Source organism: Rana temporaria, chromosome 9 (assembly GCF_905171775.1).
Source record: "Rana temporaria chromosome 9, aRanTem1.1, whole genome shotgun sequence".
Lineage (NCBI taxonomy): Eukaryota > Metazoa > Chordata > Amphibia > Anura > Ranidae > Rana > Rana temporaria.
In genome coordinates, this window is record NC_053497.1 from 11,337,057 (window position 1) to 11,408,999 (window position 71,943).

Consider the following 71,943-nt stretch of genomic DNA (forward strand, 5'->3'; position numbering starts at 1 on the left):
TTAACGTGCGAATGGGAAAAAATAAAAATGTTTTTAGGAGCAGAATATCAAGGTGGTGTATTAAATAATGATAGACTGTGGAGCAGAACTGTTGACTCACTAAGTTCCTCTGGTGAATACGTTTCTATGATAGTCATCAATGCCTTCACATGTATAAAATCAAATAATACTATTAATTGCCTCTGTACATAGCTACCAGTCCCACTGTGACATGCTTTCGTCTTGCCTTTCACCTTCAGAAAGCTATAGATTTATATAACTGAAACAATGCTACAAAAAAAAAAAATAGGAGGAGAAGGTGATTGGAGGAACAACATTCTGTATTGTACTGGATGTCTGCATAGACCAAAGAATCTGCGAGAAAGGCAAAAATATACTACTTGTGTATTTATTCAATATAATTGTAGCTTAGCAAATCGGAATTTAAATTCTATTATATCCTATTACCAGAAATTATTTATAATAAATGGTGTGCAGAGTACATTTCAATTGGATCAATTTGTACCCACAACATTCTTTTCACTATCTCGTACGGTAAGCTGAAGGTATCTCAGAATTGAGAAAAAATAATTCATAGACTAGACCAGGGCAATAAACCTGTTGGTATAGTATTTTCTACTTTGAGTGGCTTTCTGTGAAGTTTTCTGTGGAGTTAAATCTGTCAAATACTGGTAATGAAATGCCTTCAGATCAGGACAAACTAGTTGACTACTACACTTGCCTGTGAAGGTTCTCGTTTCTCCAGGTCATGGTATGTCTAGTAGTAGTTGGTCACAGTCAACTGGACTTGATCTGTAATGTTGAAGATGTAACTTCTTATTTAAGGCCTAACCCAAAGTTACTCCTAAACCTCCCTCTCCCTTGAAGATCATGCCTCAGGGTTAGGTTACGAGTGGTGGTGGTCCTTAGAGGACCAGAAGATCAAGCTGAGAAGGCAGAGTGAAGACCCATAGACCCAACGTTTCAACTACACCTCTGTCTCCTCTTGAAGATCATGCCCCAGAATTGGGCTACGAGTGGTGGTGGTCCTCAGAGGACCAGAAGGTCAAGCTGAGAAGGCAGAATGAAGACCCATAGACCCAACGTTTCAACTAAACCTCTCTTTCCCCTTTAGGATCATACACTAGGATTGTAATATGGATGGTGGCGGTCCTCAGAGGTCCAGAAAGTCAAGCTGAGGAAGCAAAGTGAAGGCCCATAAACCCAAAGTTTCAACTAAACCTCTCTCCTCCTTGAGGATAATGCACTAGGATTGGAATATGGATGGTGGCGCTCCTCAGAGGTCCAGAAAGTCAAGCTGAGGAAGCAAAATGAATACCCATAGAATGGTTCAGATCTCCCACTGGAAAAATAAGAGGAGAGGCAAGAGAGCCCTTATAGTGTAGTGCATATACTTATTATAGTAGTCAAAAAAAGATAAACAGGTAATAGGTAGAAGAAGAAAAGCAGAGTAACTTCTGGAGTGGTTGTGGTCACCCCACAGTGTAAGGCACGCAAACCTCTATAATTGAAGGCAGGGATAACCCCTCTCAAATTTGTAACTCTCAAAGCCTCAGGGGTCTGAATCCTCTGGGGGGCTCTCAGGTGGGAGATATGCTTCTTGGGTAGGAGAAGGTAAAAAAAAACCTTTGGTGTTCCAAACTGAAGAGGCGCCCATTAAGGTGTGTAATCGGATTGTGGTGGGTCTAAGGATAGACCAGAGTCAATAAATAGAGTTTTATGTTATACATCATAGAACATGACTCTGATCCATCCTTAGACCCAGCACAATCCTATTACACATCTCAACGGGCACCTCTGCCGTTTTAAAAACTATTTCGTAAGGCACATAAACATCCGTAATTGAAGGCGGGGATAATCCCTTTCAAATTGGTCACTCTCAAAGCCTCAGGGTTCCCGATCCTGAATCCTCTAAGAGACTCTCAGGCGGGATATATGCTTCTTGGGTAGGAGGAGGCCAAAAAAACTTTTGGTGTTCCAAATGGAAGAGATGCCAATTAAGGTGTGTAATAGGATTGTGGTGTGTCTATGGATAGACTGAAATCATAAAATAGAGTTTTATCATATTAGTCATACAACACGACTTTGATCCATCCTTAAGGCCCGTACACATGGTCGGACTTTTTGCCAACAAACTTCAAAATCTGCAAGTTTTCAAATTTGTCCGATCGTGTGTACGCTCCATCGGACAAACTTTTTCGTGTTTCGGACAAAAAGTTTGGTCTGCAAACGGACAAACTTTTCGGCAACAAAAGTCCGATGGTGCCTAGTCCGACCGTGTGTACAGCAAGCCATTGGACTTTTGTACAAAGTGCAAATACGCATGCTTAGAACCAAAGGGTGGCGGTAAAGAGCAGAAAAAACACGTGATGTTGGGAAAGTTTTAGAAAAGTTTGCAGAAAAGTCAGAGCATGTGTATGCTATGGGTGTGACCGGACAACTCCCTTCGGACAAAAATCCAATGGAAAGTTTGTTTGATGTCCGACCGTGTGTACGAGGCTTTAGACTGACCACAATCCTTTTACACAGCTCAACCTCTGGCATTTGGAACACCAATAGTTTTTTTTACCTCATCCTACCCAAGAATATCCCAGGATTATTTTTATTTTACCTTGTTCCCTCTGACATCATCACCAGGCTTGTACATTTTTTTTAAGGTGCAACCATTGAAGAGCTCTGCCGCTCGAAACATGTCGGGTACATAGCTCATATGCTACTTGCTCATTACGCCATATTTTACTTGTGATCACTTGTACTCGTCTTTCACTGGGCTTGTACTTTTTTATCTATTTTATATATTTTTATCCAGTTTTTTGTCTATTTTGGCTTTTATTTTCTATGCCTAATAAAGGCTTGTTTTGGGATTAACCGCACTATGTGAGTACGTTTTCCCTTACATGGTTTCTACGTTTGGCCTGCATATCATACTCTTTCATCTGAGAACCACACCTGCACGAGCTGTCTCCTCTCATTGGATTGGACCCGTCCTGGCGGATTAAAGGCCGGCACATCAGACAGCTTCCCCACTGACATCACGGCTGCCTAGGAGCTCGTACATGCGTGTTTGACATACCGTCGCTGACGTGTATGTCCACACTTTCCGGTAAGAGTACCCATCTTTATACTTGTTTATTTGGATACTATTATGGATTGCCGATGAGGTTCCAACTGCTTATTAAGAACATCTGAGTTCCATACCTGAGAAGATCACAACATCTTCCATTCCTCTACAGTCATTTGGTCTTTTCCATAAAGAACTTCTGACCAACTCCAAAAAAAGGAAATACATTGCATATATATATTTCTTTGGACTGTATAGGCCATTTTGACCTTGGACTATCACATTTACATTTTGGAGTTACACGTTTAAATTATATGGACTTCATCTGAGGTTCTTATTATCATTTATTTTTGTGTTCCCTCACTTATCACGGTGTGTTCACATTACACATTATCCAGCTAGATCTCACTTTCTAGCTGCCTTTCAGGTTATTTACCTGTCACATTACTTGGGGGTGTGTCCCCCTTTTTTTGTGTTTTTTTATTTTTTCTTTGATTTTTCACTGAATTTTGATTATTTACCATATTTTTTGATTCATTTCACTGAATATTCAGCGCTGCACTTTTTCTTTTTTATTCTTTGTACACAATATTGTCTTTTGTTGGTGCTAGCTGCTACTGGTTTACAATATTTACAGTTAGCGCAACTTTTTTCCTCATTTTATCTGCAACCATTGGAAAGGCCAGTTTCTATGGACGTAGGCACACTGCATCTCCCAAGAGCCCCATTCCAATAAACAGTGTGTGGACAGGCACTCAGGTGTCAAGGCAGCAGCATTGTTTAGCTGGGTAAAGCTGTCCATACACTGTAAGATTTCTCTTGTTCGCCCCCATGGGCTGATTTAAAGATTAAGAGAAATCTATCAATTCCCCTATCCATGCAAAAACAGCTTTAACAACAACAAGTATTTTCTGTATTTGCATAGGATTCCCTATGGGAATATGTGGATATTATGCAAAGATGTGCTGAATATGTTAATTTTATTCTTCCCTGACATATACCGTTAGCTCTAATGAGGGTCAGAAACATACCTCACCATTTAGAACATATGGTTAACTCAGTCAAGTCAATCCCCATGGAATATGTCAAGGTGGATGAAGATTAGGAACATACCCAAGAATGTTCCTGGAGAGCAGACTGGTAGCTCAACCAAGTCAAATAAATATAAAATATGTCAAGGCAGATGAGTGTCAGGAACGTGTACCACGGCATTTATAGCCACATGGATAACTCAGTCAAGTCCAATCATTATGGAATATTTCAAGGCAGATGAGGAAGAGGAACATACCCCAGCATTTATAATTACATGGGTAACTCAGGCAAGTCCAATCATTATGGAATATGTCAAGGCAGATAAGGGAGAGGAACATACTCCATAATTTATAGTTACATGGGTAACTCAGGCAAGTCCAATCATTATGGAATATGTCAAAGCAGATAAAGGGAGAGGAATATACCCCATCATTTATAGTTACATGGGTAACTCAGTCAAGTCCAATCATTATGGAATATGTCAAGGCAGATAAGGATGAGGAACATACGCCAGCATTCACACGGATAACTCAGTCAATTCAATCATAATGGAATATATCCAGGCTGATGAGTCTTTGGAACATACCCCAGCATTCATAGCCACATGAGTAACTTAATCAAGTCCAATCACCATGGAAAATGTCAAGGCTGATGAGTGTCAGGAACATGCTCCAGCAGTTTCATGGAGGATTAGCCTGGCAACTCAACCAAGTCCAATGATTATGGAATATGTCAAGACAGATGAGCGTCAGGATTATACCCCAGCATTTATAGCCACACCAGTAACTCAATCAAGTCCAATCCCCATAGAATATGTCAAGGCAGATGAAAGTCAAAAACATACCCCAGCATGCCCCTGGAGTAGCAGTGTAGTAACTCAGTCAAGTCCAATCACCATGGAAAATGTCAAGGCTGATGAGTGTCAGGAACATGCTCCAGCATGTTCATGGAGGATTAGCCTGGCAACTCAACCAAGTCCAATGATTATGGAATATATCAAGACAGATGAGCGCCAGGATTATACCCCAGCATGTATAGCCACACCAGTAACTCAATCAAGTCCAATCCCCATGGAATATGTCAAGGCAGATGAGCGCCAGGATTATACCCCAGCATTTATAGCCACACCAGTAACTCAGTCAAGTCCAATCCCCATGGAATATGTCAAGGCAGATGAAAGTCAAAAACGTACCCCAGCATGCCCCTGGAGTAGCAGTGTAGTAACTCAGTCAAGTCCAATCACTATGGAATATGTCAAGGCTGATGAGCATCAAGAACATACCCCACTGAGGCACGTTTAAAGTCCCACCCTACTTTGTACCTTTTTGAATTTTCATATTCCGCAGGGACGGTGTCTCCATGGTGTTATAATATCCTCATGCTTACCCCTACCCCTACATACAAGAACATACCCCAGCATTTATAGCCATATGGGTATTGACACTGCCATGCAGCTCTAGGGACTTCAGTTCAAATCCCAACCATTGCTTGTCCTTCCTGCGTTTGCATTGGTTTTCTCTGGTTATCTTCCACATTCCAAAGATGCTGGAAGATTAATTGGCTCCTGCCTAAATAGGCCCAAGTATGTGAGATGGGGAGCTTAGATTGTAAGCTCCTTGTAAAAAGCTGGGAAAATGTTGGTCCTTTATAAATGCCTGTAAAAAATACAAAAACCCAGTCACCTTTAATCCCATCACCATAGAATGTGTCAAGGCACACGCGTGCCCCCAGCAATTATAAACATGAGTTATGTTCATGACACCCATTGGAGGAAGCCACTTGGATAAACTTTGAAAAACCTTCAACATTACAGAACAAGTCCAGCTGGATGTGAGTAACTTCTACTAGGTACACATCTAGAAATCTTTGCTGATGGGCTTCCAGCATTGATATAAGTTAAATATTCCAAGGGGGGCCCTATGGTACGGTCTTGACCTTCGATCTGCCAGCGAAAAACTGTTACGTGATCAACATCTGCAAAACAAAATGGCGTGTCGTGTATTATGTTACACAGTGATGGCTTTGAAACGTTACATGTCAAAGTGCCTAGTTTCCTAGTGATATTTCAATTATATATTGTATTTAATCTTTGGCCTTTTCATTTTTTTTTTGTTCATCCCACAGACCATACCACGTGTTTTGTGGTATGCTATTTACACTGTGATAAATGTATTCTTTAGATTTGGTATAACACACAGGCACAAGTATGAGTGCACATCCATACATGTATTCACATACTGTACATGCGCACATCAACACACACCCCTATTTACTAAAGGTGAGCTCAGGCTGATTGCAAAGGATGTACATTGTTCACTGTCCCGTTATAGCAAACCAGGCTTGGTTTTGCTTTAAAGCCTGATAGTTGAAATCAGCTAAATACCAGTTCAATGAAAACAAAATGTATACAAATTCTTACTGTTGGTTTTCTTTAGAAAGAGCCACAGCCTGAGTACAAAAGCCTTTGCCCTGCCATAGCAGGACCCTTGTTCTAGAGTGCATCCGGAAAATATTCACAGCACTTCTCCTTTTCCACATTTTGTTATGTTACAGCCTTATTCCAAAACTGATTACATTCATTCATTAAATTTCATTTAATTTCATTACATTTTACAAACAATCCCCATAATGACAATGTGAAAGAAGTTTGTTTGAAATCATTGCAAATTTATTAAAAATCCCATGTACATAAGTATCACAGGCTCCTCCCATGTACATAAGTATCACAGGCTCCTCCCACGTACATAAGTATCACAGGCTCCTCCCACGTACATAAGTATCACAGGCTCCTCCCACGTACATAAGTATCACAGGCTCCTCCCACGTACATGAGTATCACAGGCTCCTCCCACGTACATAAGTATCACAGCCTTTGCTCAATATTTTGGTGAAGCTCCTTTGGCACCAATTACATCCTCCAGTCTTTGTGAGTATGATGCTACAAGCTTGGCACACCTATTTTTTGGGCAGTTTCTCCCATTCTTTTTTGCAGGTCCTCTCAAGCTCCATCAGCTTGGATGGGGAGCATCGGTGCACAGCCATTTTCAGATCTCTCCAGAGATGTTCAATCGGGTTGAAGTCTGGGCTCTGGCTGGGCCACTCAAGGACATTCACAGAGTTTTCCTGTAGCCACCCCTTTGTTATCTTGGCTGTGTGCTTAGGGTCGTTGTCCTGTTGGAAGATGAACCTTCGCCCCAGTCTGAGGTCCAGAGCGCTCTGGAGCAGGTTTTCTTCACGGATGACTCTTTATATTGCTGCATTCATCTTTCACTCGATCCGGAGTAGTCTCCCAGTTCCTGCTGCGGTAAACATCCCCACAGCATGATGCTGCCACCACCATGCTTCACTGTAGGGATGGTATTGGCCAGGATAAGCGGTGCCTGGTTTTCTTTAGACATGAGTTTAATCTTTGTTTCATCAGACCAGAGAATTTTGTTTCTCATGGTCTGAGAGTCCTTCAGGTGCTTTTTGGCAAACTCCAGGCTGGCTGTCATGTGCCTTTTACTGAGGAGTGGCTTCCGTCTGTCCACTCGACCATACAGGCCTGATTGGTGGAGTGCTGCAGAGATGGTTGTTCTTCGGGAAGGTTCTCCTCTCTCCACAGAGAAAGGCTGGAGCTCTGTCAGAGTCACCATCGGGTTCTTGGTCACCTTCCTGACTAAGGCCCTTCTCCGCCGATCACTCAGTATTGCCAGGGGGCCTGCGCTGGGAAGGGTCTTGATGGTTCCAAACTTCTTCCATTCATGAATTATGGAGACCACTGTGCTCATTGGGACCTTCAATGCTGCAGACATTTTTCTGTACCCTTCCCCAGATCTGTGCCTCCATACAATCCTGTCTCCGAGGTCTACAGACAATTCCTTGGACTTTATGGCTTGGTTTGTGCTCTGACATGCACTGATAACTGTGGAACCTTCTATAGACAGGTGTGTGCCTTTCCAAATCATGTCCAATCAGCTGAATTTACCACAGGTGGACTCCAATCAAGTTGTAGAAACATCTCAAGGATGATCAGTGGAAACAGGATGTATCTGAGCTAAATTTTGAGTGTCATGGCAAAGGCTGTGATACTTATGTACATGGGATTATTTTTAATAAATATGCAAAGATTTCAAACAAACTTCTTTCACGTTGTCATTATAGGATATTGTTTGTAGAATTTAATTCATTATGGAATAAGGCTGTAACATAATAAAATGTGGAAAAAGTGAAGTGCCGTGAATACTTTCCAAATGCACAGCTAGAGGAAGACCTAGTGCTCCCACTGCTTCCACACAGAGAACAAGGGTCCTTCTTCATTCACTTGTCCTATGTCTGGAAGCAGTGGTCTTTCTGCAGAGGTCCAACACGCCCTCCTGCAGAGTCAGACCTATAGCTCTTCAATCAACAAATCTCAAGCTCCCTTCTGATTGGAGAACTTTAGTTCTGGTTCAGCAGGGGGGGGGGGTGTTCAGCATATCTTGGGAACACAAGTTCCTCTAGCAGAACCACTTTAATGCTGTTTATTGGTAAGGTAAAGATTTGGATCTAGTGATGGGTTTTAAAGGTAGAATTTATGTTTAAATTTGTTGACTTAATTTAGAAATTTTGGTCACAATTGTTGTATGTGCTTTTTTAAAAAAAAGGCTTTTCTTGCAACATCTTCATCATGTCATGGGTGTTGGGATCGAAATGTGGAGTTTCTGTCTGTATTTGGATTAGAAGGTTTAGACTTTCTAGTGCATTGTCTATATCCAAAAGATCAAATTGTGTTTAGGGCCTTCACCCAAAACTCTTCACCCAAAACTCTCCAATGGTCCTTGTCTCCAACCCTCTCTTCATTCCAACACTGTAGTCTTTGTAGGACTTTTTGAAACTGCACCCTGTGACTCTTTCCTCCAGCCCCTACGTCACTACAATTACTTTATTTACCATTTTCTTCTAAGCTAAACAACCATACCTGTGCTTTTTTAAGTCCCCAAAAGCAACATACTTCATTCAGTTCTGATAAAGATTCATAGAAAATGGTCAATTAAGTCCGAAAATGGCAACAACTGCAGACTGGTGGTCTTGGTATGAATTTTTGCATCCAGATAGGATGCAATACTCTCAGGTGCTATGGGTGGGTAGGTATGGACATTGATAAGTTACACATCATGAAGAACTAGAGGCACCTGCCCTCCAAACAAGTGCTTACTGTATAAGGTATGTTGGGTTTGGGGCCCTCAGTGGAAATAAATACTTCTTCATTTAGTCATCGATGAGAGTGGGTGCTGCAGTCAGTGACACATGGGGGGCAATACATAGCTAAAATATAAGCGGGAAAATTGCTGCACTAATTCCCTATATTAATCATTCTCAACAAGGGTTCTGTGGAACCCTAGGGTTCCTCCAGAGGTTCCTTGGGTTTTCCTTGAGTTGTGGTTGATTCACCTCTCATTTGATTGTGCCTATATAATTTAGAGCTCAATGCACTTGAAGGAGTAAATGGCAAGATGCCAATGACCTTGTTAGCTGTCTGAAGGGTGGCATTCTGATTACCAATGTAAGAAGCATTCTTCCCACTTTCCAAGTAAGGGGGACAGTCTTCTCATTGGCCAACACTGTAAGGGGACATGCCTCCTACTGACTACCTAAGGGGCATTCTTACCGCTGGCCACCAAAGTAAGGGGGACAGTCTTCTCATTGGCCACCACTGTCAGGGGACATGCCTCCTAATGACTACCTAAGGGGCATTATTTCCACTGGGCACCAAAGTAAGGGGGACAGTCTTCTCATTGACAACCACTGTAAAGGGACATGCCTCCTACTGACTACCTAAGGGGCATTCTTCCCACTGGGCACCAAAGTAAGGGGGCAGTCTTCTCATTGACAACCACTGTAAAGGGACATTCCTCCTACTGACTACCTAAGGGGCATTCTTCCCACTGGGCACCAAAGTAAGGGGGCAGTCTTCTCATTGACAACCACTGTAAAGGGACATGCCTCCTACTGACTACCTAAGGGGCATTCTTCCCACTGGGCACCAAAGTAAGGGGGCAGTCTTCTCATTGACAACCACTGTAAAGGGATATTCCTCCTACTGGTTACCTAAGAGCCATGCTTCCCACTGCCCTGTTAAATTGGTAAAGCAGAAGTCCTCCTAGACCTAAAAAAAATAATTGAAAGGTTCCTGGTGTGAAGGTTGAGAGTGGCTTCCCTATAATAACACATTCCTAGTGATCAAAGATCAATGTGCCACAGTAAAATGCAAAATTCTTGAAATAGAACCCCCCACACACAAAAAAAAAACATGCATAAATATGTATATGTATAAATATGTATAATTCACTCCTAGGTATCAATAATGTGTAATATTAAAACGGTCCAAAAAGTCCCACAGAGTCCCAGTGAATGTCCCATACAAATTATCACTAGATGTGATCCTCTACCTGATTTCACACCACCACAGTTTCACTCGTGGGCACTTACCAACGGAGAATGACCCCCCAGTGCCTGAGTGGTCAAGAACAGCATAAACATTGTAATGTAAAGATGACGATATCCATCAAAGGTTCCACTGCCTTTCATACATATCTACTTCATAAGACATGTATATGCATATAAACAAAAAAAAGGAAATGATCCAAATGTGTAAACCAGATAACACTACTTTATTAAAAACAATTATAATAACTCACATTTGTTAGGTAGAAACAGCTCTATTTAGCCAATACAGTCTAAATTCCAATCAGCAGTGTGCATTGTGCCTGGTGACGGCAGTGTGTCTGGCTCCGTCCAACGTGTTTTGTCAGCAAATGGCGTCATCAGGGGTTCACTATATAGCTATCTGCTCTATTCACATCTGTGATTCCCGCTTTTGACAGAACAGATGTTTTCCAGTACCAACATCCTTTGCAGCTCTATATCAAAAGCCACAGAGGGAGATGAAGCTGGAAAAAGGGCCACTTGGATGTATTTGCATGCCAGGCAAACATGTTCCTGCCCCCCCCCCCCCCCCCGCCTGTGTAGCACCATTAAGCTAATTGTTTTAGAAAAAGCCTGAATGGTTTGCTTGTGTTATTAATTTTAGTATTTTGGGGGAGCTTATAGTGGAAATATTATATCATTTTGAAAGTGTGTCATGAACTGATCTTCTTTACTTTGTGTTCTCAAGACCGTGGGCCAGATTCAGATAGGTCAGCGGATCTTCAGAAAGCACTTGCCTCTAAAGTTGCGGCGGCGTATCGTAAATCCCCCAGCGGAATTCAAATTCCGCGGCTAGGGGGCCTGTAGAATTTAAATCAGGCGCGTCCCCGCGCTGAACGAACTGCGCATGCGCCGTCCGCTAAATTTCCCAGCGTGCATTGCTCCAAATCACGTCGCTAGGACGTCATTGGTTTCTACGTGAACGTAAATTACGGCCATCCGTATTCGCGAACGACTTACGCAAACGACGTAAAAAATTCAAAATTCGACCCGGGAACGACGGCCATACTTAACATAGGATACGTCGCATATAGCAGGGGTAACTATACGCCGGAAAAAGCCGAACGCAAACGACGTAAAAAAAAAAAGCGCCGGGCGGGCGTTCGGTTCTGAATCGGCGTAACTCCTCATTTGCATATTCCTCGCGTATACAAACGGAAGCGCCACCTAGCGGCCAGCGTGAGATTGCAGCCTAAGATCCGATGGTGTAAGTCACTTACACCTGTCGGATCTTAGGGAGATCTATGCGGACCCTGATTCTATGAATCAGCCGCATAGATCCGACCGACGGAACTCAGAGATACGACGGCGTTTCAGGAGATACGCTGTCGTATCTCTATCTGAATCTGGCCCCATAACTCCAGAAGGATGCAAGGTATACCTTCTTTGTCATGTCCAGATACTTTTGCCTCCCGACATCTCTCGTCCTCGATTGTGGTGTGTTTGGAAAGGAAGCATCCCAATCAGGGCAAAATGACTGCACATAGCCCGCTAACCCATGCTTGTATAGCTAGCGAGCCAAACTTCTTGCCACTTGCCCACCTTTCTAAGCCCCCCACTCCCATAACCGTGTAAGCACAGCAAATTGGCAGCTTAGGTCAATTGGGCTAGTGATTTGGCAGTGCGGAGAGGCAAAGTTGGGGCCCAAAACTACGTTGGAGCGCTCTAAACAGAGTTTTTGTAATTCCAACCTGAACAGGGGAGTCCTTCTCCGAACACATCCCTGGGGGTCCCAGAATGAGTGGCGCTGTCTCTTTAAGCAGGACTATAGAAAATAGCAAAGATGGTGGCCAAAGGCCTACCACCACTCTGAAGTCCCTCACAAAGTTCCCTTCCTGGAAATACAAGCAGGCTAGCTCTTGCAAACTCTGAGGGTGATGGCAATAGTCCCGAACACAGTAGCAGTGGCCTGGACAATTGTGCAGATCTTCTCTCTCGCAGCACACTGGGCTGTATCTGGACATCACAACTTTGATAGAGTCCCACCTTGGCAGGAAAACAGGAAATAGTCTCTCACCGACCATGGTGTATAGTCCTCCAACCGCAGCCTCATGAGTCCCTCTGCTCCAGGGCACAGTCCTCTGTGCAGTGCTGGAACAAGATCATCCAGTGCCCAGGGCAAAAATGGCAAATTGAGCCTCCCCATTCATTAGGTGCGAGCTTATGAGAAGGGGGCGAGAGAGCACAGCCCTCACCTCCTCCCCTTCTCCTTGCCTTTTCCAGCGCTGGGCTGACAGAAGTAGTGATGCTGCTGTCATGACTCCTGTCAGCCTTATAGTAGAAGGAACTTGCGCTGCCCCAATCCTTACAATACACGCTGCGCTCATGGCAGCTTCCCCTTTTACCCACTGCTTGTGCCGGTGATTTGTCCTTAAGATTCCCCTAATGGCAAAGTTCCTTCAAGGACTGCGCAGGCGCAAACTTGCCGACGGAAATCTCTGAACCTCGCCCGGCATCCAGGCTCATTCTTTAACATCCCCGTGGATTGGAGGATGTTAAAAAAAAGAGCCAGGAGGCCGAGCGAGCGGAGCGAGCCCTCCGAGCGAAGCGAGGACGTGAGGCCGACTGGCCACTTTCCTCTAAATCCACGTCGCCCTGGATGCCGGCCGAGGTTCGGAGATTTCCGTCGGCAAGTTTGCGCCTGCGCAGTCCTTAAAGGAACTATCTCGTTAGCCGGAACCATATCGGCAGATCAGATTGCGCCTGCGCAGGAACTTTCGCGATAGCCGGAACCATATCGGCAGATCACCGGCTCTGCCTTTGTGAACAATCACGTAGCGATTCCTCACACAGCAGAAGTTTATGTGTAGCGGATCAGGCTCTCTGCAGCAACACCAGCATCTCTCTCACCAGCATCAGATCTCTCTCCCTGCCTCTTCCCATAAGACTGCTTACAGTGTGGCTTTCTAGACTTCCGCCACTCTTCCCAGCGGCTTCTCCTACTGGGACTTGTATGGGACTCTTTATAGCATGAATCACTAGCGGAAAAGTCAGCACTCGGGATAACATCAAGTAGTTGAAATAACATGCATAACAGCTGTAAAACACATAACGAGTTTCTACCGTCAGGCCTTAATCATGCTTATGATTAAGGCCTGGCAGCCGAAACACGTTGGCTATTTTACAGATGTTATTTTAGTAAAGGAAGTCCACTAGTTGATGTTATCCCGAATTCCTTAAGTAAAAACTGACAAGATCAATAGGTAATAAAACCATATTACAGGGGGGGGGGCTTAGGAAAACAAAAACTGCTGTGTTGTTGGTTGTTACTATTGACAACCTGCATCATATGTCATTTTAGTCTAAAACTGCATATGCATCTACATATACATTGTACAGCAAGTACAGAAAATACCAGCTGATCCTGCCAGAAATGCAATGTCCTTGTCCCTTCCTAACTGGAGTTAAGCATCTAAAACTGCATATCCCTCTAAGACCACCCTGTCCACATGGTGACAACACTGCAGTCATTTCACTTTAAAACTAACAGTGTTGTCACGTTGTTACAGGAAGTGGAAAAAACAAAACAAAAAACAGATCAACTGCCATGATTGGAAACGGGTGTATTAATGTTTCCACCTTCTTAATTCTCAGCTCCACCCGGTGCTCAGACTATCGGGTTGCTGATGCCTCTGTATAGCATGAATCACTGGAGAAAAAGTCGGCATTCGGGATAACATCAACTAGTGGCCTTCCTTTATTGAAATAACATGAGTAACAGCCATAAAACAGCGAACGTGTTTCGGCCGTCAGGCCTTAATCATGGCCATGATTAAGGCCTGAAGGCCGAAACACGTTGGCTGTTTTACAGATGTTATTTTAATAAAAGGAAGACCACAAGTTATCCCGAATGCCGCTTTTTCCTCCAGTGATACTGTAATCCTGCCAGGGGCCCCATAGTCTTCTATTGCCCGGGGGCCCCATGAGTTGTCAGTCCGCCCCTGGTACTAACAGAAATAACATGAGTAACAGCCCTAAAACAGCGAACGTGTTTCGACCGTCGGGCCTTAATCATGGCTGTGATTAAGGCCTGAAGGCCGAAACACGTTGGCTGCTTTACAGATGTTATTTTAATAAAAGGAAGACCACTAGTTATCCCGAATGCCGCTTTTTCCTCCAGTGATACTGTAATATGATTGGTTGATCCACGAAAGGGGCGCACCCCATACACAGACAACAAAACCAGCCAGTGTCTAACAATAAAACTGTAGTCCTGCTACACTCAATACTAGTGTCTGACTTGATTACCCGACCGGTCGTAGGATCCACACACCCAGATCAGGTGAACAGGTGTACATGAGTAACAGCCCTAAAACAACGAACGTGTTTCGACCGTCGGGCCTTAATCATGGCCATGATTAAGGCCTGAAGGCCGAAACACGTTGGCTGTTTTACAGATGTTATTTTAATAAAAGGAAGACCACTAGTTATCCCGAATGCCAATTTTTTTCCTCCAGTGATAACTGCCAGGATCAACAGGTCATAAAACTCTATCAATTTAGGAAAATAAAAACTGCTGTGTTTTGGTTATTGAAAGACTGCATCATTTTTTAAATATCAAGATCTCGAAAAAAAAAAAAAAGGCAAGAGCCTCCATAAAAGTCATTTTTATTTTGTCATCTTTTTTACTTCAACGGCAATAATTCTTTTCTCGGCTCCTGTTAATATGTATCCACTGGACATGCTACCGTGATCTTCTGACAGTAACATATTACAGCCTAGCCAGCTGGTAAGGAGAAGGGCCGCGGGGCTCTGCCAGCCTTGACAAGCTGCTGCGGGTACAAAATACTAAAATATACATATATGTGGTGAATATAAAAATATGTATCAGAATATTTAAATGGAATGTCTGTGAAAGTGAATGAAATAGACGAAATGCGTCGGGTATGTATAAGAATTTATTTCGCAGGTGGTTCATCCCTTGTGTGTGCATTTGCTGTATTAGGACTGAAGGTGCGCTCCTGCCACCTACAGGCCTTTCTGGGGTAAACCACTCTTGTACAAACTGTATGTATAGAAATTATATAAAAGTAATATTATATATGTACAATGACAATACATAAATATATATTTCACTTACATAGATACTGTTTTTTTCTTGTCTTTTCCGAAGCAGTTATTAAAGAAGTGTCAGTCGGTTATCCGATTTACCTGTTATCTGGATATCATGGCTCAGACTTTAAAAAACAAAAACAAATGTATGTATTTTATGTATCATCTGTGTGTCCGGTCTCTTCCTTTGGATGTGCTATAGGGTTTTCCTGGTCGTTCTTTAAAAAAATCTTCGGGCTAGATTCAGCATAGAATTACGCCGTCGTATCTTAGGGTGCATTCTCACGCTGGCCGCTAGGTGGCGCTTCCGTTGTTTTCGGCGTAGAATATGCAAATTACCTAGTTACGTCGATTCACGAACGTACGTGCGCCCGGCGGTAGTTTTTTACGTCGTTTGCGTAAGGCTTTTTCGGCGTAACGTTGCTCCTGCTATTAGGTGGCGCAGCCAATGTTAAGTATGGACGTCGTTCCCGCTTCGAAATTTGAATTTATTACGTCGTTTGCGTAAGTCGTTCGCGAATAGGGCTGAACGTAATTTACCTTCACGTCGAAACCAATGACGTCCTTGCGACGTCATTTGGAGCAATGCACACTGGGATATGTACACGGACGGCGCATGCGCCATTCGTACAAAACGTCAATCACGTCAGGTCAACACACATTAACATAAAACACGCTCCCCTTACACATTTGAATTACGCGCGCTTACGCCGGCCCCATTTACGCTACGCCGCCGCAACTTACGGAGCAAGTGCTTTGTAAATACTGCACTTGCTCCTGTAAGTTGCGGCGGCGTGGCGTAAATAGGATACGCTGCGCCGCCGTAAGATCAGGCGCATCTCCCTGAATCTAGCCCTTCGTTTTTATTGACAAGCCACAGTGAACAAACGCAAATGAGAACAGTCGACGCGTTTCAGCCTATTAGGCTTTAGTCTTAACCAGGACTAAGGCCTAATAGGCTGAAACACGTCAACTGTTCTTATTTGCGTTTGTTCACAAACGAAGGACAGTGAACAGTCGCAAATAAGAGCAGTTGACGCGTTTCAGCCTATTAGGCCTTAGTCCTGGTTACGACTAAGGCCTAATAGGCTGAAACGCGTCGTCTGTTCTCATTTGTTCGCTGTGGCTTGTCAATAAAAACAAAGATTTTTTAAAGAGCAACGACCGGGGTGCGGATCATCTTTTCCTCATTACTCAGCCAGCGACTGTGGATCGAGCACCCGGGAGCTCTGCCCTCTATGTGGTGTATGGGTAGTAGCACTGACTTTTCTGTTTATATTTTGCTGGTAGTGACTGTACATTTCTGTTAAGTGTTTTGTCCCCCCCAGGGGACAAAGTATATGTAGTAATTCGTCCCACGTTCCTACGTGCTTTGTAGGCCTAGCTACGTTGTCGGGCAGGGCGCCCTCCCTTCCCCCCGCAGCTGCCCGACAACGTAGCTGGCAAGGAGATGGTTGGTTGATAACCGAAGCTTGTCTTCTGTCCCTCTGTATTCTTCCTCCCACCACTGGTCTTAGTCTGATTATCATGTAGCCGCCTCCTTGCTAGCAACATCGTTGGATGGCCACTGGGGGGGGTCACCATGTCTGACATGCTTTTTAAGGCTTTGTAGCTACAAGGTTGGAGGGGTACCCACCCTTTCCCCAGAGACACACGATAACGTAGCTGGCAAGGAGACGGCTGGTTGAAAACTGGAGCTTTTCTCAACTCCAAGCACTTGCCCGAGACAGGAAGCGGCAAGAGGAATGAAGGAGGGGGGGGGTCACCATGTCTGACATGCTTTTAAGGCTTTGTAGCTAAGAGGTTGGAGGGGGTACCCACCCTTTCACAGGGAGACGCACGATAACGTAGCTGGCAAGGAGGCGGCTGGTCGAAAACTGGAGCTTTTCTCAACTCCAAGCACTTGCCCGAGACAGGTAGCGGCAAGAGGAATGAAGGGGGGGGGTGTCACCATGTCTGACATGCTTTTTTAAGCTTTGTAGCTACCAGGTTGGAGGGCGTACCCACCCTTTCCCTGGAGACGCACGATAACGTAGCTGGCAAGGAGGCGGCTGGTCGAAAACTGGAGCTTTTCTCAACTCCAAGCACTTGCCTGAGACAGGAAGCGGCAAGAGGAATGAAGGGGAGGGGTCTGTCTTCTGCTCCTCTGTAGTCTTCTTGCTACCACTTGTCTCAGGCAAGTGCATGGGGCTTAAAAAGTGACGGTTGTCATGCAGCCGTCTCCTTGCTAGCTACGTTGTTGGACCGCCAAGGGGGAGTCACCCTGTCTGATGTGCTTTGTAAGTTTTGTAGCTACGGGGTTAGACATGGCACCCGCAGATGCCCGACAACACAGCTGGCAAGGAGAGGGCTGGTTGATAAGTGGAGATTGTCTTCTGTCCCTCTGTATTTTCCCTGCTACTGCTTGTCTCTGGCAAGTGCATGGGGCTTAAAAAGTGACGGTTATCATGCAGCCGTCTCCTTGCTAGCTATGTTGTCGGATGGCCACGGGAGGGGGGGGGGGGTCACCCTGTCCAACTTGCTTTGTAGCTACGGTTGGAGGGGGTTCCCACGACAATGTAGCTAGCAAGGGGATGGCTGTCTCTGGCAAGTTCTTGTAGAAACAAGCATCAGTTATCAATCATCCATCTCCTTGCTAGCTACGTTTTTTGGACAGCCACAGGGGGGGAAGAGGGCACCCTGTCTGACGTGCTTTGTAGCTACGCGTTTGGGGAGGGTAACCACCACCCTTCCCCCACAGCTGTCCGACAATGTATCTGGCAAGGAGATGGCTGGTCGGTAACTGGAGCTTGTCTCGACTCCAAGCACTTGCCTGAGACAGGAATCAAGGGGGTTGGTCTGTCTTCTGTGCCCCATGCATTCTTCCTGAAACCGCTTGTCTCAGGCAAGGCAGCCGAAGCCAAGTTCCTCCGCCCCAAACTCGCTCCTCCATGTCTTTATGGACCTTGCTTTGTGCTCTGGTGGGCAGTTATGTTGGAACAGGAAGGGGCCGTCCCCCAAATTCCTCCCACAAAGTTGGGAGGATGAAATTGTCCAAAATGTCTTGGTATGCTGACGCCTTAAGAGTTCCCTTCACTGGAACTAAGGGGCCAAACCAACCCCTGAGGAGCAAAGCCCAACCCCTGAGGAGCAAAGCCCAACCCCTGAAAAACAACCCCACACCATAATCCCCCCTCCACCAAATGATTTGGACCAGTGCACAAAGCAAGGTCCATAAAGACACGGATGAGCGAGTTTGGGGTGGAGGAACTTGACCGGCCTGCACAGAGTCCTGGTCTCTTCTGGGAAAGCTGTCTACAAGGTTCAGAAGCGTGTCTATGTGCAGGCCAGTCAAGTTTCTCCACCCAAAACTCGCTCATCCATGTCTTTATGGACCTTGCTTTGTGCACACAGTGAAGGGAACTCTGAAGGCGTCGGCATACCAAAACATTTTGGACAATTTCATGCTCCCAACTTTGTGGGAACAGTTTGGGGGACGGCCCCTTTCTGATCCAACATGACTGCCCACCAGTGCACAAAGCAAGGTCCATAAAGACATGGAGGAGCGAGTTTGGGGTGGAGGAACTTGACTGACCTCAACCCGATAGAACACCTTTGGAATGAATTAGAGCGGAGACTGTGAGCCAGACCTTCTTGTCCAACATCAGTGCCTGACCTCACAAATGCGCTTCTGGAAGAATGGTCAAGCATTCCCATAGACACCCTCCTAAACCTTGTGGACGGCCTTCCCAGAAGAGTTGAAGCTGTTATAGCTGCAAAGGGCGGGGCCAACTCAATATTGAACCCTACGGACTAAGACTGGGACGCCATTAAAGCTCATGTGCGTGTAAAGACGGGTGTCCCAATATTTTGGTAATATTGGGCTAGATTCAGGTAGCTGCGCACCTTCTTACGGCGGCGCAGCGTATTTACGCTGCGCCGCCGTAAGTTTGAGAGGCAAGTGCTGTATTCACAAAACACTTGCCTCCTAACTTGCGGCGGCGTAGCGTAAATGGGGCCGGCGTAAGCGCACGTCATTCAAATGATGTTGAGGGGGGCGTGTTTTATTAAAAATAGGTTAACCCCGCGTATTTTACCTTTTTTACGAACGGCGCATGCGCCGTTCGTGAAAAAATCCCTGTGCGCATGCTCGAAATTCCGACGCAAATCGCCATAGCTCCCAACTGTCCCTGATTTCGAGGGACTGTCCCTGATTTGGAGCAATGTCCCTCATTCCTCCTTACTCGTCCCTCATTTTGGTCTGATATATATATAGTTGTACAGTGGAACCTCGGGTTTAAGAGTAACTTGGTTTGAGAGCGTTTTGATTTGCGAGCAACTTTTTTTTTTAAATTCTAACTCGGTTTGCGAGTGTTGACTGATTTGGCCTGAGGTACAGGGGGGGGCTCAGAAGCCGAGCAGAGCCGAAAATAGGCCTGCAGTACCTCATTTGGCCTGAGGTACGGGGGGCCCAGGAGCTGAGAAAAGCCGAACATTGGCCTGCAGTACCTCATTTGGCCTGAGGTACGGGGGGCCCAGGAGCTGAGAAAAGCCGAACATTGGCCTGCAGTACCTCATTTGGCCTGAGGTACGGGGGCCCAGGAGCTGAGAAAAGCCGAACATTGGCCTGCAGTACCTCATTTGGCCTGAGGTAGGGGGGCGCAGGAAACAAGCCAAAGTGTCCTCGGGCCTTTTCGGACGTTTTCCGCGCTCTCTGGCGCTCCCCCACCTCTGGCCGCATTTGGTATTGCATCCCATTGAAGTCAATGCGGAACAAATTTTTTTTTCGTTTCCATTGACTTCAATGGGAAAACTTGCTTTGATATGCGAGTGCTTTGGATTACGAGCGTTTTGATTTGCGAGCAACTTTTTTTTTAAATTCTAACTCGGTTTGTGAGTGTTGACTCACAAGACGAGCAGAATTCAAGCTAAATAGGCCTGCAGTACCTCATTTGGCCTGAGGTACGGGGGCGCAGAAGCCGAGCAGAGCCGAAAATAGGCCTGCAGTACCTCATTTGGCCTGAGGTACGGGGGCGCAGGAAACGAGCCGAACTGTCCTCGGGCCTTTTCGGACGTTTTCTGCACTCTCTGGTGCTTCCCCACCTCTGGCCGCATTCGGTATTGCATCCCATTGAAGTCAATGCGGAACAAATTATTTTCGTTTCCATTGACTTCAATGGGAAAACTCGCTTTGATATGAGAGTACTTTGGATTACGAGCATTCTCCTGGGACGGATTATGCTCGTAATCCGAGGTCCCACTGTATATATGGACAATGCTCTTTTAAGGGGGCGTGGCAAGGGGTGTGTCCTATGCCTGGATGCTTTTGCTGATAAGTGTCCCTCATTCCCTCATTCCCATCTCAAAAAAGTTGGGAGGCATAGGACTACAGCCTCCTACACACAGGTCCACTCCACCCGGCCTCCTGCATTGTCCAGGGACAACATGTGTTGGCTACATACTCACAGGTATGGGGTAGTAAGCTCCTATGACCCAGGACTTTCCCACCTAGCCTATATGTGGGTGCCGACTCACCCCTGGTATCACTTGTGGAAGGGCTCTACTTAAAAGGAGCTTGACACCTAGTATAGGGTGACCAGACATCCCCGGGTACCGGGGGCAGTCCCCGGATTGAGGACACTGTTGAGCAAGTCTGTCCCTGGTTTTGTCCCCAGATTAGATTTGAACAGAGGCAATTTCAAAGACAGTCAGTGCAGAATAATAAAAAAAAAAAAATCTGAATTACACACCCCCACTCTGCCGCTCCTACTAGCTCAGGAGGGGTGTATTTCAGTGGTGGCTGGTGCTCAAAATTTTTGGGGGGGCACAAACAAAAAGAAAAAAAAACATCAATTGCAGCCTCACTGCGCCCATCAATTGCCACCACTGTGCCATGCCAAACTGCAGCCACTGTGCCATGCCAAACTGCAGCCACTGTGCCATGCCATTGTCGCCACTGTGCCATGCCATTGTCGCCACTGTGCCCAACAATTGTCGCCACTGTGCCATGCCAAACGCAGCCACTGTGCCATGCCATTGTCGCCACTGTGCCCATCAATTGTCGCCACTGTGCCATGCCATTGTCTCCACTGTGCCCAACAATTGTCGCCACTGTGCCATGCCAAACGCAGCCACTGTGCCATGCCATTGTCGCCACTGTGCCCAGCAATTGTCGCCACTGTGCCCAGCAATTGTCGCCACTGTGCCCAGCAATTGTCGCCACTGTGCCCAGCAATTGAGAGAGAGAAGGAAAGAGAGAAAGAAAGAAAGAAAGAGAGAGGAGAGAGAGAGAGAAAAAGAGAGAGAGAAAGAGAGAGAGAGAGAGGAGAGAAAGAAAGAAAGAAAGAAAGAAAGAAAGAAAGAAAGAAAGATGAGAGAGGTGAGAGAGGAAGGGGAGATGAGAGGGGAGATGAGAGAGAGGAGAGAGAGGAGAGATGAGAGAGAGAATATGAGAGAGGAGAGATGAGAGATAGGGGAGAGGAGAGAGAGAGAGAGGAGATGAGAGAGAGAAGGTGAGAGAGGAGATGAGAGATAGGGGAGAGGAGAGAGAGAGAGGAGATGAGAGAGAGAAGATGAGAGAGGAGATGAGAGATAGGGGAGAGGAGAGAGAGAGAGAGAGAGAGAGAGAGAGAGAGAGAGAGAGAGAGAGAGGAGATGAGAGAGAGGAGATGAGAGAGGAGATGAGAGATAGGGGAGAGGAGAGAGAGAGAGAGAGAGAGAGAGAGAGAGAGAGAGAGGAGATGAGAGAGAGGAGATGAGAGAGGAGATGAGAGATAGGGGAGAGGAGAGAGAGAGAGAGAGAGAGAGAGAGAGAGAGAGAGAGAGAGAGAGAGAGAGAGAGGAGATGAGAGAGAGAAGATGAGAGATAGGGGAGAGGAGAGGGAGAGGGGAGAGGAGAGGGAGATGAGAGAGGAGATGAGAGAGAGAAGATGAGAGAGGAGATGAGAGATAGAGGAGAGAGAGAGAGAGAGAGAGAGAGAGAGAGAGAGAGAGAGGAGATGAGAGAGAGAAGATGAGAGATAGGGGAGAGGAGAGGGAGAGGGGAGAGGAGAGGGAGATGAGAGAGGAGATGAGAGATAGGGGAGAGAGAGAGAGAGAGAGAGAGGAGATGAGAGAGAGGAGATGAGAGAGGAGATGAGAGATAGGGGAGAGGAGAGAGAGAGAGAGAGAGAGAGAGAGAGAGAGAGAGAGAGAGAGAGGAGATGAGAGAGAGAAGATGAGAGATAGGGGAGAGGAGAGGGAGAGGGGAGAGGAGAGGGAGAGAGAGAAGATGAGAGAGAGGAGAGAGAGAGAGGAGATGAGAGATATGGGAGAGGAGAGAGAGAGGAGATGAGAGATAGGGGAGAGGAGAGAGAGAGAGAGAGAGAGATGAGAGATAGGGGAGAGGAGAGAGAGAGGGGGGAGAGGAGAGGAGATGAGAGATAGGAGATGAGAGATAGGGGAGAGGAGAGAGAGAGAGAGAGAGAGAGAGAGAGAGGAGATGAGAGAGAGAAGATGAGAGAGGAGATGAGAGATAGGGGAGAGGAGAGAGAGAGAGAGGAGATGAGAGATAGGGGAGAGGAGAGAGAGAGGGGGGAGAGGAGAGGAGATGAGAGATAGGGGAGAAGAGAGAGAGAGAGGGGGGAGAGGAGAGGAGATGAGAGATAGGGGAGAAGAGAGAGAGAGAGAGCGAGGAGATGAGAGATAGGGGAGAAGAGAGAGAGAGGGGGGAGAGGAGAGGAGATGAGAGATAGGGGAGAAGAGAGAGAGAGAGAGAGAGGAGATGAGAGATAGGGGAGAAGAGAGAGAGAGGGGGGCGAGGAGAGGAGATGAGAGATAGGGGAGAAGAGAGAGAGAGAGAGAGGAGATGAGAGATAGGGAGAAGAGAGAGAGAGGGGGGAGAGGAGAGGAGATGAGAGATAGGGGAGAGGAGAGAGAGGGGGGGGGGGGAGAGGAGATGAGAGATAGGGGAGAGGAGAGAGAGAGGGGGGCGAGGAGAGGAGATGAGAGATAGGGGAGAAGAGAGAGAGAGGGGGGAGAGGAGATGAGAGATAGGGGAGAAGAGAGAGAGAGGGGGGAGAGGAGAGGAGAGGAGGGATGAGAGAGAGGAGAGGAGGGATGAGAGAGAGGAGATGAAAGGGGGAGATAACAGAGAAGAGATAAATATATAAAACGTTTATAATACAAGTTTATTTATATAGATTAATAATAAAATATAGATATATAATAATAATAATAATAATAATAATAATAATAATAATCATTATTTTATATATGAATATGAATTATCCAACTTTAGGACCTGGGCCACAGCGCCACCTGTCGCTCAGCTTACGCCCGCACACCCTGCCGGTCTCATCAACGCCACAAACCTCATTATTATCTAGCGCCACCTGCCGGTCAGTCCTCGCCAGCACACCCTTTGCCGGGGCTCCTCTACCACGCATGTCAGCGCAGAGAGGCGTGGTCCCGATCCCGCCTGCCATTGGAGGAGAGGACGGTGCAGACGGGGGGCGTGGCCGTGAGTTGAGTCCTCCGTTATCCAAGCCATTGCTGAGCCCGGGTCTCGGCTCTTCCATTGACACGCAGCGATGCCGAACATCAAGATCTTTAGCGGGAGCTCCCACCAGGATCTGTCCCAGAAGATCTCCGACCGCCTGGGACTGGAGCTGGGCCGGGTGGTCACTAAGAAGTTCAGCAACCAGGAAACTTGGTAAGAGGGGGTCGGATGGACGGGAGGGGGGAGGACGGTACACGGCGGTCACGTGAGAGGACCGGGAGATGGAAGCAGCTGGCGGCGCGGGGTGATGGCAGAGAAAGTTGAGCGCTGGGCCGCGGGGGATGCCGGGAGTTGTAGTGCAGGAGAGGCGCGAGCGGCCTTGAGCGATCGCACACGTGACTACAACTCCCAGAGTGCCCCGCGCGGGCAGCGCATAGAGCGAGCCGACCATGTGGGTGGTTCGTCAGGTTAGAGGACCTGCCAGAATGTGTACCGGAAGTGACGTTTGATCCCCGCCATCTTGCTACACCCCGAACTCTTCCGCTTTAAGGATACAGTGAGAAGGCGGCAAGCGGACATCTTGTTACACCCACCCCGGAGTTTTGCACAATACACTTATTTGTAACCGTTAAAGTGAGTTTATATAGTGAAATGCAGGATTTAGAAATCCCTATGACTGTTTTGATGTTGAATTGTAAAAGCAGTGACAAGCCTGCTGATCTCAGAACACGGTTGCTTTTAAAATTCAACATAACCAGTCATACGGATTTCTACATCATGTATTTCACTATATAAACTGACTTTACTGTTTCAAAATAGGTGTAAAATGCTAAACTCTGGTGGGTGTAACAAGATGTCCGCTTGCCGCCTTCCCACTCTATTCTTACTGTGGGAAGGCGGCAAGGGGTGTACCAAGATGGCGGTGCCGGAACGTCCCTTCTGATGGGTTGCCTTTTCTGATGAAACATGGGCACAAAGGGGGTGGGGGTGTCATCCCCTGACCACATGGCGCCATCTACCGGTGGGGGGGGCTCAGTCGTCCTATATTGGTGATTATAGTCCAGTGATAGTGAGCCTTAGCATCCCCAATGTTTTGGAACTACATTTCCCATGATACTCGTGCACTCTGGAGTGTAGTGGAGCATCATGGGAAATGTGCTTACAAAACATCGGGGATACCAAGGTTCATCATCACTGCACTATAGGGTGACCCTAGCCCTCGGCCCTTACTTTTCAATTTTGGCTCCTAACCTTTGCCCTTGGTGCATAATAACCCTTGTCTCCCAGACCCTAACTCCACACCCCTTAGCCTCCTAACCTTCGGGCTCCCGACCCTAAGCCCTGGCCTCCTAACCTTCGGGCTCCCGACCCTAAGGCCCTTTTCACATTGAGGCGTTTTTCGTGCGGTACAGCGCTAAAAATAGCGCTGCTATACCGCACGAAAAATCATTCCCTGTAGTATTCAATGTGAAAGCCCGATGGCTTTCACACTGAAGCGGTGCGCTAGCAGGAGCGCTCCAAAAGTCCTGCTAGCCGCATCTTTACTGCGGTATAGGAGCGGTGTTCCCATTGAAATCAACGCGGGCGGTATTAACCCTTTTTCAGCCGCTAGCAGGAGTTAAAACCTCACCGCTAGCGCCCGAATATCGCGGTAAATACGACGGTATAGCGGCGCTACAAATAGCGCGGCTATACCGTCAACGCGGCTCCACGCCTCAATGTGAAAGAGGTCTTAACCTTCGGGCTCCCGACCCTAAGCCTTGGCCTCCTAACCTTCGGGGCTCCCGACCCTAAGCCTTGGCCTCCTAACCTTCAGGGCTCCCGACCCTAAGCCTTGGCCTCCTAACCTTCAGGGCTCCCGACCCTAAGCCTTGGCCTCCTAACCTTCAGGGCTCCCGACCCTAAGCCTTGGCCTCCTAACCTTCGGGGCTCCCGACCCTAACCTTCGGGGCTCCCGACCCTAAGCCTTGGCCTCCTAACCTTCGGGACTCCCGACCCTAAGCCTTGGGCTCCTAACCTTCCGGCTCCTACGCTTTGGCCTCCTAACCTTTGGGGCTCCCGACCCTAAGCCTTGGCCTCCTAACCTTCAGGGCTCCCGACCCTAAGCCTTGGCCTCCTAACCTTCAGGGCTCCCGACCCTAAGCCTTGGCCTCCTAACCTTCGGGGCTCCCGACCCTAACCTTCGGGACTCCCGACCCTAAGCCTTGGGCTCCTAACCTTCCGGCTCCTACGCTTTGGCCTCCTAACCTTTGGGGCTCCCGACCCTAAGCCTTGGCCTCCTAACCTTTGGGGCTCCCGACCCTAAGCCTTGGCCTCCTAACCTTTGGGGCTCCCGACCCTAAGCCTTGGCCTCCTAACCTTTGGGGCTCCCGACCCTAAGCCTTGGCCTCCTAACCTTTGGGGCTCCCGACCCTAAGCCTTGGCCTCCTAACCTTCGGGCTCCCGACGCCTAACCCCTTACCCTAATGGAAAAAAAATTATAATAAAAAAAGAAATAAGTTAAGGGAAAAGCTGAAATACTTGGCAACAAGTGATGCAGCAGAAAAGTATTCTCTATCAGCTAATAAAATAATGTTGTATAAAGTTGCACCAAAAACGCTACCCTTGGGTGTGAGTGTGGCCTAAACCTGGACATGTACTGTGGCTGGTTGGCTAGTGGATATAAAAACATAATTTGCACGTGTTGCATATCGCCGCTCATCCGGCACGAGAGCTGGAATTCCAGGGACGTTATTCAGTCTGTTGGGGGTTTTAAAGCGTCGCCGATAGGAAATTTTAGGTGCCAAAGTTCATAGTCTGTCCAGGTGAGCTCAGTTTGACTTGTTTGGTGTCTATGTACTCGGTGTGATCTCATGTTTGAGGTTTCACCAAAAAAAAACTGATTAATCTATTCAATGTGTGCGCTGGGATTACCGCCGGCGTACTCCTCACTGAATCTCTGCGCTTGGTAAACAGATGTGATATCTTCTGATCAAAGAAAATTGGAAGTATCGTCACTTTATTTAGAAAAATAAGATAACGTTTGTGGGGGAGGGGTCAACTAATCCTTAGGCCTAACGTTGGCATTTTCATATCGCTGAATATTCTTATTGAAGTTCTAATACCGGTTCTCTTTGGTTTTTCAGCGTGGAGATCGGGGAGAGCGTGCGCGGAGAAGACGTGTACATCGTTCAGAGCGGCTGCGGAGAGATCAACGACAACCTGATGGAACTTCTGATTATGATCAACGCGTGCAAGATCGCCTCCGCGTGTCGCGTCACCGCGGTCATCCCCTGTTTCCCGTACGCCCGCCAGGACAAGAAGGATAAGGTAAGCCGACGTCTGACCAACATTGTTCTCCTTCATCTGCCGTCGTCCGTCATTTCTCCTAAGATTGTCTTCTTCTCTTTTTTTAGTCTCGGGCGCCAATCTCTGCCAAACTTGTTGCCAACATGTTGTCTGTGGCCGGCGCCGATCACATCATTACCATGGACCTTCACGCTTCTCAGATCCAGGTAGTTTTTATATATTTTTATTATTAATTTCTTAACATTATCTTTTTATTATATAGTATATTTGCTTTTAATTTTTAATGTTTTTATTACCGTATTTATCGGGGTATTGCACGCTCGGGCATATAGCGCGCACCCCTAAACACACCATTTACAAACAAAAATGGAATAACACAGACAAGCCAGTAGCCTCCTCACCTCTCTCCTCTGTCACGTGCCCCTATGAAATACCACCTCCTGTGTCCATTGACACAGACAGAGGGACTCCACTCCCGTCCCGTCACTGGCTTTGATTGACATCACTGGGAACCAATGGCTCCCTGTGCCCCAGGATCGAAAGGGGTCTCAAGTAAAGGGGGGTGCAAAGCGGACACCTAAACCATTTTTTACCCCAATGCAAGGAATGCATTAAGGTAAAAAAAATGTTTAGACTTTACAATCACTTTAAGAATATACCGTATTTATCGGCGTATACTGCTCATTTTTTTGCCCTGAAAATCAGGGCAAAATCGTGGGTGCGCGATATACGCTGATCCCCGCGCTGAGATTGAACCACTGCGCCGGCATATAGTCGGGCAGGCTCGGCTCCTCTCGCGGTCACGTCCTGTACGTCCAGGACGTGACCGCGAGAGGAGCCCGAGCCTGCCTGACTATACCCGAGTGTACTGCGCTCGGTATATGCCGGCGCAGTGGTTCAATCTCGGCGCGTATATCGCGCACCCACGATTTTGCCCTGATTTTCAGTGAAAAAAAGTGTGCGGTATACGCCGATAAATACGGTATATTCTTAAAGTGATTGTAAAGTCTAAAATTCTGCGGATGGCAGAGGGGTGAGGAGGTTCCTGGCTTCTCTGTGCGATTCCATTTTTGTTGTTTGTAAAAGGTAAATGTTTTTTTTTTTTTTTTAAACCCAGTTCACACCAGATGCCGTTCTGTGTATTTTTTTTATTTTTTTTGCACTGTAAACTGACTGCATGGTGTGAACTATAGAGCCATTGGAATACATGGAAAACACTGCATTTTTAGTGCAGAAAAATGTGCATGGAACTGCGTCTGGCTTGAACTGGCCCTAAATGATAATATAATTAGAATATAAAGTTCATTTTAGATATTTTATTATATTGCCAATAAAGGGTTTATAAAAGGTGTATATGTGTGTATATGTATATATATGTATGTATGTGTGTGTGTGTGTATATATATATATATATATATATATATATATATTACACACACGCGCTCTTGCAGAGAAACGCACATTGGGCCTAAGAAAAAGGAAAGGTCTGCTTGCGCTTTTGTTTTCTTCTGCCACCTCAGATGGATGATTGTTAAAAAATTCAGGACCCTAACGCATAGTATTATATAGCAGTACTTATCAACTCCAGTCCTCAAGGCACCCCCCCCAACAGGTCATGTTTTTCATTATTTTGCACAGGTGATTTGATCAGTTTCACCTGATAGAAATCCTGAAAACATGACCTGTTGGGGCGCCTTGAGTTGATAAACGCTGCTATATACTACTTTGTGTTGGGTCCTAAAAAAATTTAATCTCCATCCGAGGTGGCAGAGAAACACAAAACGCTGGTATATAGCAAGCAGAGAGCACTATGGTCTTCACTGTCTGATTTGTTGCTCCATGTATGGTCTTTCAGGGCTTCTTTGATATTCCTGTGGATAATTTATACGCTGAACCTGCCGTATTGAAGTGGATTCGGGAGAACATTGCCGAATGGAAAACTTGCACTATAGTGTCCCCCGATGCCGGAGGTGCCAAAAGGTGAGATCCTGTCTTTTAACCACTTAAGGACCGGACCAATATGCTGCTAAAATGACCCAAGGGGTTTTTACAATTCGGCACTGCATCGCTTTAACAGACAATTGCGCGGTCGTGCGACGTGGCTCCCAAACAAAATTGGCGTCCTTCTTTTCCAACAAATAGAGCTTTCTTTTGGTGGTATTTGATCACCTCTGCGGTTTTTTATTTTTTGCGCTATAAACAAAAATAGAGCGACAATTTAAAAAAAAAGGCAATATTTTTTACTTTTTGCTATAATAAATATCCCCTAAAAAGAGATTGAAAACTTTTTTTTCCTCAGTTTAGACCGATACGTATTCTTTTACCTATTTTTGGTTAAAAAAATCGCGATAAGCGTTTATCGATTGGTTTGCTCAAAATTTATAGCATTTACAAAATGGGGGATAGTTTTATTGCATTTTTTTTTTTTTTTTTTTTTTACTACTAATGGCGGCAATTATTTTTTTTTTTTTTTTTCTCGTGACTGCGACATTATGGCGGACACTTCGGACAATTTTGACCCATTTTTGGGACCATTGTCCTTTTTGCCCTGGTTCACACTGGGCTGCGGGAGTGAAGCCGTGCGAGTTCAGCTGAACTCGCACGATTTCACTCCCGCCGGCAGTCCCGATTTCGGCCGCGATTTAAGAGACATCTCTGCAGGTTTCTGCACAGATGTCTATGTAAATCGCGGCCCGAAATCGCAAAAAGTAGTACAAGAACTACTTTTTGAAATCGGTGCAGCGCCGCAAATGCGGCGTCGCACCGATTAGGACGGCGCCATTGCCGACAATTGGAGGCATTTGAGATGCGATTTCACATGTGAAATCGCATCTCAAATCGAATGAAATCGCACCCAGTGTGAACCTGGGCTCACACAGCAAAAAATGCATTGATTACTGTGAAAATGGCAGTTTAGGAGTTAACCACTAGGGGGCGCTGTAGGGGTTACGTGTGACCTTGTATGTTTTTCTAACTGTAGGGGGGCGGGGCTGGACGTGTGACGTCAATGGTCGTGTTTCCCTATATCAGAGAACACACGATCAATGAAGCTGCCACTGTGAAGAACGGGAAAGGTGCGTTTACACACAGCTCTCCCCGTTCTTCAGCTCCGCGGACTGATTGCGGGACTCCAGCGGCGATCGGATCACGGAGCTCCGGATCGGGTCGCGGGCCTGCGACCCACGGCTGGGCACTTAAAGAGGACGTACAGGTACGTGCTTGTGCCCAGCCGTGCCATTCTGCCGACGTATATCTGCAGGAGGCGGTCCTTAAGTGGTTAAACAGTTTGCACAACAGTTCACCATAAGATAGTTGAGGGCCTTGCTCATAAGAGCTTACAATCTAAAAGGGCGGGGCATTTAATTTGCAATTCCCACCCCAGAGACGAAGCAGCTTTCTGGTTCCCCTCCAAATTCTTTTTCTATTTTAGCCAATCCTAGTTTTCATTTTTTTTCTTACCGCGTCTTTCTTTTTTTTTTGTATTTCATTCCAGAGTCACCTCCATCGCTGATCGCCTGAACGTAGATTTTGCCTTAATCCACAAAGAGAGGAAAAAAGCCAATGAAGTGGACCGGATGGTCCTGGTGGGGGATGTGAAGGATAAGGTTGCCATTCTTGTGGATGACATGGCCGACACCTGCGGGACCATCTGTCACGCTGCAGAGAAGTACGACCCCCGGTGTTCATTAATATTTGGTTAGAAAAGCTGTAAAGGGTAAAACATTCCATACGGGAGATTTAAAGCCCTCAACGCTGTCCACAGAACGGGGCAAATGATCAGCAGCGATCTTTAATAGGCCTTTTGTCCTTATGCAAGGACTTCATATGACGTCCTCCTAGTCGCGCTGCTCGGCTTGCCCTCCGAGATCGGTGGTGAGCCATGTCCCCTCGGACACGGCGCATCAGGGTAAAGAGCCAATGACCTTGGCCCTTTACCATGTGATCAGCTGTGTCCAATCACCGCTGATCACAAATGTAAACGCAACGCTAACTTGCTGTTGCCAGCTTCTCCTCCTCGCACCCCAATCCTGTATGAAGAGAACCCAGGAACAGTGGGTTAGCAGTTAAATCCTTCAATACTGTGCGCCATACTGCCCTGAATAAAGTGTACCTGTCAGTGAGTGAGTGAGTAACTTGTATAGCGCAGCAAATGCGAACTTAATCGCCTCAAGGCGCTTGACATCCAGAGTAGTACAGATTTTTCAGAAGAGGTGGGTCTTTAGCTTTTTCCTGAATGCCCGATGGTTTTCTTCCAAGCGGATGGTCGTGGGTAGAGCATTCCAGAGCCGTGGTCCTTGGACCGAGAATCTTCGTTCTCCTTTCGATTTGTAGCGGGATTTAGGAATTTGGAGAAGGTTTTGGTTGGTTGACCGAAGCATGCGCTTGGTGACGTACGGTTTTATTTTCTCGCATAAGTATTGAGGAGCTTTTCCCTGTGAACATTTGTGGGTGAGGCAGAGCGTCTTGAATGTCACCCGGTCCTGTACGGACAGCCAGTGGAGGGACCTCAAGACTGGGGCGACTGATTCCCACGGCTTTTTACCTGTTACCAGTCTGGCTGCCGTGTTCTGGACAACTTGTAGACGCGCCATCTGGTATTTTGGTAGCCCTAAGTAAAGGGAGTTTGCGTAGTCGAGTCGTGAGTTGATGATTGTTCCGACAACTACTGCCGTGTCTTCTTTCGGGATAAAGGGGATGAGTCTACGTAGCATGCGGAGCAGATGATGAGAGCTGCTGACGACTGATCCTATTTGTGCATCCATTGTCATGTCTGAGTCGAAGATGACTCCGAGACTTTTGATTTTTTTTTTGAATCCCAACCCCACCCCCCATATAGGTGTGGCTGTCGGTGCTGCCCAGGGGCGGACTGACAACTCATGGGGCCCCCGGGCAGTAGATTATGGGGCCCCCGGGCAATTGGGCGATTATGGGCCCCCGGGCAATTGGGCGATTATGGGGCCCCCGGGCAATTGGGCGATTATGGGGCCCCCGGGCAATTGGGCGATTATGGGGCCCCCGGGCAATTGGGCAATTATGGGGCCCCCGGGCAATTGGGCGATTATGGGGCCCCCGGGCAAGTGGGCGGAGGAGAGATCAGCTGCAGGGAGATCACAGGCAATAGTAGTATTTGTGTTGCTATTGATAGTATGTGTTCTTCGTATTGATTTGTATTTATCACTGTTAATAACATTAAGTGATGGTAGTTTTATTAAGAATATTATTAGTATTTGTTACTATTAATAATGCTATTGATAATAAAGCAAATGCTATTAATAGTAACACAATTACTGTTTAATACTATTAATACTATTACTATAATAGTAACACAATTACTGTCAAATACTATTATTAATGGTAATAACACAAATACTATTAATACTAACACAAAGTAATAATTATTAGTATGTGTTAATAATTATAATAATTTATTAATATAATTGTTATTACTATAAAGTAATTTTTTTTTGTAAAAATATTAAAAAACATTACTTTTATTAATAAAACTATGATTAATATTCTTAATACTATTACTTAAGTTATAACAAATGGTAGTTTATATTGGTATATAATTTGTTTTTATTGCTATTAAGAGATTTTATTAAGAATATTAAACAATACTTTTGTTACTATTACTATTTTTGCTAGTATTAAGAATATTAATTGTATATGTTTTAATATTAGCAAAAATAGTAACAAATGGTAACAAAAGTATTGTTTTAATATTTTTAATAAAATAAAAAAAACTCTTAATAGTAATAAAAACAAATCCTATACTAATAAATTACTACCATTTGTGTTATAACTTTTAAGTAATAGTTTTAAGAATATTAATCGTAGTTTTATTAATAATAAAAGTACTGTTTATTAATATTCTTACTAAAAAAACTATTACTTAATAGTAATAACAATTATAATATTATTATTATTAACACATACTTATAATTACTACTTTGTGTTAGTAATTCTTAGTATTTGTGTTATTACTTTTAATAAGTGTTAAGAATATTAATCGTATATGTTTTGATATTATTATTATTATTATTATTATTATTGTTATTAAAAGTAATAACACAAATACTACTATTAATACTAACACAAAGTAGTAATTATCAGTATGTGTTAATTATAATAATTTATTGTTAATAGTAATAACAATTATATTATTATTATTATTAAGTAATAGTTTTTTTAGTAAGAATATTAATAAACAGTACTTTTATTATTAATAAAACTACGATTAATATTCTTAATACTATTAAAAGTTATAACACAAATGGTAGTAATTTATTAGTATATGATTTATTGTTTTTATTACTATTAAGAGATTTTTTATTTTATTAAAAATATTAAACAATACTTTTGTTACTATTAATATATTTTTGTTATTAAAACATATACGATTAATATTCTTAATGCTATTATTAATGTTGTTGTTAAATGTAATCACAAATACTATTAATTATCAATACTACTAACACACAAATACTATTTTTATAACAAATACTATTACTACTAACACAATTTATTAATACTTTTTGATATATTAAAACACTAATAATACTAACACAAATACTATAAGTTATTACTAATAGTTTTTGTGCTTATTAAAATACTGTTGTTAATATTAGAGCTACATTTATTTGTGTCTTTTTTAATTCGGGGGTTCAGCTTTTAGAAGAATTTTAATCCCCTTTTCTTTTTCCTTTCTCTGTAGACTGCTTTCCGCCGGCGCCACAAAAGTTTACGCCATCTTGACGCACGGTATATTTTCTGGCCCCGCCATTTCTCGGATTAACAACGCATGTTTTGAAGCGGTGGTGGTGACGAATACGATCCCTCAGGAGGAGAAGATCAAACATTGCTCCAAAATTCAGGTATGTACACAAATAGGTTATCTGAAATGTGCAGGACCCCGGGGCACAGGACGGTGGGGGAGTTGGCGTTGTATAGAGAGGAGCCCCCTAGTGGGGGAAGCTGCTGATAGATGCAAAGTGACCCTATATCATTTAACGCAGTGGTCATCAACCTTGTCCTGCAGGGCCCACTAACAGGCCAGGTTTGCAAGATAACTGAAATACATCACAGGTGATATCATTTGCTGCTCAGTGATTGCAGTATTCTACTCTGCATCTCCCCAAGGTAATACATAAAACCCTGGCCTGTTAGTGGGCCCTGCAGGACAAGGTTGATGACCACTGGTTTAACGCATACCTGTAAAGACCACTTTCCCCCGTCACATGCAGTGGTCCCTTCTACTGTCTCTTGTGCCACTGGAAAACAAACAGGGCCAGTAAGAGCAGCACAACATGACCTTTGGGGTTGAAGGGACCGCTTTATTCATTCTTGTGTATGGTAGTGACAAACTCTGCATTGAATGTCTACATATCCAGTGGGGGGGGTCATTTCAGGCAGCAGCTGTTACTGCCTCATTGATGGGGGAGGGGGGTTTAAATTTAGCAGTCAGGATTGCATTTGGCTTTTAAAAATAATCATGTTGGCTCCATCGATCGTAGCTTATTTTTGGCTTTGGAAAGCCTCGTACATCCTTATTGAGGCTTTTCTCGGGTTCTGCGCAGAGAGGTTGCCTTGGGACTGCTGAGAACATTATAATTTGGGACTGATCTGCCTTTGGTGACTACAGGGTAGGGATAAACCAAGCAATGGTATTGTCTAGTCCCTGTGTATATGACAGTTGGCTGGCTTACCCACCCTGAAGCTGGAGCGAGGCCTGCTCAATTGTCCATAGACCACCTTGACCACTGACCTGGAAGTTGTTTTAGAGATGAAAAATTCTGGCATTTATTGTCCCTTCTTCCAGGTATGAAATTAACCACTTAAGCCCCGGACCAATATGCAGCCTAAAGACCCAAGGTGTTTTTACAGTTTGGCACTGCGTCGCTTTAACAGACAATTGCGCGGTCGTGCGACGTGGCTCCCAAACAAAATTGGCGTCCCTTTTTCCCACAAATAGAGCTTTGTTTTGGTATTTGATCACATCTGCGGTTTTTAGTTTTTGCGCTATAAACAAAAATAGAGCGACAATTTTGAAAAAATTTTAATATTTTTTACTTTTTGCTATAATAAATATCCCCCAAAAACATATATAAAAACATTTTTTTCTCCCTCAGTTTAGGCCGATACATATTCTTCGACCTATTTTTAGTAAAAAAAAATCGCAATAAGCGTTTATCGATTGGTTTGCGCAAAATTTATAGCGTTTACAAAATAGGGGATAGTTTTATTGCATTTTTATTATTTTTTTTTTTTTTTTTTTACTACTAATGGTGGCGATCAGCAATTTTTTTCGTGACTGCGACATTATGGCGGACAATTTTGACACATTTTTGGGACCATTGTCATTTTCACAGCAAAAAATGCATTAAAATTTCATTCTTTATTGTGAAAATGACAGTTGCAGTTTGGGAGTTAACCACAGGTGGCGCTGTAGGAGTTGGGGTGCATCTAGTATGTGTTTACAACTGTAGGGGGGGTGTGGCTGTAGGAATGACGTCATCGATTGTGTCTCCCCTATAAAGGGGATGACACGATCGATGCGCCGCCATAGTGAAGCACGGGGAAGCCGTGTTTACCTACGGCTCTCCCCGTTCTTCAGCTTCGAGGAGCGATCGCGACGGAGCGGCTATAAACAAATAGCCGCGCCGTGGTTCCCGGATCGCTCCCCGAGCGAACCCGACCGCCGCATGTAGCGGGGGGGTCCCGATCGGACCCCCCACCCGCTAATAGGCAAGGACGTACATTAACGCCCATGTGCCTGTACGTGCCATATTGTGGACATACATTTACATGCGGAGGTCGGGAAGTGGTTAAAACCATAAAGATATAATGGCCCGGATTCACAGACATCGGCGCATATTTATGCCGCCGTAACGTATCGCCTTTACGCTACGCCGACGCAGCGCAGAGAGGCAAGCACTGAATTCACAAAGCACTTCCTCCCAAATCTGCGCTGGGTTTCTCAGGCGTAGATCGCTAATGAGGCGTGACCCCATGCAAATGATGGGCCGAGCGCCAGACAGATACGTATCGCCAACTGCGAATGCGCCGTCCCGTGGGCGCATCTCAGTGTGCATGCTCACAATCGCGTCGGAACAACTGCCTAAGATACGTCGGATCACTGCCTACGGCGTGAACGTAACCTACGCCTAGTCATATTCACGTCCTACGTAATATACGTTGGCTTGTGTTCCCTGGTGCAGCCCTTTGCATGAATGCTGCAGAGTTGCACTTCCTTTATGGGGCATAACTTTACGCCGTACGTATGACTTTACGCGCACTGCGTCGGACGGACGTTCGTGAATCGGCGTATCTCCCTCATTTGCATATGGGAATAGAAAATCAATGGGAGCGCCAAATACGTCCAGCGTAAATATGCGGCCACTCTACGCCGGCGTAGGCAAGTTACGTCGGTCGGATGAAGCCTATTTTCAGACGTATCGTAGTTTCTGAGTCCGGCGCATGGATACGATGGCGCATATTTGCACTTACGCGGCGTATCTCAAGATACGTCGGCGCAAGTGCTTTGTGAATCCGGGCCAAAGTCTTCATAGGGTGCAGGGCTTTGCTTCTTTATGTCAGAGCTAGTGGTCTGATTACTGGTTGGATAATAATTTAGGCAGCAGGGGTGGAGGTAGCACAAATCTACAGAATTCATGAAGCAGGGCAATCCTTGCACTGCAGGCCCTCAGGTACGGCTTCACCTCCAGCAAGGAGAACCATGAGCGGCACAGTAGGGGCACCAAATCTGACTAGCAGTCAGAGGCAGCAATGCCTTCGATCAGGGGGTCTCCAAACTTTTAAAACAAAGGGCCAGTTTATTGTCCTTCACACTTTAGTAAGGCCAGATAGTGGCCAGTGAGGGCAGAAAATTACCCAGGCCCAACATCGAGAATAAATATGGCTTCAGGCTTGGTGATCAATAGGAGTAGTGTCCCATCATTGGTATCGGTGGAAGAAATGGTGCCCTATTGGTTTCAGTGGGAGGATTAGTGGCTAAAGGGCCACATCTGGCCTTCTGGCTGCAGTTTGGAGACTCCCTGCCTTAGATGACCTCACGCTGCAGAGATACAGCTACAGGATTGCCTAGGCACTGATCCACAAAGGTAATGAATGAGAAGCAGGGAGATCCTTGCACTGCAGGCTCTTGGGTGCAGCTTCCTCTCCAGTAAGGAGAACCATGCGCAGCACAGTGGTGACATTAAATGTCCAGAGACTAGCCAGGCAATGATGCGTCTACAGAACAGGATTGCCTAGAAAACGGTCCATAGAGAATGAAGAAGCAGGGAGATCTTTCATTGCAGGCCCTCTGGTATAGCTTCCTCTCCAGCAAGGAGCACTATCACAACAGTGAGCTCAAATATCGGGAGACAAGCCATTAGACAGTAGTAGTGTCTTGGATTTCCTGCTGCAGATATACACCTATAAAGCTACAGGAAAAAAAGTGCTTAAACCAGCATCTCTCAACCTTTGTACCCTAGAGGATCCCCTAAAATATTTGAGTTATCCAGGAATCCTTACTAAAACCAATTCCTTGGTGGTTGGTAGGAAAATCGCCCTTTTACATTGGTGGTCAGAAGAATGGTTGAAGTGGTTGTCAGAATGCCACCCTTACAGATGGCTAAAAAGATCACTGGGTTTATGGGGTTGGGTACATGCATCTGGCTTTGCCAAGTAGCTTTAGCACTGGAGCTATACAGGCACCATCCAATGGGAGGTCAATAAACCCCAGCTGAAGGAACCCCTAGATGCCTTTTGGAGGAACCCCAATTGAAAATGGTTGACCAATACGCTTGGATGTATACTTTTATTTCTCAGGTGGAATTGAGACAAATTGGTTTGGTCCAATAGTACTGGCCACAGTGGTCCCTTGCTGTCCACCAAAAAAGACTTCTTGGGCCAGATTCTCAGTCGAGATACGACGGCGTATCTCCAGATACGACGGCGTATCTCCAGATACGACGGCGTATCTCCAGATACGACGGCGTATCTCCAGATACGACGGCGTATCTCCAGATACGACGGCGTATCTCCAGATACGACGGCGTATCTCCAGATACGACGGCGTATCTATGCGCCCGATTCTTAGAATCAGTTACGCATAGATATCAGTTAGATCCGACAGGTGCAAGTCTCTTACGCCGTCTGATCGTAACTGCATATTTACGCTGGCCGCTAGGTGGCGCTTCCGTCGAATTCCGCGTCGCCTATGCAAATTAGCTAGATACGCAAATTCCCGAACGTACGCCCGGCCGACGCAGTAAAGTTACGCCGTTTTACGTTGGGCTTTTCCCGGCGTATAGTTACCCCTGCTATATTGTGGCGTAAGTGCAGCGTAACAATGTTAAGTATGGCCGTCGTTCCCACGTCGAAATTTGAAAAAGTTACGTCGTTTGCGCAAGTCGTCCGTGAATGGGGCTGGACGTCATTTACGTTCACGTCGAAACCAATGACATCCTTGCGGCGTACTTTGGAGCAATGCACACTGGGAAATTCCACGCACGGCACATGCGCCGTTTGGGAGAAAAACGTCAATCACGTCGGGTCACACAACATTTACATAAAACACGCCCCCCTGTTCCAAATTTGAATTATGCGGGCTTACGCCGGACGATTTACGCTACGCCGCCGCAACTTACGGAGCAAGTGCTTTGAGAATACAGCACTTGCCCGTCTAAGTTGCGGAGGCGTAACGTAAATCGGATACGTTCTGCCCGCACAAAGATACGCGATCGGACGTGAATCTGGCCCCTTGACTTTTGAACCTAATCCCTTGTAGATATTTTCCCGGAGATAGTAAATCTTTCCTTTTTGAGTTCAGATTAATTTTAAGAGACCTAAGATGACATTTTTGTGTAATAATTTTTTTTTTTTCTCCCCCCTCTCAGGTAATCGATATCTCTATGATCCTGGCCGAAGCCATCAGACGGACACACAATGGAGAATCAGTATCTTATCTGTTCAGCCACGTTCCTTTATAGCACTTCGCCTTCACGGAAAGAATGTTTCTCGAATACCATGTTCCACTGTTTACTTCTAAGAGAGGTGCGAATGACCCTCGCTCTTTTATCGGTTCCCCCATTCCTTTCAGTCGGGGCAATGGGGACGGTATTTATTTTCGCTGATGGGCTCCAGGCCCGCAGGCTATTCAGGGAACACGTTGAGGCCATCCATAATTTTTATTTTTGTAAAAGTGTTTTAATTCTCTGCTATGGAAAGTTCAAGATAAATGACCAGCTGTCAGGATGACTTTTTGAAGTGTTTTGTTGTTGTGAGTTTTTTTGTTTGTTTTAGATTTTCATCTATATTCTATAGTTGATATACAGAAGTATCCCATTTTGTGCTTGGAGACACTGGCACATTGCCCATCCTAGGTAGAGTCACAGTGCTTAAAGATGGCTCCATCAGAACCCTTCCCCCTCGCTCTTAGCGTGGCTTCCCTGTACATGTGATGTTATGTCCCCTTTTCGACCTGAGCAGCCAATCACTAGGCACTTTAAAAAGCTTACTTGGGGTGCTCGTCTGCAGCAGGGAGCTCGCAGCTTACTTGGGGTGCACTCTGCAGTGGGGAGGAGGTGAGGGGAATACAGAGCTTACTTGGGGTGCTCTCCTACAGCAGGGAGGCAGTGAGGGAACACAGAACTTGCTTTTTATCTGCACTTCTGCAGTGTGGAGGGAACACCGCTTTCCTAGAGCGCACTCCTGCAGTAGGGAGGTGGCAAGGGAACACAGAACTAACTTGGGGTGCTCTCCTTTAGCAGGGAGACAGTGAGGCAACACCGTTTTACCTGGGGTGTTCTCTTGCAGCAGGGAGGGAACATAGAACTTGCTTTGGCTGCAGCTTGCCTAGGGTGTACTCCTCCAGCAGCGGGGAGGAAACACACAGCTTGCCTGTGGTGTACTCCTGCAGCTGGAATACATCAGTACACAGAGCTTCCCCGGGATGTACTCCTCCGGTAGCGGGTAGGAAATGCACGGCTTGCTCGGGATGTTCTCCTGCAGCAGGAGGGAACACAGTGCTTGCACAAGGTGTACTTCTGCAGCTGGGATGATCCCTCCCAGCTGCAGGAGTACACAGTGCTTGCCCGGGATGTTCTCCTGCAGCAGGAGGGAACACAGAGCTTGCTTTGGCTGCAGCTTGCCTAGGGTGTGCTTCAGCAGCGGGGAGGAAACGCACAGCTTGCCCGTGGTGTACTCCTGTAGCTGGGAGGAATTCCAGCTGCAGGAGTACATCAGTGCACAGAGCTTGCTCGAGATGTACTCCTCCGGCAGTGGGTAGAAAACGCACAGCTTGCTCAGGATTTTCTCCTGCAGCAGGAGGGAACACGGTGCTTGCACGAGGTGTACTTCTGCAGCTGGGATGATCCCTCCCAGCTGCAGGAGTACATCAGTACACAGAGCTTGCCCGTGATGTACTCCTCGGGCAGCGGGGAGGGATCACAGAGCTTTCCCCGGGATGTACTCCTCGGGCAGCGATCACAGAGCTTGCCCGTGATGTACTTCTCGGGCAGCGGGGGGGGGGGAAAAAAGGGCTTGCCCGGGATGTACTCCGCGGGGAGGGATCACAGAGCTTGCCCGGGATGTACTCCTCTGGCAGCGGGTAGGAAACACACAGCTTGCTTGGGATGTTCTCCTGCAGCAGGACGGCACACAGTGCTTGCACAAGGGGGAATTCTGCAGCTGGGATGATCCCTCCCAGCTGCAGGAGTACATCAGTACACAGTGCTTGCCTGGGATGTAATCCTCCGGCAGCGGGTAGGAAACGCACAGCTTGCCCGGGATGTTCTCCTGCAGCAGGAGGGAACACAGAACTTGCCTGGGGTGTACTCCGGCAGCGGGGAGGAAATGCACAGCTTGTTCGGGATATTCTCCTGCAGCGGAAGGGAACACAGTGCTTGCACGGGGTGTACTCCTGCAGCTGGGATACATCAGTACACAGAGCTTGCCTGGAATGTACTCCTCCTGCAGCGGGAGAGTTAACACAGCTTTGCCTAAGCTGCACATCTATGCTTCCTCCCTGCACCCTAAGTAAGCTGTGCGCTCCCTCACTGCATGCTCTCCTGCAGTAGCAAGGGAACAGAGTTTACCTGGGGTGCAGGTAGGCAATGAGGGAGCAAAGTGTACAGTACTTGGGGTGCTCTCCTGCAGCTGGAGGGAGCACTGGTCTTACTTTGGCTGCAGTGGGGAGGTAACACCGCTAGTCCTAAGGTGCTCATCTATGCTCCCTCCCTGCTCTAGGAGTACACATTAAGTGTGCTCCCTCACTGTATAAGTATACCATGGTGGGGCTATTGGCAAGGACTGTCGCTGTACCTTGGATGAGCATGCACAGTGTCTTCTAAGATATCCTTTGTTTTATACATTTTTATTGGATGTTGAATAATGTGCTCAGTAGAGAATATCTTATATAAAGTACTATAAATAATTGAGACTGACCATGTACGGAGAATGGGATAACCTTGGTTGGAATCCATACCTTCTGTATATTCACATTCGCTTTTGTTTAATAAAAAATAAAATTAAAAATCTTCTGTATTGGCCATAGTAGAGCTTGCCCCGATCTGTGCCATTCCCTTCAGGCATCGGCATGGTGCCAGGGCCGACCTGACTGCAAAGAAACTATGAGAATTGTTTACATAGGTCCTCGCACCACCAAGCTGGTTAATGAAGGGATGGGGACAGTTGGGTACTTGGCCAATTTTTGGCAAGGTTTTACCACTATGTGACCCCACTGGGGACATTTTTTGCCTTCAGAAAAACATGGATTGGAGGTTCTAACCCTTTCCCACAGTACTAGAGATGTTTAGGTTGTGGTGTCTCCATCTAAGAGCTTTTCCACCACCTCCTGTTTCGTTGACCCCCTCTGTCACCAGGACAAGAAGTGAGGGGTGTCTCCGTGTATAACAGTGTTATAGTAGGATTGACCTCCTTCCCTAGCTTATGGACGTTGCTCATTAGATCAGAGCTGCTTATCCATCGTTCTGCGCTAGTAGGCGTTTAGACCCCCAAGGCCCATAGAGATGAAAGGGGTGTAGAAGGCCGGCCCAGCTAGGGAGGAATTAACGAGCAGATCTCCGATCCAATGAGCAATGTCGATGGCAAATCATCAAGGTGTTATGTGATGGAACGGTTTGTTCCCCCCCAGGTGTTATTTAAACTGAACGTTTCCTATAAAGGATAGGAGCTCTTTAAAACAAAGTGCACTTACTCTTTTTGACCTACCTAACTCCCTACACAGAGGCTTTATCCAATGGCCACAGTTCTACTGTTTGTTTACATCCAGCGACACAAGTAGTCTCTCTGCCGTGGCCACGCCAGCGCCTTACGGCTGCGTAGACTATGGGGTAGTCTCCGATTTATCTCCAGCTGAGGACACCGCTCCATAGAAGTCTATGGGACACTATGGCCCACCTCAATGACTAAGCCCCCTAGGGTGGAGTGAAACCTGTCAGGGGGGTGTGGCATTGGGAGGAGCTGAGGCCACGCTTCATATTCTACACAAATTGAGCTGTCAGTGTGGGGATCTTTTTGTACCCATATAAACTTTTTTGTACCCATATAAACTATGGGGCAGTCTCTGGTTTTCTCCAACTGGGGACACCGCTCTGTAGAAGTCAATGGGACACTAATATGCAGGACTGATGGGATGTAAACAAGCATCAGAGGGCTGCTGGGAGGTAAACAACCAACGGGGATGTAAACCAGTAGCTCGGGGCCGCTGGGATGTAACAGGCTACCGCAGGGCTCAAAATTTCAAGTCCTGGGTTACCCTCACCACCATTTGCCCCGCCCCTAAACACGCCCTCATAAATTATCTCATGAAATGACATTTAAATGTTTTATGCAGAATTAAAGTGGAGGTTCACCCAAAATATACATTTTTAACATTAGATTTAGGCTAATTAAGGGGAGCAGAAACGGGTATTTTTTTTAAAATCAATTCAGTCCTTACCGCTGTAGAGATAGATGTTCTCCCGCCGCTTCCGGGTATGGGCTGCGGGACTGGGCGTTCCTATTTGATTGACAGGCTTCCGACGGTCGCATCCAGCGCGTCACGAGTTTCCGAAAGTAGCCGAACGTCGGTGCGCAGGCGCAGTATAGAGCCGCACCGACTTTCGGCACCTGGTGACGCGCTGTATGCGACCGTCGGAAGGCTGTCAATCAAATAGGAACGCCCAGTCCCGAAGACCATACCCGGGAAGCCGCGGGAGAACATCGATCTCTAAAACGGCAAGTACTGCATTGATTTAAAAAAATACCCGTTTCTGCTCCCCTTAATTAGCCTAAATCTAATGTAATTATTTTTTTTTTTTGGGGGTGAACTCCCGCTTTAAGTTATAAATATTAACAACTTTATCAGTGCCCATTAATGCAGCCTCTCCTGTGCCCATCATTGCAGTGTGACCTGTATTGCTCCCATTCAACACTGCCTGCCAGGTGTATTTCTTCCCCCCCCCCCCCCCCCCCCCCCATCGCTCCCAGGCAGCCCACACTCACCAGCAAGCTTTTTCCAGCAAGTGGAAAATGTTGAGGGCTGGGCCACTGGGATGTAAGCAAGCAGCAGGGGCCGCTGAGATGCAAACAAGCAGCACAGATGTAAGCAAGCAGCAGGGGGGCGCTGAGATGCAAACAAGCAGCAAAGATGTAAGCAAGCATCGGGGCAGCTGGGATGGAAACAAGCAGCAAAGATGTAAGCAAGCAGCAGGGGGCCGCTGAGATGCAAAGATGTAAGCAAGCAGCAGGGGGCCGCTGAGATGCAAAGATGTAAGCAAGCAGCAGGGGGCCGCTGAGATGCAAACAAGCAGCAAAGATGTAAGCAAGCAGCAGGGGGCCGCTAGGATGCAAAGATGCAAGCAGCAGGGGGCCGCTGGGATGCAAAGATGCAAGCAGCAGGGGGCCGCTGGGATGCAAAGTTGCAAGCAGCAGGGGGCCGCTGGGATGCAAAGTTGCAAGCAGCAGGGGGCCGCTGGGATGCAAGCAGCAGGGGGCCGCTAGGATGCATAGATGCAAACATCAGGGGGGGCCGCTAGGATGCAAAGATGCAAGCAGCAGGGGGCCGCTAGGATGCAAAGATGCAAGCAGCAGGGGGCCGCTGGGATGCAAAGTTGCAAGCAGCAGGGGGCCGCAAAGATGCAAGCAGCAGGGGGCCGCTGGGATGCAAAGATGCAAGCAGCAGGGGGCCGCTGGGATGCAAAGTTGCAAGCAGCAGGGGGCCGCTGGGATGCAAGCAGCAGGGGGCCGCTAGGATGCATAGATGCAAGCATCAGGGGGGGCCGCTAGGATGCAAAGATGCAAGCAGCAGGGGGCCGCTAGGATGCATAGATGCAAGCATCAGGGGGGGCCGCTAGGATGCAAAGATGCAAGCAGCAGGGGGCCGCTAGGATGCATAGATGCAAGCATCAGGGGGGCCGCTGGATGCAAACAAATATCAGGACCACAGCTGTTGATGGGAGGAAGTATGAATCTCTGGAGGGGGCAAAAAAAAAAGATATGAACCTTTTTGTTTTAAAATGCATTTATCCTTTAAATAGAAATCAAATATGTTTTGAAACTGCTCTGTATCCACGCTAACTGTGTAATCGCTTACCGTTTCTTTTGAAGGAGCCAGATACTGTTTGGTCGTTTAGAATGCTGCTCCAGTGTGAAGGCTTCATGGATGCGTTTTGAATTTTAAAGTTGTCCCAAAACATTTCAGCAAAAATCCAACAAGTGTGAGCAAAAAATAATAATGGGTAGATCCCTACAATACATACATTTTCCACATTGCCTCTCTTTAAAAATGACAAGTGCAGAAAAATGTATTGATCTGCCAGAAATCCAGTGAGCTGCTAACTCCTATATAGGATGACACCACTGCCTTTTGTTGTCCTAAAATCCTGTGCGGCGTTGTCGGCCCTGGCTGAGTTCTCCCATGCTAGACTGCAGGACGCCATCCTTATGAAAAAAGGAGGTGAGAGGAATGCGTTCTGTAGTTCAGCAAGGGAGACTCGGGAAGGGCTGACACCTCCTGCTTTGGGATTTCAGGCATCATTGTTGGCTTTTTTTATATATATATATATATATATATATATATATATATATATATATATAAAATATATATATTTTTTTTTATTCTTTCGCATTCAAAGTGATTTGTAAACCCTGTTACACCAATTTCTCTTCCGTTCATGGACGGACACAGCAGCCTTTGACCTTAGGGTTATATCCGCTAAGGTCAAAGGCTGCTGTGTCCGTCCATGAACTCGGAGAAATGGATTTTACGGTGAGTACAAAAATCCTATTTTTACCTACAGGTGAGTCCTATAATAAGGCTCATCTGTAGGTACTGTGAATATCTCCTAAACCTGCACAGTTTAGGTCAGGGGGGTAGGCAACCCTGGGGCCCTCCAGCTGAAAACGATATTTCCCATGAGGCATTGCAAGGCTGGCAGTTACAATTACTCCCAGAGGCATGATGGGACTTAAGTTCTAAAACGACCCCTGGTTTGGGCCCCTTTCATACGGGGCGGATCAGTAACGATCCGCCCCGTGAACCTCCGCTTGCTCGGCGGGGGTCGATCCGTTGATCTCCGCTGTGCCGGCGAATGACAGGGGCGGTCCCCGCACACTGTGCAGGGACCGCCCTGTCTTTTCTCCGCTCTCCCCTATGGGGGGATCGGATGAACACGGGCCGTCTGTCCGTGTTCATCCGATCCGCCAGACGGATGGAAAAGTAGGTTTTTCCTCCGTCGCACTTTGGCGGGTCGGATGTTCAGCGGGCATGTCACCGCTGACATCCGTGGCTCCATAGAGCAGTGTTTTTCAACTCCAGTCCTCAAGGCACACCAACAGGTCATGTTTTCAGGATTTTCTTTAGATGAAACGACTGTGGTGATTACTAAGGCAGTGAAACTGATCAAATCACCTGTTCAAAATAATGGAAAGCCTGAAAACATGACCTGTTGGTGTGCCTTGAGGACTGGAGTTGAAAAACACTGCCCTAGAGGTTCACGGAGCGCCCGTTCAGGTCCGCCTAAAAAAACTGGCAGGCGGACCTGAACGGTCAGCCCGTGTGAAAGAGCCCTAAGGAGATCTTCACTAAATCCACACGTGCCAACGTCATCGGCACATGCGCACTGAAGAAATGGCTTCAGAAACATGCTGTTTCTTCAGGAGCTGTGACGTGACGTCACCGTAGCGCCAGAGCCCATGACCCTCGAAATAACTCCAGGAGACATGTCACCGCTGACATCCGTGGCTCCATAGAGGATCACGGAGCGCCCGTTCAGGTCCGCCTAAAAAAAAACTGGCAGGCGGACCTGAACGGTCAGCCCGTGTGAAAGAGCCCTAAGGAGATCTTCACTAAATCCACACGTGCCAACGTCGTCGGCACATGCGCACTGAAGAAATGGCTTCAGAAACATGCTGTTTTCTTCAGACGCTGCGCTGTGACGTCACCATAGCGCCAGAGCCTATGACCCTCGAAATAACTCCAGGAGACATGTCGCCGGCGGTCAAAACGGTGTGCGGCGCCGCTGAAACAGCTTCTATCTAAGGTAAGTATTTCATAATAAGCTAGTATTGCGACGCATACTAGCTCATAATGCCTTTTGTCTTGCAGGTTTTATTTTTCTTCCTTTTTTTTGGGGGAGTTTACAACCAAGTTAAGGAAATGAACATTGGGCAGCGAACAAAATGTTACAAACAAGAAGAATTACAATAGTACATCCCATCTACGCTCGTATACAGACGGCTGCTAGGTCGGCTATCCAACGAAGCGTCGGCAACCGCTCCTCACATTATACGTTTGTAGGGCGGTACTCCGTATTGCCCTGTATATTTCCCAAACCGTTTTATATTTTCCAATAGAAAGGTAGAAAAACGTTGCGGTGGCGGTCAAAAGTATACAATGTACAGAAGAGACATAAGAGAACAGCTTGTATTTTTATTTTCTGTACTTGCGGCATTTCTGTAAGATTAATAATGGGGGATGTGTATGTTTTGCAAAGATATACCAATTTTATATTCTTTTTTTTTTTTGCGCAGACGTGCGCTTTTCTAGTGTATAGTGATAGATGGGAAGTTTAGATGTCTGTGATCTAGATCCACGTCTGCTTCTTCTTCTATCTCCTTTCTGTTAGCCAGTGATACAAGTCTTCATTTTCTGACTTGCTTGCTTCACTCTGAAATCCGCCGGCCGCGGGGCGTGCGTCCGGTGATATAACTGTGATCTTTATCTACGTACATGTGTATAGATTGTGGACTATAAATGTTGTGACGGCTTGCAGGGCATTATGTAATATTGTCCCAGACGAGAGTGATATTTAATGAGCATATCTAGAAAAAGATAATTACATTACGCCATAAAAGCAATATTTTACTCTGGTTTTATTCCTGTCTCCTTTTACTCAATAAAACATACTATACTTGGTCTCTGTTGTTGTTTTTTTTTGTGTATTAGAGATTGTGAAGGACTACAACATTTTGTAGGGATGCTTCTTGCAAAAAAAAAAAAGTAGGGATGCAATTATCATAGGGGTATCGCCATTTAGCTGATGGGAAGAAAAGGTGTGGCGTGCTGCGTTCCATTGACTTCAATACAAAAGCTTGGCCCCCCCAGGGACTTAAATGAGAAAATGCCCCTCCAGGGACTTGCATGCTAAGACGTGGCCTCCTAGGGACTTGAATGCGAAGACGCCCTCCCCAGGGACTTGAATGCAAAGATGCGCCCCCCAATCCCAGGGACTTGAATGTAAAGACGCGCCCCCCGGGGACTTGAATGCAAAGATGCGCCCCCCAATCCCAGGGACTTGAATGCAAAGATGCGCCCCCCAATCCCAGGGACTTGAATGCAAAGATGTGCCCCCCTCCAATCCCAGGGACTTGAATGCAAAGACGCGCCCCCCGGGGACTTGAATGCAAAGATGTGCCCCCCTCCAATCCCAGTGACTTGAATGCAAAGACGCACCCCGTGGGGACTTGAATGCAAAGATGTGCCCCCCCCCCCCCAATCCCAGGGACTTGAATGCAAAGACGTGCCCCCCGGGGACTTGGATGCAAAGATGTGCCCCCCTCCAATCCCAGGGACTTGAATGCAAAGACACACCCCCCGGGACCTAAATGCAAAGATTTGCCCCCCTCCAATCCCAGGGACTTGAATGCAAAGACGCACCCCCCGGGGACTTGTATGCAAAGATGTGCCCCCCAATCCCAGGGACTTGAATGCAAAGATGCGCCCCCGGGGACTTGAATGCAAAGATGCGCCCCCCGGGGACTTGAATGCAAAGACACGCCCCCCGGGGACTTGTATGCAAAGATGCGCCCCCAGGGGACTTGAATGCAAAGATGCGCCCCCCAATCCCAGGGACTTGAATGCAAAGACACGCCCCCCGGGGACTTGGATGCAAAGATGTGCCCCCCTCCAATCCCAGGGACTTGAATGCAAAGACGCACTCCCTGGGGACTTGAATGCAAAGATGTGCCCCCCTCCACTCCCAGGGACTTGAATGCAAAGATGCGCCCCCCAATCCCAGGGACTTGAATGCAAAGATGCGCCCCCCCAATCCCAGGGACTTGAATGCAAGGATGCGCCCCCCCCCCCGGGGACTTGGATGCAAAGATGTGCCCCCCTCCAATCCCAGGAACTTGAGGGCAAAGATGCGGCCCCTCCCAGGGACTTGAATGCAAAGACGTGTCCTAGGGTAGGGGTATGCAATTAGCGGACCTCCAGCTGTTGCAAAACTACAAGTCCCATCATGCCTCTGCGTGTCATGCTTGTGGCTGTCAGTCTTGCAATGCCTCATGGGACTTGTAGTTCTGCAACAGCTGGAGGTCTGCTAATTGCCTATTCCTGCCCTAGGGGCTTGAATGCAGAGATGCTCCCCCACCCAGAGACTTGAATGTAAAAATGTGACCCCCCCCCCCAGAGACTTGAATGCAAAGATGCCCCTCCCCCCAGGGACTTAAATGCAAAGGCGCCACCCACCTAGGGACTTGAATGCAAAGCCGCCCCTCCTCTCCAGAGATTTGAATGCAAAAACCCTGCCCCTAGAATGCAAAGATGTCACCCCACGTGGGGCCTTGAATGCGAAGAAGAGGGGGGATGGATTTGAAGCTGGCATATAAAATCTTGACCCGTTTCGTGGATTGATCCCACTCTTCAGGAGCAGGCACGTGGTGTATATCTGTAATGAAATGCATAGATTTCTATATATAGTCTGACATAGTCAAAAAGCAAAAAAAAAACAGGGATAAGGTGGGGTGACCGACCCCCCCCCCCCCTATAGGTTACATACAAAACAGCTGCGTGTTAAGGGTATGGCACTGAGTGCTGGGGGCATCATTTCCAGGAACTGTGGCAGTGTGAAACGCGTAAACAGCCCATCACAAGGGAACATCCAAAAATCTTACCCGCAGCTTGCCGCGCTCATGACTAAGCATTGGTTTTCAATGTGAAACTAGTTGGCTCTATTACCCCACTGTTTGCTGTTTTTTTTTGCTTTTGTAGTATTTTTTTACCAGAATAAAAGGCACCACCTTTTTACCTTTTATTGGAGTGCGGCTGTCCGAAATTTCTTTCCTCCCATTTATGCTCTGTGCATTGCCTGCACCCACTGGATTTTGGGCTATTTTATTCACCACTGAGGTACATCATCTGGAGCGGCGGTTCCTTCTTTCTTTTCACGAACGGCGCAAGCGCCGTTCGTAAAATACGTCAGATACGTGGGGTCACAGTGAATTTACATAAAACACGCCCACATCATCTCCATTTGAATTTGGCGGGCTTACGCCGACACACATATGTTACGCCGCCGTAACTAAGGGCGCACGTTCTTTCTGCATACAGAACTTGCGCCCTAAGTTACAGCGGCGTACCGTATGTGAGATACGTTACGCCGCGCCGACAGATACTGCAATGTACCTGAATCCGGCCCACAGTAATCACACCTCCTTGATTAGTGACCACAGAGAGAAAGCTCCCAGGGCTTTTTTCATCAGGAAACAGACAACCAGGAAGTGTTCAGAACAGAGAAGGATTACAGCAACATCAAAGCAAAAACGAACAATGAGGACATGAAACCAGGACTGCAGTAAGGTGTAAAGGAAGCTATTTAGCTAAAAAAAAAATTCCTTTAGTGACCCTTTAAGGCTTACCTGTAGGTGTTTGCACCGTAGACAACGGCGCACTGAGCGTGCCGGGTCTTGAATGGGATCTGCCGGTCCCGTGCTCATGAGCCGGATGACGTCATCGCCGCTCCAGCCAGTCACAGCGCCAGATACACGGAAGGCACAGGAGACAAATGTCTATCTAATAAAATGTGTTACTTTTTATACTTACTGCCTCATGCTGCGCCCATAAAATCCGTGTTTTGAGAAGCTGATTCAGCGTCTCATTTTTCTTTCTTCCACAAGGAGTTTCTTGATTATCCTTTGAGAAGAAAATAATAAGGCTGCCTGAGACAAGAAAAGGAGAACCCAACTTTAGCAAATAGAGTGTGAATTTGCAACACACTTGTAAAGTTCAAAAATAACCTATTTTTTAAAGAAAGAAAACAGAATGGGCCTGGACTGCAACAGTGGACCCCGATCTTCACTAATGGGGGGGGTGCTGTGGAGGGTCATGTGATGGCGGACTCTGGTTTTAATTGGAGAAGGGCTTTTTAAGGCGATATAATGACCCAAATACTTGCAGGCAAATCACATGTTTAGCATTCAATTGTTAAAAATGAAAACTGAAACCGTAACAAGACAAACCGCATCCTGTCTAGCAGTAAAGATTCTCATAAACCACCTTGATGCAAAAAAAGCAGAAACACACTTAACAAACTTAAAACGACCCTCCCTTTAGCTGATGGACCGTTTTCATCGGACCAAACCGATCGTGTGTGGGCCCAATCGGTTATTTATCCATAGGTTAAAAAAAAGCAATCTTGTTTTGAATTTAACCGATGGATACCTAACCGATAGAAAAAAAAACAATAGAAAAAAAAAAGATCGTTTGTAGGCACGTCCATCGGTTAAAAACCCGCGCATGCTCAGAATCAAGTCGACGCATGCTTGGAAGCATTGAACTTTGTTTTTTTTTAGCACGCCGTTGTGTTTTACGTCACCGCGTTCTGACACGATCGTTTTTTTAACCGATGGTGTGTAGGCGCGACGGACCATCAGTCAGCTTCATCGGTCAACCGAGGAAAACGGTCCATCAGACCGTTCTCATCGGATGGACCGATCGTGTGTACAGGGCTTTATGCCCCCGTACACACGATCCGAAATTCTGACAGCAAAAGTCCGATGTGAGCTTTTGAACGGAAATCCCGACCGTGTGTAGGCTCCATCGGACTTTTGTTGTCAGAATTTCCGCCAACAAAAGATCAGAGCTGGTTCTCAAATTTTTCGACAAGAAAATCATTTGATCGTCTATAGCAATTCCGATGGGCAAAATTCCGACGCATGCTCGGAAACGATTCGACGCATGCTCGGGAAGCATTGAACTTAAAGTGGAAGTAAACCCTCCTGGCATTTTCAGCCAAGGAAGCTGCCATCTTGGCCTCTGTTTGATCTTCAACTGCCATGTGATCAGTTATGACACCAGCCATTGGAAGGTTTGGCAGTTTGGTTGAGAGCACAACCAATGGGACACTTGCACTCACGGCACTTGCCGGAAATGTAACTGTTTTTTGAAACTAGTAAATCTATGGGTTTACTTCCACTTTAATTTTTTGCTTGTCGTAGTGTTGTACATCACAGCGATCTTGACGGTCGAAAGTTCAGAGAACTTTTGAATGAAAAGATGCCCCCTCCCATGGGGACTTGAATGCAAAGATGCCCCTCCCCCCAGGGACTTAAATGCAAAGCCGCCCCTCCTCTCCAGAGACTTGAATGCAAAAACCCTGCCCCTAGAATGCAAAGATGTCACCCCACGTGGGGCCTTGAATGCAAAAAAGAGGGGTAGGACTTTAAAATGAAGCATGCGGTTGCAAATATAAATGGTCAATTAATTGGTGTATATTCGTATATGTCAAAGTACAAAATAGTAATATATAATGGAAGGTGAAATTCAGATAAACATATATTACATAACACAGGACAGTTTAGAGGGGTTGTAAATATGTCACCTATTTAAACTCTCTATTCTGTATCAAAAAATTTTGAGTAAAAATTGCATAGTTGCGAAAAGTTTATGTAGGATCCCATTACCACATGATTTATGTTTGAGAGAAAAATTGCACAATGGATTTGAAGCTGGCATATAAAATCTTGACCTGTTTCGTGGATTGATCCCACTCTTCAGGAGCAGGCACGTGGTGTATATCTGTAATGAAATGCATAGATTTCTATATAGTCTGACATAGTCAAAAAGAAAAAAAAAAACAGGGATAAGCTGGGGTGACCGAACCCCCCCCCCCCCTATAGGTTACATACAAAACAGCTGTGTATTGAGGGTATGGCACTGAGTGCTGGGGGCATAGTTTCCAGGAACTGTGGCAGTGTGAAACGCGTAAACAGCCCATCACAAGGGAACATCCAAAAATCCTGCCCGCAGCTTGCCGCGCTCATGACTAAGCATTGGTTTTCAATGTGAAACTAGTTGGCTCTATTACCCCACTGTTTGCTGTTTTTTTTTGCTTTTGTAGTATTTTTTTTACCAGAATAAAAGGCACCACCTTTTTACCTTTTATTGGAGTGCGGCTGTCCAAAATTTCTTTCCTCCCATTTATGCTCTGTGCATTGCCTGCACCCACTGGATTTTGGGCTATTTTATTCACCACTGAGGTACATCATCTGGAGTGGCGGTTCCTTCTTTCTTTTCACAAATGGCGCATGTGCCGTTCGTAAAATACGTCAGATACGTGGGGTCACAGTGAATTTACATAAAACACACCCACATCATCTCCATTTGAATTTGGCGGGCTTACGCCGACACACATATGTTACGCCGCCGTAACTAAGGGTGCACGTTCTTTCTGCATACAGAACTTGCGCCCTAAGTTACAGCGGCGTACCGTATGTGAGATACGTTACGCCGCGCCGACAGATACTGCAATGTACCTGAATCCGGCCCACAGTAATCACACCTCCTTGATTAGTGACCACAGAGAGAAAGCTCCCAGGGCTTTTTTCATCAGGAAACAGACAACCAGGAAGTGTTCAGAACAGAGTAGTATTACAGCAACAACAAAGCAAAAAAGAACAATGAGGACATGAAACCAGGACTGCAGTAAGGTAAAGGAAGCTATTTAGCTAAAAAAAAAATTCCTTTAGTGACCCTTTAAGGCTTACTTGTAGGTGTTTGCACGGTTTAGGAGATATTTGCCAAAAAGAATGCACCGCTGTCTACGGCGCATGCACGCCGTAGACAACGGCGCACTGAGCGTGCCGGGTCTTGAATGGGATCTTCCGGTCCCGTGCTCATGAGCCGGATGACGTCATCGCCGCTCCAGCCAGTCACAGTGCCAGATACACGGAAGGCACAGGAGACAAATGTCTATCTAATAAAATTTGTTACTTTTTATACTTACTGCCTCATGCTGCGCCCATAAAATCCGTGTTTTGAGAAGCTGATTCAGCGTCTCCTTTTTCTTTCTTCCACAAGGAGTTTCTTGATTATCCTTTGAGAAGAAAATAATAAGGCTGCCTGAGACAAGAAAAGGAGAACCCAACTTTAGCAAATAGAGTGTGAATTTGCAACACACTTGTAAAGTTCAAAAATAACCTATTTTTTCAAGAAAAAAAAAAACAGAATGGCGTGGGCCTAGACTGCAACAGTGGCCCCCGATCTTCACTAACGGGGGTACTGTGGAGGGTCATGTGATGGCGGACTCTGGTTTTAATTGGAGAAGGGCTTTGAAGGCCATATAATGACCCAAATACTTGCAGCCAAATCACATGTTTAGCATTCAATTGTTAAAAATGAAAACTGAAACCGTAACAAGACAAACCGCATCCTGTCTAGCAGTAAAGATTCTCATAAACCACCTTGATGCAAAAAAAGCAGAAACACACTTAACAAACTTAAAACGACCCTCCCTTTAGCTGTAATCTGCAGTAAGCAAAACAAAAAAAGTCTTATGCCGCCTACACACAATCGGTCAAACTGATGAGAACGGTCTGATGGACCGTTTTCATCGGACCAAACCGATCGTGTGTGGGCCCAATCGGTTATTTATCCATAGGTTAAAAAAAAGCAATCTTGTTTTGAATTTAACCGATGGATACCTAACCGATAGAAAAAAAAACAATAGAAAAAAAAAGATCGTTTGTAGGCACGTCCATCGGTTAAAAACCCGCGCATGCTCAGAATCAAGTCGACGCATGCTTGGAAGCATTGAACTTTGTTTTTTTCAGCACGCCGTTGTGTTTTACGTCACCGCGTTCTGACACGATCGTTTTTTTAACCGATGGTGTGTAGGCGCGACGGACCATCAGTCAGCTTCATCGGTCAAACCGATGAAAACGGTCCATCAGACCGTTCTCATCGGATGGACCGATCGTGTGTACGGGGCTTTATGCCCCCGTCCACACGATCCGAAATTCTGACAGCAAAAAATCCGATGTGAGCTTTTGAACGGAAATCCCGACCGTGTGTAGGCTCCATCGGACTTTTGTTGTCAGAATTTCCGCCAACAAAAGATCAGAGCTGGTTCTCAAATTTTTCGACAAGAAAAAAATTTGATCGTCTATAGCAATTCCGATGGGCAAAATTCCGACGCATGCTCGGAAACGATTCGACGCATGCTCGGGAAGCATTGAACTTAAAGTGGAAGTAAACCCTCCTGGCATTTTCAGCCAAGGAAGCTGCCATCTTGGCCTCTGTTTGATCTTCAACTGCCATGTGATCAGTTATGACACCAGCCATTGGAAGGTTTGGCAGTTTGGTTGAGAGCACAACCAATGGGACACTTGCACTCACGGCACTTGCCGGAAATGTAACTGTTTTTTGAAACTAGTAAATCTATGGGTTTACTTCCACTTTAATTTTTTGCTTGTCGTAGTGTTGTACATCACAGCGATCTTGACGGTCGAAAGTTCAGAGAACTTTTGTGTGACCGTGTGTATGCAAGCCAAGCTTGAGCAGAATTCCATGGGAAAAAAAACATCCAAGGTTTTGTATGACGGAAAATCCGATCATGTGTACGCGGCATTAGAAACATGCAAGGGAACTGGCCATCAACACTTCACGGCTACATGTTATAAAAATGTTTTAAACATTCTATCTACTCACTTCGTATGCAAGGAGGTAGACACTTTAGCAATGTCCTACTCCCTTGTCCTACTATCTCCCCAATTCCATAAAATCCCACTCCAGGAAAGCTGAAATGTTTCTTCAAATGCCGTCATAAACTTAACTGAACTTTCTGTGGCCCTCTGCAGCACTTTTTCTGGGAGTGAAGATTGGCAAATGAAAGATCAAGCCCACCAACCCTCTGCTGTCCTCGCATAGTGATACCACTTCATCAATTGCCATTGGAAGACCTCAGGACCCTGTGAGAACACCTTGAGGATCGTGTGAGGACTACTTGTTGACCTTCTAATAACTCTTTGTGGACCATGTGAAAACTCCCCAAAGACCCTGTGCAAACTCCTTGAGGACTGAATTGAACCCTGTGTGGTTTCCTTGAGGACCCTGTAAGAACTCCTTGTGGACAATTTGAGGACTTCTTAAAGACCCTTCTAAGATTCCTTGAATACCCTTTAAATGCTCTTTGATAGACACTTTTTGCAGCTCATGAGCAACATTCATGTCGGCAAGACTCATTGAAGACCCTGTGAGAACTTCTTGTGGACCCTTTTTTTGAAGACCCTGTGAGAATTTCTTGTGGACCCTCTTTTTGAAGACCCTGTGAGAACTTCTTGTGGACCCTCTTTTTGAAGACCCTGTGAGAACTTCTTGTGGACCCTCTTTTTGAAGACCCTGTGAAAGTTCCTTGAAGACCCTTAGAGTGCTCTATGATAGACACTTCTGGTAGTCCATGAGCAGCTTTAATGTCAGCAGGATTCCTTAAGGACCCTGTGAGAACTCCTTCTGGGCCCTTTGAGGCCCCGTACACACGACAGAGTTTCTCGGCAGAATTCACCGAGAAACTCGGTCAAAACCCGGATTCTGCCGAGAAACTCTGTCGTCTGTACAGTTTTGGCTCGATGGAGCCGCCGAGGAGCTCGACGAGAAAATAGAGAACATGTTCTCTATTTTCTCGTTGTTCTATGGGAGAAGGCGGCCCGCCGAGCTCCTCGGCGGCTTCATCCCAGAACTCGACGAGGGACTCGACGTGCTTGGCACGTCGAGTTCCTCGGCCGTGTGTACGGGGCCTGAGGACTTCTTAAAGACCCTGTGAAGGTTCCTCGAAGACCCTTTGAGTGCTCTGTGATCGACACGTCTGGCAGCCCATGAGCAGTACTGATGTCAGCAGGGCTTCTTGAGGACCTTGTGAAAACTCCTTGTCAACCCTTTGAGGACTTCCTAAAGATCCGGTGACGGGTCCTTGAAGACCCTTTGAGTGCTTTGTGATAGACACTTCTGGCAGCCTATGAGCAGTATTTACTTCAGCCAGGACTCCTCGAGAATCCTGTAAGAACTCCTTGTGGCCCCTATGAGGACTTCTTGAAGGCCCTATGAATGTTCCGTGAAGACCTTGTGAGTGCTTTGTGATAGGCACTTCTGGCAGCCCATAAGCAATATTCACTTCAGCAGGAAGTGATGTGGGCATTTCACGGAGAGCCCACCCATGAGGAAAGGAGACTTGAGACCCGAAATGCCACAAGACTGCAGTTTTAGGTAAGTAAACTAGGCTCCTAGCTAAGGAGAAATGGGGCATTGACCCTAAATGTCTCCTGGACCCAGGTGATATACTCAAGCCCAAGTGCTGCCTTCTCCATTTTCCAGAGCCACCCATCAAGGCAGCTTCATATCTCGGCTTTTACTTGTCCATTAGCACGCCCTACTTGGAATAAACTAGACATTACAATCATTGAAATCATGGGATATTCCCATAAGCGTTTTTTTTTTGGGGGATAATGTTCTATTCCTCTTTACTAACCTAATGCCGCGTACACACGATCGGAAATTTCAACAAGAAAACGTGGATTTTTTTCAGACGGAATGTTGGCTTATGCCTCGTACACGCGTACTGGATTTCCGACGGGAAAAGTTCCCGTTGGAAATCCCGAGGGGAAAGCCAAGAACCTGCTCGGTTCAGTCTTTCACCTCCACACGGCCGGTTTACTACTACTCTCAGGTAAGTACTACATAATGAGATAGTTTATATATATATATATATATATATATATATATATATATATATAGACAGTGGCCCAGATTCAAGAAGCACTTGCGCCCGCGCAACCATAGGTTGCGTGGCGCAAGTGCTTACTTGCTCCGGTGTAACGAGTGCTCCTGATTCAGGAACCTCGTTACACCGAATGCAGCCTAGGATGTGACAAACATAAGCCTCCTTATGCCTTCACATCCCAGGCTGCATTCTTGCGTTGGCCGCTAGGGGGCGCGGCCTTTGTGATCGGCGTGTAGTATGCAAATTGCATACTACCACCGATTCCAAAAGTTGCGCGGGCCCTTCTCACGCAAGGTACGGAGTTTCCGTACGGCGCCTTTAGCATAAGGTTGCTCCTGCTATAGCAGGCGCAGCCAATGCTAAAGTATAGCTGCGCCTCCCGCTCGCGACGTTCAAATTTAACGTCGTTTACGTAAGTGAACCGTGAATGGCGCTGGACGCCATTCACGTTCACTTACAAGCAAATGACCTCCTTGCGACGTCATTTGCCGCAATGCACGTCGGGAAAGTTTCCCGACGGAGCATGCGCTGTTCGCTCGGCGCGGGAGCGCGCCTAATTTAAATGATTCCCGCCCCCGGCGGGATCATTTACATTAGGCAGCCTTGCGCCCGGCTGCTTAGCATATTGCCCGCGCAATTTACGGAGCAACTGCTCCGTGAATCGCGGGTAAAGCGCAATATTTGCGTGGGCGCAGAGAAAAAAATTTGCTCTTTGCCCACGCAAATATTGCGCGATTCTACTTGAATCTGGGCCAGTATCTCACAAAATTGAGTACACCCCTCATTTTTTTTTAAATATTTTATTCTATCTTTTCATGTGACAACGGTTATGGGGCAGATCCACAAAGAGAGTACGCCGGCGTATCTACTGATACACCGGCGTACTTTCAAATTTCCAGGGTCATATCTTTGGTTTGAATCCTCAAACCAAGATATGACGGCATCTGGGTTTGATCCGACAGGCGTATGGCTTCGTACGCCTTCGGATCTTAGATGCAATACTTCGGCGTCCGCTGGGTGGAGGTCTCGTCGTTTTCCACGTCGAGTATGCAAATTAGCTATTTACGACGATCCACGACAGTACGAGCGGCCGTCGCATTCTCTTACGTCGTCTCTAGTCGGCTTTTTCCGGCGTATAGTTAAAGCTGCTTTTTTGTGGCGTATAGTTAGACTTGCCATGTTAAGTATGGCCGTCGTTCCCGCGTTTCATTTGAATTTTTTTTTCCGTTTGCGTAAGTCGTCCGTGAATCGCGGGATGGACGTAATTTACGTCCAAGTCAAAACAACGTCATTTCGCGCAATGCACGGCGGGAAATTTAGGGACGGCGCAAGCGCAGTTCTTTCGGCGCGGGGACACGCTTCATTTAAATGAAACACGCCCCCTACCCGCCCAATTTTAAATCCGCGCCCTTACGCCGCGAGAGATAGACTACGCCACCTTAACTTACGGCGCAAATTCTTTGTGGATTCAAAGCTGCCAAAAGTAAGTTACAGCGGCGTAGCGTATCTCACATACGCTGCGCCCATCTAATTGTATGTGGATCCGCCCCTATAACTATATAATATGTGTATATTATAATATATTATTATTATTATGATTATTAAAATATAAATATTATAGATAGATTATATGTATGTATATATATATATATAGACAGTATCTCACAAAATTGAGTACACCCCTTAAAATATTTTGGGCTAGATTCACATAGATCAGCGGATCTTTAGATCCGCGTGATCTATGTGATTTAAGATCCGCTGCCGCACGTTTGAGAGGCAAGTGGGTAATTCACAAACCACTTACCTCCAAACTTGCGGCGGCGGATCGTAAATCCCCCGGCGGAATTCAAATTCCGCAGTTAGGGGGAGTGTACTATTTAAATCAGGCACGTCTCCGCGCCGATTTAAATGCGCATGCGCCGTCCGCGAAATTTCACGGCATGCATTGCTCCCACTGACGTCGCTAGGACGTCAGTGGTTTCGGCGTGAGCGTAACTTGCGACGATCGGGTTTCAGAATCGGCGTACGCAAACGACGTAAAAAAAAAAAAAATCGACGCGGGAACGACGGCTATACTTAACATTGGCTGCGCCTCATAGAAGAAGGGGTAAGTATACGCCGGGAAAACCGCTACGTAAACGTTGTAACAAACTGCGTCGGGCCCGCGTATTAATCACCGAGAATGCCCCCGCGGCCATTTTTAAATTGCAGTTAACACAGTTACACCTGTCGGATCTTAGGCATATCTATGCGCCTGATTCTATGAATCAGGCGCATAGATACGACCGGCCTAAGTCAGAGATACACCGTCGTATCTCTCTGTGAATCTAGCCCATAATGTGACAAGAAATGACACTTCGCTACAATGTAAAGTAGTGAGTGTACATATATATATTATGGCTAATAGAAGTAGAATACAAATAGATTATTACTAATAAACATATATATGCATTTTAAATCTGCACTTTAGTCTAGTATCTTTAAAAAAAAAAATGCAACTTATAAATCCTAATTAAAGGCATTGTGTGATTTGCTATTTTTATTGCGATTTGCCTGGTGCAGGTGGTTTGTAACTGTCATAGGGCTGCCTGTGTACAGATGAAGAGCTTCACATCTCAAATCGGAACAAAAGGATTCAGTGAAGGAAATGATGCTGCGAGTCTCCTCCAATCAAAACGAAACTCAGGGAGGGGTCGGCCTGAAAGCAAAAGCTGAGCCTGTTTGTGAAGCTGCTGTGGTTGCAATGCAAGGCCAGAGGATGCTGATGCTGAAGAAGAGGTAACTGTCTTTCTTTTATTGCTAATTTACACACAAAAAATATGTGTTTTGAACATTTGTATCATATAGTTGCTGCTTCCTATTTATGCCTTCTGGGGGGATCAGGAAGGAATTAGTTTTTTTCCCATGCTGGAGCACATTGTATCATGGTTTAAAGGGGTTTTATTTTTGCTTTATTCATCATCTGTGGGTATAGGACACTGTATGTAAAATGTATTTATTCTATTTTTTTATTTTTTTTTCTATTGCTAGAATTAGATGGATCTGTGTCTTTTTTCCTAGCTTTGTACCTATGTAGCCAGTACTTGGAAAGTATCATAAATGCATAATTTTTTTGAACAAATGCTCAAAAAATGAATAATAAAATATATGCATTTTCCATTTTTTTGCATTGAAGTCTGCAGAGCATTGCAACCACGATCTGTACATCACAGGTGCAATGCACAGGCACCTGCATTATTAGCCCCTGGTATGTACAGAGGTTCAGACCTTCTGTTATGGGGTTGAAGAAAGTATGGTGGTGCAGGGTTGGAGGAAGTACGCAGGTATGGACCTTCTGTTATGGTGTTGGAGGAAATATGGAAATGAGGACCTTGTGTTATGGGGTTAGAGGAAATACAGAGGTGAGGACCTTCTGTTGTGGGGTTGGAGAAAGTATAATGATGCAGGGTTGGTGGAAGTACGTAGGTGCAGACCTTCTGTTATGGGGTTGAAGAAAGTATGGTGGTGCAGGGTTGGAGGAAGTACGGAGGTATGGACCTTCTGTTATGGTGTTGGAAGAAGTACAGAGGTATGGACCGTCTGTTGTTGGGTTGGAAGAAATACAGAGGTGAGGACCTTCTGTTGTGGGGTTGGAGAAAGTATAGTGATGCGGGGTTGGAGGAAGTATGGAGGTGCAGACCTTCTGTTATGGGGATGGAGGAAGTACGGAGGTACAGACCTTCTGTTATTGGATTGGAGAAAGTATGGAGATGTGGACCTTCTGTTATTGGGTTGGACGAAGTACGAAGGTGTGGACCTTCTGTTATGGGGTTGAATGAAATACGGAAATGAGGACCTTGTGTTATGGGGTTAGAGGAAATACAGAGGTCCTTCTGTTGTGGGGTTGGAGAAAGTATAGTAATGCAGGGTTGGTGAAAGTACGGAGGTGCAGACCTTCTGTTATGGGGTTGGAGGAAGTACGGAGGTACAGACCTTCTGTTATTGGATTGGAGAAAGTACGGAGATGTGGACCTTCTGTTATTGGGTTGGACGAAGTACGAAGGTGTGGACCTTCTGTTATGGGGTTGAATGAAATACGGAAATGAGGACCTTGTGTTATGGGGTTAGAGGAAATACAGAGGTCCTTCTGTTGTGGGGTTGGAGAAAGTATAGTAATGCAGGGTTGGTGGGAGTACGGAGGTGCAGACCTTCTGTTATGGGGTTGGAGGAAGTACGGAGTTGCAGACCTTCTGTTATTGGGTTGGAGGAAGTACGGAGATGCAGACCTTCTGTTATTGGGTTGGAGGTAGTACGAAGGTGTGGACCTTCTGTTATGGGGTTGAATAAAATACGGAAATGAGGACCTTGTGTTATGGGGTTAGAGGAAATACAGAGGTCCTTCTGTTGTGGGGTTGGAGAAAGTATAGTAATGCAGGGTTGGTGGAAGTACAGAGGTGCAGACCTTCTGTTATGGGGTTGGAGGAAGTACGGAGTTGCAGACCTTCTGTTATTGGGTTGGAGGAAGTACGGAGGTGCAGACCTTCTGTTATTGGGTTGGAGGTAGTACGAAGGTGTGGACCTTCTGTTATGGGGTTGAATAAAATACGGAAATGAGAACCTTGTGTTATGAGGTTGGAGGAAATACGGAGGTGCGGACCTTCTGTTATGGTGTTGGAGGAAGTATGGAGATGCAGACCGTCTGTTGCGTATATAGTTGTAGAAAATACAGAGGTACGAACCTTCTTTTATGGGATTAGAGGAAGTATGGGTGTGGACCTTATGTTATGGGGTTGGAGGAAGTACGGAGATGCAGACCTTCTGTTATGGGGTTGGAGGAAGTATACGGAAGTGCAGACCTTCTGTTATGGGGTTGGAGGAAATACGGAAATGAGGACCTTGTGTTATGGGGTTGGAGGAAATATGGAGGTGAGGACCTTCTGTTATAGTGTTGGAGGAAGTATGGAGATGCAGACCTTCTGTTGCGTATATAGTTGTAGAAAATATGGGATTGGTACGGAGATGCAGACCTTCTGTTATGGGGTTGGAGGAAGTACGGAGGTGCAGACCTTCTATTATGGGGTTAAAGGAAATACCGAGGTGCCGACCTTCTGTTATGGTTTTGGAGGAAGTATGGAGATGCGGACCTTCTGTTACGTACATGGTTGTAGAAAATACAGAGGTACGAACATTCTTTTAGGGATTGGAGGAAGTACGAAGGTGCAGAACTTCTGTTATGGGGTTGGAGGAAGTACGAAGGTGCAGACCTTCTGTTATGGGGTTGGAGAAAGTACGGAGGTGCAGACCTTCTGTTATGGTGTTGGAGGAAATATGAAGGTGCAGACCTTCTGTTACGGATATGGTTGTAGAAAATACAGAGGTACGAACATTCTTTTATGGGATTGGAGGAAGTATGGGTGCGGACCTTATGTTATGGGGTTGGAGGAAGTACGAAGGTGCAGACCTTCTGTTATGGGGGTGGAGAAAGTATGGAGGTGCAGACCTTCTGTTATGGGGTTGGAGGAAGTATGGAGGTGCAGACCTTCTGTTATGGAGTTGGAGGAAGTATGGAGGTGCAGACCTTCTGTTATGGGGTTGGAGAAAGTATGGAGGTGCAGACCGTCTGTTATGGGGTTGGAGGAAGTATGGAGGTGCAGACCTTCTGTTATGGGGTTGGAGAAAGTATGGAGGTGCAGACCTTCTGTTATGGGGTTGGAGGAAGTATGGAGGTGCAGACCTTCTGTTATGGGGTTGGAGGAAGTATGGAGGTGCAGACATTCTGTTATGGGGTTGGAGGAAGTACGGAGATGCAGACCTTCTGTTATGGGCTTAAAGGAAATACAGAAGTGTGGACCTTTTGTTATGGGATTGGAAGAAGTACAGTGGTGCAGGGTTGGAGGAAGTACGGTAGTGAAGGGTTGGAGGATGTATGGTGGTGAGGGGTTGAAGAAAGTATGGAGATGTGGACCTTCTGTTATGGGATTAGAGGAAGTATAGTGGTGCAGGGTTGGAGGAAGTATGGAGGAGTGGACCTTCTGTTATGGTGTTAGAGGAAGTACAGTGGTAAGGATGAGCCGAACACCCCCCTGTTCGGTTCGCATCAGAACTTGCGAACACACCAAATGTTCGTGTGAATTTTAGAACCCCGTTAAAGTCTATGGGACTCGAACATATGAAATCTAAAGTGTTAATGTTAAAGGCTAATATGCAAGTTATTGTCCTAAAAAGTGTTTGGGGACCCGGGTCCTGTCCCAGGAAACATGTATCAATGCAGAAAAAAAGTTTTAAAAACGGCCGTTTTTTCAGCAGTGAATTTAATAATGCTAAAAGTGAAACAATAAAAGTGTAATATTACTTTAAATTTCGTACCTGGGGGGGTGTAAAGTCAGCATGTGAAAAAGCGCATGTTTCCCGTACATAGAACTGTCCCTGCACAAAGTGTCATTTCTGAAAGGAAAAAAGGCATTTAAAACCGGCTTTGCGGCTCTAATGAATTGTCGGCTCTGGCAATTCAGAGATGATTCATTCATAAAAAAAAACTGGGGTTCCCCCCAAATATCCATACCAGACCCTTCAGGTCTGGTGTGGATTTTAAGGGGAACTCCACCCCAAATTAAAAAAAAAATGGCGTGGAGTTCCCCCAAAAATCCACACCAGACCCTTATCCGAGCACGTTAACCTGGCCGGCCGCAGAAAAGAGGGGGGGACAGAGTGCGGCCCCCCCTCTCCTGAACCGCACCAGGCTACATGCCCTCAACATGGGGAGGATGTCCCCATGTTGATGGGGACAAGGGCCTCATCCCCACAACCCTTGCCCGGTGGTTGTGGGGGTCTGCGGGCGGGGGGCTTATCAGAATCTGGAAGACCCCTTTAACAAAGGGGACCCCAGATCCTGCCCCCCCCCCCATGTGAATTGGTAATGGAGTACACTGTACCTCTACCATTTCACAAAGGAAGTGTAAATAGTTAAAAAAAAAAATACACACAGACACCGTAGAAAAAATTCCTTTATTACTAAAAAAAAAAAAATCCAGCGGTCGATGCGGCTCCCTGCTCCAACGTTGTCTTCTATCCAGCGACGGATGATCTCTCCAGCGGCGGATGATCAGCGGTCCGGTCCAGCGATGAGAAGATCCATCCGTCCAGAGCGCAGCAGGCGAGCTCCTCTCTCCGCTGGACACAGCCCAGCGGAATGACGCGCTGGAGCTTTGACATTACTTATATAGGGGAAGCGGCCACCCATCACGTGACCCCGCCCCCTCTCTGACGCACCCTCGTACATCACTGGGAAAGACCGGTCTATGTGGACAGCTTTACCCCGGATCCCTGCATACTTAGATGTGCCTCTTTTAATTATCAACCATGTGAGTTGGTAAATGTTGTACCTTCATTAAATGTCACCATATTGCTACATATAGAGGCGCCTCTTTTCTTTTTTATACTCAGTTGTGACATGACGCTACTTGTATATCAAGACATTGCTTATATATCAAGTCAAATAATTTTTATACATTTTGCTTGTCTTGCAAATTGCTCTCAAACCAAGTTACTCTTAAACCAAGGTTTTACTGTACTTACAAATCCTTGACAAATAGACACTAATATGCACACTTTTTACTTTTCTTTTTTTATAGTAACCATCACTGAAACTGGAAGGCAGTTTTAGGCAACAAATACCTCTGAACGTATCTTCTCACATTGTGACTTGACGCCTCATCAATAAAAAACATTCCTGGCTGGACCATGAAATCTTTTTAGCAGTAAAGAATTGACAGAAGACAAATCCATTGTTTTCTACATCTACATCAAACCTGTGTTGGTAATTGTCTGGAATACCAAAGACGATGGAGAACAGAACTACCTCGGGATGGAGTTGTTGGAGGCACAGCAGCTATTTAATTGGGGCCTCCTCCACTTTTTTATCTACGGTTTTCACCTTTCCCATTTACAAGACCATTTTCCGCCAGCAGCTCCACACCTCCACCGTCCAGGTGGCGGTCAAGCAGCTGAAGAGAGAAGGTATGAAACAACTATTCCGAGGTCTGGCACCCCCACTCATGGCAAAGACCGTCCAGGGCACTCTGCTCTTTGGCACCCAAGGAAGTCTCCAAAATCTTCTCTTAGGGGTTAACACACCAGGAGCTCTAACTCCGGCCCTTTCTGGTTGCCTATCTGGGGCCATAGAAGCTGTCCTGCTTGTGCCATTCGAAAGGATGCAGAATATTTTGCAGGATGGGCGCAATACAGCTCGTTTTCCAAGCGCCGCGTCAGTCGTGCAAGAGTTCTGGACTTATAACACCAACCAAAATTTCTCATGTGGAATTTACAGAGGTTTCTCAATAATACTTGTCAGGAACGCCCTGGGTAGCGCCATTTTTCTTTCTTGTAAGGAGCCAATAAGAGACTTGCTAAGCCTTCAAGGACTTCCGAGTTGGGCGCCTTCTCTGGGATCTGGATCGTTCATCGGTGCTTTTACCTCTCTGGTGCTTTATCCGTTGTCTGTTTTAGTTGCAAATATGCAGGCGGAGGTGGGAAAAGATCTTCCGAGTGTAAGAGAAGTAGCGAAGACAGTGTGGAAAAATTGTGGCGGGAGGGTGTCGTTGTTGTACCGCGGGGCCTCTCTCATTATTGTCCGATCTTGCGTTACTTGGGGTGTCACCAATTCCATTCATGATACGCTCAGTAGACAACATAGCCCCAAGTAAGAAGATAACTATGACCATAAATAAGCCATACTAAACCTCAGATGAATTTGAAGGACCTATAGTTTCCTATGTTGAATACGGTACCACTGGGCCAAAAGTCACAAGTGTTTCAAAGATGGCGCTGCCAAAAACTTAACGCCAAATTCCAAGCAGAACAAAGATTGCACTAATCCAAAAGAAATGCCTTCCCGTAGCACAATTCTTCTTTCCTTTGGTTCATTGTCAAGCAGACCTTTTAGAGCACGGGTGTCAAACACAAGGCCCGTGGGCCGAATGCGGCCCTCCGGGCCATTTCATGTGCCCCTCGCACCTCTCCTGCAGCTGCAGGGGAGCTCCAGCCCTCCTCTGGTCTTCCTCTATACCCTTACTTTCTGCTTTCAAGCAATGCATCCGGCTTCTTTCCAGCAGCAGCATAAGGAAAGGGGGGTGCACTGTGATGTAAGGGAGGGTAGGGGACTCAACTTCTGATGGTGGGGAGACTCTTGAGATCTAAGGCCCCTTTCACACTGGGGCGGGAGGTGCGGTGGCGGTAAAGCGCCGTTATTTTTAGCGGCGCTTTACCGTCGGAATTGCGGCGGTCGCTGTTTCAGGTCAGTTTGCAGGGCGCCATTTTTAGCGCAATATCGCCTGCAAACCGCCCCAGTGTGAATGGGGTCTAATACAAGGGTAGGGGATGCACTGGACATCTAATCTTACAGATACAACCGGCCCTTTTGAGGGCAATCATAATGCTGATGCGGCCCACGATGAAATTGAGTTTGACACCCCTGTTTTAGATGTTCTCCTAAAATGTCTATGAGCAATTTCCACTTTAGATGACCACTCTTGACGGGTATTGTATTAACCCACCAGTAGTTCAGGCTGCCTGTAGGGCAACGGGTGGGTCATCTCATCTGGTCAATCGTTTCCCATTCATCCATTCCCATATGTACGAGAGGTGTTCAAAAAGTTTCTGCACTTTTTTATATTTTATAGAGTTAAAAAAAGTGTGGAAACTTTTTGAAGAACCCTTGTAGTTCAGTGAGGCTTTGGACATACCTCCATCAGACGTAAAATATGGTGCTTCGAAGGGAACCTGTACCTGGCCATACTGAGGAGTTGGGCTGGTGTTGAGGACCTCAATGGTTTGGTTTCTGCCAAATGAGACCTTAAAAAGTTGCATGTACAGAGCTTAGAGACATGGAGGATTTGATGCTTTGTACACGTAATCCTGCTTTAAAATGTTTCAATTAGACATGTGCATTTCGTTTCGAATTCGAATTCGGACAAATTTTTCATTATTCGGAAATTCGTATGCATCCGGATTTCCGAATTACAAAATTAACAAATTTAAACAAATTTGAAAATTAAATTCGAATCAAATTTGAAATAATAGAAATCGATTTTCTAAAAGTTACAATAAAATAGAATATAAAACAATAAAGCAATAGAGTCAAAAAGAATAGAATAGAAGTTGATAGAATGTAATAAAATAGAACATGACAGTCTTCCGAAATTCGAATAGTATAAATTTGAATTCTAGAATAGATTGGAAAATAATTAAAATTTATGGAAACTAAAATATGAAAGGATAGAAAAACAATAGAACAGAATAGAATCAATTATAATATATATTATATTTGATTCTATTCTCTTGTTTTTCTTTTCTATTCCATTCTAATCGAATTTGAATTCATTTTATACTAAATTCGGAATTTCTTATTGAATGAAATCGAATTTGAAGAGAAAAGATTATAAAAGATTAGTTTCATATTAGAATTTGAAAAAAAAATTTGACCGAATTCCTAAAAAGTCGATCAAATTTGGAAAATGTAATTAGATTAGAAAAAATCTACTGCATTCGAAAAAATTCTACCGCATTTGAAAAAAATCTACCGCGTTTGAAAAAATTCTACCGCATTTGAAAAAAATCTACCGAATTAGAAAAAAATACCGCATTTGAAAAAAATCGACTAAATTAGAAAAATCTACCACATTCGATTTTTTTTTACATATAACCATTTTCCAAAATTCGAATTTCATATAGAATGAAATCGAATTGGAATAGAAAAGATTAGAATAGAATAGAAAATAATAGAAAAGTTAATAAGCTAGAAAAACAATAGAACAGAATAAAATATAATATTTTATTTGCTTTTGTTCTATTGTTTTTCTAGTCTATTCTTTTCTATACTATTCAAATCTTTTCTATTCGAATTCATTCTATACGAATTTCGAATTTCAGGAAATGGTTATATATAGTTTCGTTTAAATGTGGTAGCATTATTTCGAATTTGATAATTTTTTGGGAATTCTGTACATTTGTTTTAGAATGCGTTCGAATTATTTCGAATGCGGTAGAATTTTTTTTCAAATACGAAATGAATCCCAAAAACGAATGTAATGAATGCAACGAACTTAACTAAACAAATTTAATTAAATAACGAATTGAAACGAAACTAAACAGATTTTTTCATCCTGCACATGTCTAGTTTCAATCACTTTTTCTTTAGTTTAGTAGTGATCGGTTGGAACATCTGCTGAGTTTTTAATACTGTAAAGTGGCCTTTCTCGAACTTTAATTCCTGGAGGAACCCTTGAAAAAAATGTCAGGCCTTGGGGAACCTCTGCTAAAAATTATATGTGCCGCTCACAGTATCTTAGTGCGATTAGCAGTAGGGGTGTCTTCTTATGCCACGTACACACGATCGGAAATTCCGACAAGAAAGCCGTGGATTTTTTTCCAACGTAATTTTGTCTCAAACTTGAGTTGCATACACACGGTCAACCGACCGTCAAGAACGCGGTGACGAACAACACTACAACGAGCCGAGAAAAATGAAGTTCAATGATTCCGAGCATGCGACGCAGGGCCGGTACAAGGGCTGTCAAATTTTTGCTGTCGGAAATTCCGACAGAAAAAGTCCGATGGGGCCTTCACACGGTCAGAATTTCTGACCAAAATCTCACATCGAACTTTTCTTGTCGGAAATTCCGACCGTGTGTGCGCGGCATTATACCAGAGGACAGTGTAAAAGGGCCCACCTACATTGGTGGTCAGTGGAAGAAGGGCCTCTTATATTTTTGGTCTGTGGAAGAAGACTCCACTTACATTTTACATCAGTCAAACAAGGCCACCAGTGAAAGAAAACCCCTCTGACAATGGTCACCAGTGAAAGAAGGGCCCCACTTACATTGCTGATCTGTGTTCTGTGGCTCCACTTAAACTGGCCACCAGTGAAAGAAAGCGCCTCTGCCAATGGTCACCAGTTGATGATCAGTGGACTGTGGAAGAAGGCTCCCCTTACAGGGTCCACCAGTGAAAGAAAGCGCCTCTGCCAATGGTCACCAGTTGATGATCAGTGGACTGTGGAAGAAGGCTCCCCTTACAGGGTCCACCAGTGAAAGAAAGCGCCTCTGCCAATGGTCACCAGTTGATAATCAGTGGACTGTGGAAGAAGGCTCCCCTTACAGGGTCCACCAGTGAAAGAATGCCCCCCTTACATTTTCCACCAATATAAGAAAGCCCCTCTTACAATGGTCACCACTGGGAGGAAGGCCCCATTTACATTGGTGGTTAGTGGAAGCAGGGCCCCTTACATTTGTAGTCTGTGTGAAAGAAGGCCTCGCTTACCATGGCCACCAGTGGGAGGAGAGCCTCACTTACATTGGTGGCTAACGAAAAAGGATCTCTTACATTAGTCCACCAGTGAAAGAATCTCCCTTACATTGCCCAACAGTGAAAGAAGCCCCCCACGTGCAATGGTCACCAATGGCAGGAGAGTCCCACTTACATTGGTGGTCCGTGAAAGAAGAGTCTGATTTGTGGTCTGTGAGAGAAGGCTCCACTTACATTATCCACCAGACAAACAAGCCCCCCCTTACAAGCCCCTCTGACTATGGTCACTAGTGACAGGAGCCCCCCACTTTCACTGTTCACCAGTGAAAGAAGGACCTCTTACAGTTGTGGTCTGTGGAAAAAGGCTCCTTTTACAATGGTCACTTAAGGGAGGAGGACCCCACTTACATTGGTGGTCACTGGAAGAAGAGCATCTTACATTGTCCACCAGTGAAAGAAGCCTCCCTTACATTTTCCACCAGTGAAAGAAGCCTCCCTTACATTGCCCAACAGTGAAAGAAGCCCCCCACGTGCAATGGTCACCAATGGCAGGAGAGTCCCACTTACATTGGTGGTCCGTGAAAGAAGAGTCTGATATACAGTATTTGTGGTCTGTGAGAGAAGGCTCCACTTACATTATCCACCAGACAAACAAGCCCCCCTTATGAGCCCCTCTGACTATGGTCACTAGTGACAGGAGCCCCCCACTTTCACTGTTCACCAGTGAAAGAAGGACCTCTTACATTTGTGGTCTGTGGAAGAAGGCTCCTTTTACAATGGTCACTAGAGGGAGGAGGACCCCACTTACATTGGTGGTCACTGGAATAAGGGCATCTTACATTGTCCACCAGTGAAAGAAGCCTCCCTTACATTTGCCACCAGTGAAAAAGAATCCCACTTGTGAAAGAATCCCTACCTTACAAAGGGTTACCAGTGGGAGAAGGGCATCACTGACCACCATTGTCCACGTCCAGGGCTTCTTACGTTTTTGGTCTGTGGGAAAAGGTTCCACTTGAAATGAAAGAAAGCCCCTCTGACAATAGTCACCAGTGGAAGAAGGGCCCCACTTACATTGGTGGTCGTGGAAAAGGGGCCTCTTACATTTGTGGTCTGTGGAAGAAGGCTTCCCTTACATGGTCCACCAGTGGGAGGAGGACCCCACTTACATTTGTGGTCTGTGGAAGTAGGCTCCCCTTACATGGTCCACCAGTGGGAGGAGGACCCAACTTACATTTGTGGTCTGTGGAAGTAGGCTCCCCTTACATGGTCCACCAGTGGGAGGAGGACCCCACTTACATTTGTGGTCTGTGGAAGTAGGCTCCCCTTACATGGTCCACCAGTGGGAGGAGGACCCCACTTACATTTGTGGTCTGTGGAAGAAGGCTCCCCTTACATGGTCCACCAGTGGGAGGAAGACCCCACTTACATTTGTGGTCTGTGGAAGAAGGCTCCCCTTACATGGTCCACTAGTGGGAGGAGGACCCCACTTACATTTGTGGTCTGTGGAAATAGGCTCCCCTTACATGGTCCACCAGTGGGAGGAGGACCCCACTTACATTTGTGGTCTGTGGAAGTAGGCTCCCCTTACATGGTCCACCAGTGGGAGGAGGACCCCATTTACATTTGTGGTCTGTGGAAGTAGGCTCCCCTTACATGGTCCACCAGTGGGAGGAGGACCCCACTTACATTTGTGGTCTGTGGAAGAAGGCTCCCCTTACATGGTCCACCAGTGGGAGGAGAACCCCACTTACATTTGTGGTCTGTGGAAGTAGGCTCCCCTTACATGGTCCACCAGTGGGAGGAGGACCCCACTTACATTTGTGGTCTGTGGAAGAAGGCTCCCCTTACATGGTCCACCAGTGGAAGGAGGACCCCACTTACATTTGTGGTCTTTGGAAGAAGGCTCCCCTTACATGGTCCACCAGTGGAAGGAGGACCCCACTTACATTTGTGGTGAGTGGAAGAAGAGCCTCCTACATTTGTGACCTGTAAAGAAGGCTCCCCATACACTGTCCACCAATGAAAGAAGGTCCCTCTTACAATGG

The 71,943-nt window shown here is 46.1% G+C and overlaps 3 protein-coding genes across 3 annotated transcripts in view; all 3 read left to right on the forward strand.

Annotated features, from left to right (window-relative positions):
• FRMPD3 (FERM and PDZ domain containing 3) overlaps positions 1 to 624 on the forward strand; it is a 166,435-nt gene extending 165,811 nt beyond the window's left edge. Inside the window, exon 16 of the mRNA XM_040322776.1 lies at positions 1 to 624. This exon is cut by the window's left edge and continues 4,943 nt beyond it. The gene's annotated coding sequence lies outside the window, so the exon portion shown is untranslated.
• A 23,391-nt stretch (positions 625 to 24,015) lies between these two features.
• On the forward strand, positions 24,016 to 39,614 carry PRPS1 (phosphoribosyl pyrophosphate synthetase 1). The gene is made up of 7 exons (XM_040322777.1): positions 24,016 to 24,263; positions 27,176 to 27,359; positions 27,446 to 27,544; positions 29,194 to 29,318; positions 30,832 to 31,005; positions 34,054 to 34,213; positions 39,242 to 39,614. Exons 1-7 carry the CDS (start codon positions 24,142 to 24,144, stop codon positions 39,332 to 39,334), a joined length of 957 nt encoding a protein of 318 aa, XP_040178711.1. The 5' UTR covers positions 24,016 to 24,141; the 3' UTR covers positions 39,335 to 39,614.
• A 20,635-nt stretch (positions 39,615 to 60,249) lies between these two features.
• On the forward strand, positions 60,250 to 66,601 carry SLC25A53 (solute carrier family 25 member 53). Its single transcript, XM_040322778.1, has 2 exons — positions 60,250 to 60,397; positions 65,230 to 66,601. Exon 2 carries the CDS (start codon positions 65,440 to 65,442, stop codon positions 66,298 to 66,300), a length of 861 nt encoding a protein of 286 aa, XP_040178712.1. The 5' UTR covers positions 60,250 to 60,397; positions 65,230 to 65,439; the 3' UTR covers positions 66,301 to 66,601.
• The last annotated feature ends 5,342 nt before the right edge of the window (positions 66,602 to 71,943 follow it).

What these genes read in the sequence shown, in the direction of transcription:
- PRPS1 (XM_040322777.1), top strand. Translation starts at nt 24,142, where the DNA reads ATGCCGAACATCAAGATCTTTAGCGGGAGCTCCCACCAGGATCTGTCC. An exon ending in TTCAGCAACCAGGAAACTTG is followed by an intron (nt 24,264 to 27,175) that starts GTAAGAGGGGGT and finishes TTGGTTTTTCAG; the next exon opens with CGTGGAGATCGGGGAGAGCG. An exon ending in AACATTGCTCCAAAATTCAG is followed by an intron (nt 34,214 to 39,241) that starts GTATGTACACAA and finishes CCCCCCTCTCAG; the next exon opens with GTAATCGATATCTCTATGAT.
- SLC25A53 (XM_040322778.1), top strand. Translation starts at nt 65,440, where the DNA reads ATGGAGAACAGAACTACCTCGGGATGGAGTTGTTGGAGGCACAGCAGC.